We start from the raw sequence: 50,847 nt of genomic DNA, 5'->3' as shown, positions 1-50,847 counted from the left end.
AGTGGAAAGGATTTCCGTTGAATTCTTGGCCTGTAACTGACTATGAAATACGACGACCTATAAAGCAATTTTTATAGAAGGGTACACCTCCAAAGCGTGCCTGGTGACGCCACCGCATTTATCTCTGTGGGACTTGCCTGGGTGCGTAGATAAGAGACGCCAAAGAAGACATACTCTCTGCAGCACATGGAGGCTTGCCTGACTGCAATCGAGAGAAAAATGGCCCTGGTTGTTCCAATGGACGAGACTGAACGAGCTTCTTTTTTCCCTTACCTCACCTGGCCCAAGTGAGACTGTTTTTAGGCTCCTCTTACTGAAGTCAGACTTAATAGCGGTTAAGGGTGCCCAACGGGCAACCTAAACCGCAGTTTCGCTTAAGTATGCTTAGCGGCTACTGCCAACTATACCATATAGGGACAGGTACACCCTTAGCCACACCTAAGTCTAACCTCGGTCACACATAGCTGCGGTGAAGGGTGCCCGCGTGGGTATTAGGTATATTGACGCTACCTGACTGGCTGTGGTGATTTGGGATCCCCGAAAAATAAAGAAAAAGAAGCGAGTTCCGAAGCAATATTAAAAAAAAGGTGTCATTTTCGAGCGGACATACTGAATGAGCGGTAAAGCGCTGTTCGCACACTTGTAACCGGGTAAGACGAAGAGAGACAGGACCGGTTTTTAAGCCTCTGGCGACGGCGTGGGACAAGATGTGCTGCTGCGGAGCGCGTCCTACGGCGTCGCAAAAGGCTACAAAACCGGTCTTGTCTCCCTGGTCCTACTCGGTTGCAAGTGTTTGCACGGCGCTTTAAGTTCGAGCGCGCACCTAAAGTCCCCATAGGCGGTTCGTATTAAACTGAGTAACACACCGGACAAAAAGTCCATTTCGTTTTGGAACCATTGAGGGTGTATTAAGTATAGGGGGCATTTCAACGGTCTGCTTAAGAGGGGAGCGTCGTTTCGTACGTCACTTAGGTACAAATAGCAACGCGTGCTAGACACCAAAAGTGCCGAATAAACAAGGACAAGGAAGTAAACAAGGCGAAGTGCACTCTCAGATGAAGGTTTATTGAAACAAACAGACACCATTAGTACCATATTTTTGGCTATTTGTTTAGAAAATTTAACTCTGCATCTGTCAGGTGCATTGACGGGGCACTAACGCACTTACTTTCCCCTTGCTTTCCGGTGCAGAATGCACCGTACAATTCTAAGGCGGTTTCTGTCTGCGTATCTCCCGAGAATTGTTATTTGTGCTAATTCTGGGTCACATATGGGCACCTATCCTACTGTACCGCCAGATTGCCCGGCGAGGACCGTTTTACAGAAAATACATGTTATCTTTGCACCATGCATGACCATGCATGTTATCTTGCTTGCTTGTTATCTTGTTATCAGTGGCCCGTGGATTGTTTTGGCGGAGTGCCGTAAATGGCCCACGTCGATACGGAGTGTGGTCGACGGCGTGAAACCGTCAAGTGTCCAACTTACAGCAATCGCTGTAAAATAATGATTCTGGATAACCACGGGCATGTACACTACCTGCACTATCGTAGGCTGTTTTCTTAAAACGATAGTGTTGATGGCATCGAATGCTGCTTTTTTTATTTAGAGTTAAATTGAATCGCACAATTAACTGCACGCCTATCGATGAGGTCAGAATTGTGGAACCAATTTTTACATCTTGCAGCATCAATCGTACCTGGCATTGGGCCTTTATTACCTTCTTCTTTATATAAACGTTACCGTCTGGGCAAGGGACGGGCGATTTTTTTTATTTTCCTTGACTTTCCTTTTTGGAATATGTGCTCCCTAACACCACATAATTTCATTGCATTAAATGCGTTGCTCCAAATTCTTTTGAAATGTATTTTATCTAATGATTTCCACATAAATTAATAAATACCATGATATATCCGCAACTCAGGTACGCGTAAGTTAATCTGAGTATTGCACCTGCTAAGTGTAGAAATATTAGACTTACGGGAGTTTCCTAACAACCATAAGAATAATAATGTTTTTCTGTTTTCGAGAACGATATATCTGTGTGGTTTCCGTTCTCTCAATTCACGTTTAACATTTATGTTTTTTATTGGTTGCACGGTCAGCATATCCTTCATTGTCCTCGTGTGGACGCACAGTCCTCACAAGATTTCAGGGTTGAGCACCGTGGCCCACTGTCCCGTCAACATTCCAGACATCGTGAGTTTGGCAGTTTCGACTGTTTCCTCATAACGTTTTTGCTACGACGTGCATTTTCCTACGTACACAAAGGTTTTTTTACCCAAGGCCACTAAAACCGATGGGCATCATTTCATTACCTGTTAAAGCCGTACTATAATGAACCAGACTTGGAATCATATCTTATCCTTTTTCATTTTCTTACATATTTCAGCAGAAGTTTAGAAATAGCTCACGCACCTCAAGTAACCAAAATGTAGCGTGATACTGCCATGTGATGCTAATTTCTCTCGAGCGGAGGGTGAGAGGGAAGGACAGGAACTTGTTTTAAATTTTATCTCGACAGTGACATGTGTGTGATTCTCGACTGATAGACGGCTGTCGTGGCGCAAAGATCGAAAGAAGAATTAAACACACGACCTTGTCTGTGCTATGGCCAGGAAGTGCTGAAATAACGCGCCCTTTCCCTCATTTTTCACGACCTGAACACCCCTTTGATCAAATTTCAGGCTATTTGTTTATTTAAGTTCAATTAACTTTCTTCGACTCTGTCCTTTCTAGAATTATAAGGATTTTGCATGTTTTATTATAAATGTCCTGGTTAGAAACGTCGTTAAGATCACCTTTTGAATTGGTAGAAGTGTGACGCAAAGATTGTCGCGCAATCTCTGCAAAGCGTCAGATGAGATACGTTTCTTTTTTAATTAGTTATCGATACATATATATATATATATATATATTGTAAAGATTGATTGTTTGTAACGTCAACGTCGTCACCAAAGCATCATGCTTATAGACCATAAAATCATCATCATGCTTTGCATTTATTTGCATTATAATCATAACGAGAGGCCCGTCCCTTTTGGACGCTTGAGCTCGCCCAGCGGTGGTTTTCTGGGATAAACCTATAGGGAGCCTTCATGTGTGGCTGCCTAATAAAACCTATCGCCCTCGGTTCACGTACCTCGCTTTTCCTGAGGTCTTCCTTACAACATCAATAGTTTAACAAATCTCACCCTGATTTATTCAATCCCGTGTCTTCTTTAAACTTCTTAAACTAGGGATGATTACAATAATGGTATAGTTTTCCAAGTACGTAAGAAAATATTATTTAGCTTGGGCTAGGTGCAGATTACACTAGAACAATTTCAGTTACAAATTCACGAGCTTAACGTAAATGTAACGACGCATTAGACTCCTTCAAATGTAATCCGTTTGAAATGTGAAAAGGAATAATACGCTACCACTACATCGGGTACTGTTTTCGCAGACGAAGCTGCAAGACAAGTTGCGCACCCAAGAGCCGAACCTTCACAACCGGACCATAGTGACGCTTTCGCTGCATGCTCTCAAATTCGTGCTTCGTCGTCCCAACGCCCCGGACAGGCTCAACAGTGCCCTTCTTGACAAAACCACAGTCATCCCGTATACAGATGTAAGTGTGGATTAATACACCATGCGATTGTCAACTGCGATGGTACAATAGCGATGGTGCGCGCCCTTGTATACCATCGCTGCTGTACTATCGTTTCTGGTACAGTAGCTTCTAAGACACGGCTTGGCGCCGCCATCTTGCTCCTGGCGTGTGTGGATCGTCTGATAGTCAACTTATTGTGGCTAGAAGGAAAAAGTGGGACGGGCGCCGTATGCGCGTACGGATAGAAGAGGGCGCGAGGCGCGATAAAAATTTTCTGGACCGCTGACTCCACTTTTGGCTGCGATGCACTTAGCAGTTCCCAAAAGTTTCAACGCGGAATTCAGGCGTACGACCCATTGAACAGGTGAGACGTGCACAATTCATGTACCTAACAAAAAAAAAAAAGTTTTACAGGTTTTGATGTTAAAGGAACATGCTAGCAGTTGGACTTTCAATATTGCGAAACCCGAGTCAAATGATAAAGAACCTATGTGACATTTCAGCAAACGCGCTGCGGGTAGCGCGTATGTTTTAAATGTAAGTCGAAAGCACATTTTCCCCTTAGTTTTCGAGTTCGATAACATTAGTACATCGCAGTGTTGGACAACATACTCGACAAAAGTATTAGGGTTAAATTACTAAACGCCTGTTTCATAAAGGAGGATTCATGGAGAGGCCAGGCTCTATAAATCGACCGCAAAATTCGGTTCCTTAATCTATCGTGCCACGACTTTGTGCAGCGTTGCCCACAGATGGTGCATTTTGTTTGTAAACTTTTGCGAAGAGCAAACTTACCCGAGGAAAAGTAAAGAAAGAAAAAAGGCTTAGCTCCTATGGAAACGCAGCGAAGCCACCTGTCTTTAAACAACACGGCGCCGTTTCGCACGGGAGACAAGAGATGTCGCAAGCGGTCACGACGCCAACTGCCGCCAACAAACGAGCACGCGACGCCGAGAGCCGTCGTCTTTAGCAGACAAGGAACTGCAGTTCCTTGTTGTTACCGCGCCTGTTTTTTATTTCTGCGACTATCGCCACCTGCGGAACGCGCGCCGCTTTTGAGTCGAAAAGGTCGTCTGCTAAAGACGCCGGCTCTCGGCGCCGTATGCTCGTTCGTTGGCGGCGTTCGTCGCGCCATCTCTTGTCTCCCTTGCGAAACGGCGCCGCATTGTTTGAAAACCGGTGGCGTCGCTGCGTTTCCATAGAAGCTAAGCCTTTTCTTTCTTTACTTTTTCCTCAGGTAAGATCGCTCTTTGCAAATTTTACAAAAAAAAGAAAAAACACCTTATGTGGGCAACGCTGCACAAAATCGTAGCGCGATAGTTTAAGAAACCGAATTTTGCGGTCGATTTAAAGAGCCTGGCCTCTCCTTGAATCACCCTGTAGAGTATTTAGAGTACTACTCAAGTTACTTTCAATGCAAAATATCTTAAGTAGAGTACAAATACTTTGAAATGTAATTCATTTACTTCAAAAGATACTTCCGCATTGAGTAATTTGCATCGTCTTCAGTGATACTAGAATGCTTCATTTGCAAGCAACAGAACCAAACAAAATACAATTGCAGCGCTATTCTATACGGCCCCAGTACAAAGGGTATATATGACTGGTGCATGTCGCAATATATTTTTAGACAACTGAGCAAAAAAGGAAACTCGACAAATAAGCAAAAATAGGAAAATCGACAAATGAGCAAAAAGAGAAAACTCGACTTCGCTGTTAATCACATATTTTGGTGGTTTTATATGCACTCCCTGAACGTATCGTTTTACTGAGCGCCGGGAGTCACCATATCCCGGGTTGATTTTAAACAAATTTTATATTACACGCAAAAGAATGACTGAATAGCAAGGAAGGGCTGAATTATAGTAGGCATGGCACTTGCCATACCTTCTTCAAGTCGGGTACTGCAAACGCTGCATGCAAAGATGTCTAAACTCAAGAAGGAATGGCACAGATAGACACACACAAGCACCACTGCCTTTCTCATGGTTGTCAATTTTTTTAAATTCGTTCTTCATACTATGCTCCAGGGATCCCTTCAAAAAGGCGTAATACATTGGGAGGACTCAATGTTTGCATTTTAAGAGCTCATCCTGCTCGTACCTTGCTTCCAGCCTTGCTGCAATCATTACGCTCATAAAAAGATTGGGCTATCGCGGTTCTTGCGGTGCCAAAAATAAGCATGAAAAAGGTTTAGTATTTCTTTTTGTCTTTTTTTATGTCCCGTCTCTTTCTTATTGGCATTTTTAGTCTGTATTTTTGATTCTGAGCTTGTTTATTTTAATTGTTTGGTCGTTTCCGCTTCAAGTTTGTGATCGGTTCAACTTCGCGGTGGGGTTTGCGGATTACTATTCCCGTAAAATATTCCAGCGAAAATGTCTCGCAAAGATTTAAAAATGTATTTGAGATAATTAGTACAAGACACTGAAAAATGTAATTAAGATAGAGTAGCAAATACCCACGATCAAATGTATTTACCAAGATACCAAACAACTTCCAAAAGTAATTGAAATATAGCATCTTGAGCAGAGCATTTTAGATAGGCACAAATCTGAGTTGTACATGCCGTTTCTCCCTTCCCTCTCCATCCCAAAAGGAGAAAGAAATAGCTGTTTGTATTTATAATAAGAGAGAAAATATCACGCAGCGCTAGCCATTCCTACGCACGGCTGGCCGGCGATAACTCGCTTCTGCTCGTAGCGCCATCTATGGTTTATATCACAATGCTGTGCAGCCCTCTCGCTCCCGCCCGTCACACTTCCCCTTCTAGCCGCCATGGTCAGTTGCTAAGGCGTGCTTACGGTTGCCAGCCTGACGCCAAAGCACAGATGAGTTGATAGATGCTAATGACTGTATATATTATAACGGGCGGTAGCTTGCGCCACGTAGCCTACGAATCAAAGGTATGATTCATCCCCTCGCACTTCTGAGCCAATTATTTCCTCTCTGCCTTTTTCACACTGTCACCAGGCAGTGTGGGGTATCGCCATAATGATAATTAAGAAATCGTGCAAAAAAAAAAAACGAAAAACATTTCTTCATCTCTTTCCCTGGCCAGGGAGTCACCAATTTTCCTCTGGTCAAACCTAGTCGGCGTTACCCCAACACCAGGCCCACTGGAAGATAGGGCTAAGACTTTGGGTCGGAGTTACGCGGGAGGGAGTCCCGATTTTTCTACGTCCCGCCTGTCCCCAGCTGTGCTAGTTGGTTTTATTTATTAAATTTCCCTGGATAATGTCCACCAATCGTTTAACCTCTTTTTTTGTGACTGTAACCTGGTCCTCCTCCATTCTTCCATTTTCGCCAGCGAAACCCTGCAACCGCGCCAGATCTGTTACCCCTTCAGGAAGGGCGGAGTGAAGCCTCGTGCACTTCAAAACCAGATGTTCTAGTGTCTCACTTTCACTATGGCATACGGCACACAATGTGTCTATCTTTTTTTAAATTTAGTTCCATACGTCTTTGTTCTTAACACTCCCGTTTTTGCCTCAGACAAATTCCACGTGAAGGACCAAATACCTTTCCTTTCTTATGTCCTATTTTTGTTACCTGTACATTGTCATGGCTATCTTTCTTGCATTCTTCTTCTCACATCTTCCTTTCTGCCTCTTTCACACCCTTTTTCACTGAACTGGTCTGTTCAGCCCCATAACTAGTGTGTGAGTACCTAAATGTCAGCTTCCGGGTTCCGTTTGTGCATTTCATGTTCAAACTTTTTATGTGTATACCACTTGAACACTTTCCGTACCCACCGGGCATCATCCATGTCAGTAATCTTTTTCTTCGATTTTGAATTTACTGATTGGCTCTCTGCTTTCAATGGACGACGAGCCCATGTCCCTGTTCACTCCCTCGTTTAGTGTGTTCCCCCACTGCTAACCCGTCCACACTCCTTTGTCGAATTTCCGATCCTGATTGAACCTGTCATTTCATTCACAGTGCCCTATTGCCAAAAGACAGTCCTGGCACCATTACTCGTTTTCATATACCCCTGATAACTTCGTACCTAATATAGTTATATAATGCCTTGAGTTTCATAATACCTGAATTTCTTTCCCCTTTTTTGAATTATATTTTCTTCGTGTTCCCCCAGGTGTTTCCTCCCCTCATTTCTTTCCTTTCTTGGCAGAGTTCACCGTTCACCTCCTCCAACTCTGTCTCCACTACAACCCGCTTCTTTCGCTCTTCCTTAAGCACCTCCTTCACGTTCTCGAACCTAGTCGCCACCTCCTTTTATATCCTCTTAAAGCCTTCCTCGAGCCTCCTACAAGGACGGCAGGCATAGATACTCTTCTCCGCGTCAGCTATGCTCTCGAACTCCGTCTCCCCAAAAAAACCCTACCGCTTACATTCCCCACACTGTGCGATGTCCACGTCCCCCTTAGCCTTGCTGCTCTTACGAGCCATCACCTAGCTGACCTAGTTACTGAAAGTCTTGCGCCACTCACCAAAATAAAGGCCGCCATATCTAAACAAATCCCTTGCTAAACTAAATTCCAATGGCCCTGCCCAGCCGTCTACTCTATTCTAAATCCTTCTTCTAATCACTATTTACACCAACCGCCAATGAGCCATGTAGGTATAACGCTTTTGTCGCGCTACCGCACTGGAAGCACCACGAAGACAAAGGAACGGCCTATTCCGAAGAAAAGTCAAGTTGGCCTACCCAAATGTTTAAGCAAAGTCCTGTCACGTAATTCCCCTATTTCAACTTTCTGACGTTACGCTAAATACGCTAACTTAACCTAATCTAACCTAACCTAACCTAATATTCCTATCACTATTAAAGACTATCAACTACTGTCCCTTGCACGCTCTAAATCAAACGAAGACAAGAGAAATAATTAATTTCGTAGCAGCTCCACGAAACGCGTCCGCGTCGAGAGACGAGCGCATGAATCGCTGTTTGGTTGAGACCACGTGGTTGAGACTGGTGTTCAGTTTGTGAGGACAGGAACCCCAGCTGAACGCACTCGCACCACTTGTGTCAATTTTATATCCTTTCAGGAGATCTTCAAAGCAACTTAGATGTACAGTGCCCCTCAAACTTAACGCCGCCACTCGGTTACACTCGGTTACACAAATATTGATCTATTGCATGCTACCCAAAGATAAATTGGTTGCTGCAGCTGCTCAAATACCTTCCCCTGGTTGGGTTCTTATCAGGGACGCGAATGTTCACCTAGTGGTTCGACCACTAGGTTCAGGAATAGCTCAACAAATGAATAAACCGGACGATCTAGTGGCAGCGTTAAGTTTGAGGGGCACTGTACATTCGTCAAAACTGCTTGATAGGTGTAATATACAATTGGCTTTTGCAAATTTTTGTATATCCATATATTCTGTACAGATTGCAATAGGACTATTTGATCACAATGCCCATGCCATACTGTAGCGGTTACTGACGACTCGTTCATTATATTTTTCGCAAAATGTGCTGAGTGCACCGCGCCGTCGAAAGAATTGCTGGGGACATCCTGTATAAAACCGTCTGTTACTGTATAGTAAGTTACAGGTCAACAAGGTAGCGGCAAATGCCCCTCAAAGGGATTCATATGTCCCACCGCCACCTCCGCATTCAGTAGCGTCCCATCGTTTCCGTGACGTCGTGGCCAAAGCGGGAGAGGTTTTTGCCTTCCTGTGAATATTTGCTTTTTCTTTCGACTTTGACTTAGCGTTGTGGAAGCCACGAGAGGGAGATTAGAATTTCCCCCCTCTGATGCAAACAAATACGACTTTGGGTTCCCGCTCCGATGAATACAACGGTCACTTTCAAGGGCTCGGTTCCCTCTCCGATGAATACAAAGGTCGCTTTCTTAAAATATGGGGGTCGGAGACAAGTTGGGCATCACTCTGCATCCATTATCTATTCATTGAAGCGGAACAAGGGGCATTTCCAGGAAACTATATTCTTTCGACTGCGGATGGATTTGAAACGGGCGCATCACGCTTATGAAAGGAGCTTTTCCTACCTTCTTGACCTGTAACCGACTATAGCTGTAGCAGACAATGGAGGAAACGCGGGCAAGCGGGCCACGGTAGGGAAGACTGCGCTTCTCTTTTCTTTCGTTCCGTGCCACGGGTCTAGGCCAACTCGTCTAAAGCCAACTCGTCGACGGCCAACTCGTCGGTGGCCCATTCGTCGAATAGGCCCATTCGTCATAGGGCAACTCGTCGAAGGAAAACTCGTCGAAGTGGCCAACTTGTCGCCGCTTTTTAAAGCCAAATATAGATTTTTTTTAAATTTTAAAGCTAATATTGTTCTATAATAATCCGTGTTGTGTCTTTTATGTGTAACTCTTCCGTAAAAAAAATGTGTACAATTGATGCTCTCCTTAAAAACTGACCTCCAGTCTGTTCTTTCTTGTCGAAGATAACACCTGGACGCTTTCGCCACTTTCACGGTGCAGTGGGGCAGGGTCACTACGTCGCTCGTGTATCACTGGGACGCGTGTTAACATAACCGGCCCATCAGTTGACGCCGCTTCGCGGCGACAGTTTGCGGCGGTTCATTAACAAAATTGTCGACCCACCTGGACCACCCGTTCACGCAATTCCCGGCGACAGTCTGCGGCGGCTCATTACAAAATGAGTAATAAAAAAAGGTAACAAAAAGACGATCCTGAGATGACACATTTTTCCACTTGTTAAAGGTTCTCTCTTGTCTTTGCCTTCTTGTAATTTTTCTTTCCATCTTGTAACTAACAAAGGCGCTGACCGTAGTCCAAACACAAATAAAAATTTAGGTTAAAAGATAAATATGAACCACCAACTTTTACATTGGACCGTCATTCAACCCATTCGACGAATTGCCCTTCGACCAATTTTCCCTTTCGGCAAGTTGCCCTTCGACGAATTTCCCTAATACGAATTGCCCTATTCGACGAATGGGCCGTCGACGAGTTGGCCGTCGACGAGTTGGCCGGATTTCCCGTGCCACATGCTAGATACTCGGGGGCAAGGGGGTGCATACAGGGCGTTCCCGGGATTCGTTGCGTGCTTCAAGCTTGTCCTTTCGGGATTATTACAAGTGATCTATTTTGGTTTATATGCGTATATCTAGAGGCTTCAAGCTTTCCTCTCTCTATTCCTTTCACTCTATCATTCTATTTCGCTCTCTATATCTTGCCGTCGGCTGTAGGACCGTTCGTCGAAAGACAATTCGTAGCAGGGCAACTCGTAGCAGGGCACTTTGTCGCATAGGGCAATTCGTCATAGGGCACTTCGTCATCAGACAATTCGTCATGATGACAATTCGTCACCCTATTGAAAAAGTTTCTTATGTGTTTAATTTTCCCAGTTTATCAAGTATAGTGCTTCGAAATGAATATTCACGAACGGAGCTCCACGCTTGTTTGGGACTTTCCTTTGTAGTATATGCTTAAAAGTTGGCCTAAATACTCTACTTTCGAAATAGACGCTAACTACTTCTGTGGGTGCACCACAGTGAGTTATAACTATGTCCTACTAATTTTTAGAGGACAACCAAACATATGTCAGTTCACCGAAGAAGTTTTATTCGCATCTGTAACTCTGCAAATACCCCTCCGCTTACAATGTTATACTTCTAGCGCAAGCCTCGAGGATATCCATGTTGTCTGTTCCATCGTAGCGACCAAGAATTCTTTGAAGGCGCTTGTTGAATGCCTCCTGCTTCCGCGACACCCTTGTGGCAGTGGCCCCGCTTGCCGCTTGACTGATCTTCATTTCGCTTAGGGCCTGCTCCTTTTTCAAGGAGTCGAGGAACACCCAGATGTTTGGTGAAGTGCACCTCACGTTGCTCGGAAAAACGAGAATAGGAGCATAAGAAATAAAATATAAAAACTGTAATTTGCGTAAGCGAGATAAATTAAGTAGAAATAAAATTATGAGCAATTACCTGTAGCCCATAGTGCCACGCCTCCATACTGTTGTTTGTCCGCGGCATTCCATCAAGTGCCGCCTCGTACACTGACCACAGTTTCGGAGGAAATTGAGCCGAGCTGACACCGTTCCGACGTGGTCGACAGACGTACGCGTCCTCAAAGTAGTCAGCCAGTTCTATCGCCTCCTGTGGGAATGCTTCAACAAGTCTTGAAACGCCTCCGGGATAGCCCCAACAGGAAGAAACGCCAAGGCTGGGAGCATTTTCATCTAGAATTAAAACACTTATTACAAAGGGTACACCACCTAAGAGCGAGGCTGTATCATAAGAGAAACCGAACATTATTTATTTATGCATAATAACAAACCTTGACTTCAAATGTCTCGTCCGTGCCGTAACGTGCTTGAAATCCCAGCGCACACAGCTTACGATGAACCCGACTGGGCCAGGTGAAAAAAACACCCTTCAATCCGGATATCCGAAATGACGCCACGAGCAGCGTTAATAGCAGCAATCTCGAAGTCCGTGTACAGCACACAAACAGCGCAGGGCCCGACGTTGTCGATGACGACCGAGGAGAACCTGGTAAGTTAACACGCAATGAGCACGATGTGCAGAACCAATCACTTCACGTTACAATAGCTAATAAGGTTACAATTATTAGTGGTGTACCTCCTATATGTTTTCTCGGTTTTGTTGGGCAGTAGACGGTACACCATGGGCACGATGATTCCGTTCTTCAGGGCATGAAGCGTGTGCAACTGGTAGAATAGTGAGGGCACTACCTTAAACGTCCCATCACAAAACCAGGCAGCTGCACTCCCTAAATACTCCAAGTTCCGCTTCGTAGCAAACAAGATGATGCGGTTGACGTCACCCTCGCCACTGTCGTGTAGTAGGAACGCTTCCTGCTTGAAATTCCCCTGTATAATAAAACTACATGATTATGAACCATTTTCTCTAGTAGTTTTAGTAAACTTACCTTCAATTCAGGTGAGAGATGAATATCTTCTCTGCTGGGAGTAATATCATAAACAAACATTGCATGTTGCCTCTGTCTTCTAACTGTACGTCGAAGCGTTGACGTAGATGGCAGCTGCGATGCAGAGCAGTCCGTGATCTTTGCAGCCGCGTCCAGAAGAATCTTCTGCACTGGCGTCCGTCCTCCAACTAAAAGGGAAGTAGAAGATTACTATCGAATACAATTTACCCCCACGAAAAAACACATAAAAAAATACTCATGTATTCTCACCTGCGCTCTCCTTCATTTCTGAACGAATTTTCAGACAGTTAACCTCGGTTGGGTCTGGAGCATGATTGTGGTTATTTGCTTAGAGCTTTACGAAGCTTAGAGACATCACTCATGATCTTTGCTTTGCAGGTCTCTCTTCTTCGACATACTGCCGCGCGCGCAGCTGGCCAAGCAGCCAGCGCGCGCGTGGCCTAATGGTTATCGCGCCTGCCTCCCACGCGAAAAGCTAGGGTTCGAATCCTGAGAGCGACGTGTCTTTTGTTTATTCCTATAGTAAACGTAAAGAGAGGACACAGGAGCCATTTCGCGGCCCAGATAGTGCGTTTCATACCCTCCGCTACGTGGCGCTTTTCTACAATTTGGTTAAAATTAATTAAAACTCTTTCTGTGAAAAGTATTTATTTTTTAAATGGCAATGCTTTAAAATTGTTTGAAGTACTTAAAACGACTAAATAGTTTAAATCAAATACGTCACAAAAACCACGTGATGAATGGCGCCTGCCATGGCCTGCCTGTCTGCACGCCGTCGCCTCTGCATCATTCTGCATGGCCTCTGCTCGTCCTTGCGTCGTTCGTCTGTGCCGTGCGTGCCGTCCATCTGTGCTTTCTGCTGCATCATGTTCGGTCGACTTTGCATCAATCAAGGTGACGCATGACCGCCCGCGTGCTCGCATGCTCGGCGTGAATTCGTGGAGCCGATCGGTTCGAGCTTCTCGCGCTGTTGTTTCTGCCAGGCTGTCTGGCTGCACTTGAACGTCCGTGCATGTTGATTTTCGATGAGATTGTTTTAGAAAAAGAATTTAACTTACGACCCTGCACATGACATTGTCCATGGGTTTACAGATGACGGTGTTGAACGAACCTCTAACATTGCAGATAGAGCCTTGGTTGGTGTGCTGTCTGAAATTTCCAGGAGGTGCGTTTAGCCCCTTGCATACACTGTTGTGCACACTCAACAACAGTCTCCTCATTTCTCTCATTCGGGAGCTTAAAGGGGCGGTGCAACGATATTCAATTGGAATGTTTTTCACTTTACACGAGCTTACTGGCACTAGTGGGACTCAAGGATACTCGCACGCAACGCCACTGACCAAGAAACTCCTTTGTTGCGCTGTAATTTCGAGGACAAAACCGAGTGTTTTCATTCCATCTCTCCTTCGAAAAACCTGATGACGTAACTGGGCGGTAGCAGTACCGCCCAGTGACGATATTTGAATACGGCTCATAGATTGGAGCCAAGCATGGCGTGGACACTCGATTTGGGCTCATGATAATCGATAGCTCGAGAAACATTCGGGTAGTGTCCTGTGTCCAATCGCTGCAATGACGACTACAGCCGTACCATAACAATGACGACAACAGCCGAACCATAACAATGTCTGGAACTCAGCGCGTGTCCTGTGCCTTGCCAACCCCAGCGCATGGCTATGATTAACATTGGCGGCATATAATCGGCTCCAGATCACGGGGCCGCTTGTTCTAGCTGCAAGTTGAAGGGGTGAACTCTGCTCGTTTTTCTTTATTTTTTTTCTGCGACTTCGATTGCGTGTGATGAAAACGAACGGGCATTTTACTGATCATTAACGTTAGGGATTCGTTCTAAGCGGTATTTGTGCCAAATACAAATATCAGTGCATCGCCCCTTTAAGACTGTTGGCTTCACAGTAAAGGCTGTCTGTGGTTAGGGCGCTTCAAACGTAAGCTTGGTGTGTGTGGCGATAAGCCATTTTTTGAAGTTGACAACGAACACGTTTACTTTGTCTTTGATGTTCCGCACCTTCCCAAAACAACCAAGAGCAATCTCCAAGCCCACAAACTTTGCATTGGAAATGAGGTCATTGAGTGGTCTTCTATTGTTGAACTTTATTGTTCTATCCATTGACTCCGAAGCTTACTGAGAGACACATTTTTTCAAGAGCCTTTCCGTAACATGGAAGAAAATTGTGCCCCATAGGTACTGAGTGCCTCACTCTTTCTTGCAATCATATCCCTTGTTTATGCCAAGGAACTTCCTGAGGCAGCCATGGCTACAACCTATTTCTGTGATAGGATATGCATACTTTTTGATTGTCTAAATAGCTAAAAAATTCAAGAAGACAGGGCAGAAGTTGCGTCATGCCATTCTAAAGGGAGAATCTGAAATACTTGATTTTCTCCACCAGTAACTGCGATGGATTTCAGCATGGCAGTTCCAAAGTAGGAGGCAGCCATAAGCCATCATTGGGTGGCAAGTTACTATAAAAAGTGTCCTCATGCTCTGGGATGAGCTTTCAAGCAGCCACGACTTTAAGTTCTTACTTACACGACGCCTGCAGCAAGACACACTTGAGAACGTTTTTGGAGCTATATAAGACAAATGCTGGGCTGCAACACAAACCCAAATGTGCATCAGTTCACCTCAGGAATAAAGCACCTCTGGATAAAGAAACTGTTCAAACTGTCGGACAATGAAAACGTAGAGGATGGCAAGGCTGACCTCCTAAAGGAGTTGCTAATATCTTCGCACCATGAAAGTTTAATTTCAGACATTGTGGAATGTCTTCCAAATGATAACTTCCCGCCACTAGAGGATATTTCTGAGCTGGCATCAGACATCAGGTCTAACATAATTGATGACTCGTCCACTTTTTTATTACGTTTGGGGCTATTTGATCAAGCTTTTGCTTGAACAGACAACTTAGAGCTGTGGCTGTTCTCAGCTGCTACCGGATGAGTCTAATAACTTGACCAGGCCTCACCAGTACTGTCTTGTTCCTAAAGCATACCACGTGCCTGGAAAATTCTTCGGGAACTTAGTAGTACCATCACAGGCTGCCTTTCATTTCATTCAGCAACTAGAAAATCACTTTCTTCCCATAATAGAGAGTGTGACACATGTTCGAGGAGTGTGTGCCGCCTTGTATAGCACACTTTGAGGTCTGGGTGGTTTTAGCCTTTGCCCAGAGGAGTACCACAAAGGGTTTTTAAAACTGTTTTGCAGAATACGCTTGTGTTGACATGTTTGGTTTCTTAACCGTAATTTGGACAAAATTCGGTTGCACTCTTCAGTGGCTAGTAAGAACGAGACAGGTTTAACTGTTAACAGTGTATTAGCAGAGGCGGTTGCCAAACCAAAAGCAAAAAGTGCTTATTAAGTGGGCGGTGCAGCTTGCTCCCCAAACATTTGTTTCCCCTTCTTCCAGCGAATGTGTATCACGGCTCCCTAACAAAAATATTTGTCCACTTTCTACAAAATTTCGCTAGAAAATAGGCTAAAAATATTTGAAAGAAAATGTATCCACTTTTGTATCCACTGTTCATAGTTTTTTAGCCTTTTTTTCTGAAGCCATAATGTTTTTCTGAACAATTTCGGGGAATGTTTAAGGACGTTGAATCTTGTCAGATTTCGAATAGAGTTCTCATTGTTTGGTAATGGCTCGCCCGCAGTGAGTTTGAGGCTACGCAAATTGGTGTTTTTTTTTTAATATTTGCCGGAAATCGGGAATTTGTACTATCCGGCGTGTGCTTCGCACTGTTAATATACTCTTATGACTGGTAATGATAGCGATGTCCTATTTATTTTTGCACTTACTTCCCGTACCCGAGTCGGCGTGAAAGTGAACGTATCATACAGCATGTTCGCCGTGGAAAGGTTTTGTTAACTTTGTTCCTCTAAGAATCTATTACGAAGTGTACGATATGCCGAAGTCCTTCATATTCATTCATTTTTGTGAGTATCGATCTCTTTCGTATACAACATACAGAGCTTCTGAAGTAAATCATGTATACATGAATGTGGTCCGATAAAATGTGTTCGAACCACTTACTTTTGTTGACTCCAAAATGCTCTACCCGCCAGGAGTCAATGCGGCGATTGTGTAACTTCAATGCTTTACAATAGAAAAAGAACAAGAAATATATATACTGATTTGTGAAGTAAGTTGAAACATTGTTTGACACATTTTGCACAGACTCTATCGTAAAAAATAAAGCAAAAGTGCGTCAGTATAAAAAAAAAAGAAACTGAAAAAAAAACAAAAAACAGCGGCTTCGGGAGTCCCGTGAGCAGAGCAAGGGGGGGGGGGGGGGGAGGAAAGAGAGAGAAGGGTACCTGAAAACCGGAACAGAAACGCCCAAACCGAAACTGAAACTAACTTGACCGGAAACGGAATCAGCATATATTTAATACCGCCCGCTAGGAGCGCTACCTGTCACTGGTCTATCTGGGCCGCTGGGGCCTATGGCAGTGTCCGCTCTTTACCTTGTGTATATTACTCTATGGTTTCTACGCCGATTATTCCAGAAGACCACGCATGTACATAAGGGGCTCCGCGTGGCGAGCCACGGTCAGTCTCGCCTTAGCGTTCGATCCTGCTGTTTCGCCGCTATCGACGCCTGCGACGCTATCCTTTTCCTGTTTTGTTATTTGGGCACAAGTTCGCCTCATCATTTATCATTCGTGACAGCTTTGCAGGTCTCTCTTCTTCGCCTACAATACGGCCGTGCTTTGCAGGTCTCTCTTCTTCGACATACACAGTAGATGGTTTGCTCAGTCCTTCGGTTAGTAGTATATAAAAATCCTTCGCAAGCCAGCATCTCTCCGCCTCTTGCAGTCCCGATGACTTCCATAGCGACTGCGAAGATACACGCTGAGACCAAATATTTTATAGCATTCGGCATATGTACGAACATGCCCTCGGAAATAAAAGGATGTGGCTAAGAAAGAGGTCTTCAAAACTTTATCTTGTAAACCTTGAAAGGTTAGTTCCCAACTTTCCGAAAAAAAGACAAGGCCAGGATTTTTGGACATCCCATCTTAGTTGTAACGACCGTCGCCACGTGGCGCCTCGATCGTAGCAAGGCCGAGCGAAGAGAACCCTTTCTCGCACCCTTTCCCCTTTTCCCCCTTGCCACCTTAGGAGAGAGAGAAAAAAAAGGGGGAGGGGAAGTGTCCTTCTAAAAATAAAAAGAGGGAAGCTTTTTTTGCTTTTCTTTTTTTTTGGGGGGGGGGGGAGGGGGGTCCCAGCTAATACGAGCTAATCCTGCCCAGTGGCCAAATTCGTCTGCTCAAGCGACACGTCAGAGATCGAACGCAGGACCTTGGAAAGCTGAAGTCAACCACAAGCACCGTTGCATCTTTGGAAACCTAACTGAACGTTTCTGGATATTTAGACAGCGCAATGCTTGTCGAATATTCAAGTGGCGACTGCCGCTTGTTAGTTGCCTCTACGATGTTGATGAGAAATTGAACCATTGCTTTATGACTTATAATCCGTTTCACCTTAAAATAGACCGCAGCAAACGCTATGATCCATTGGAGCATATTGACCGCTGATGACGTGTCACTGACATCCCGGCTTGGCAGAACGACATGGAGAGAGCGAAACCGCGTGTCCCGCCGATTGTGCTCGATTGACCGAGACGGCTCATAGTGTCCGCTGCGGACCAGCCCAAGAGAGTACAGACTGTATTTTGTAACGAGCAGTAACCAGTAGTGATACACAACTGCACGGCGGTACGAGGCTCATCCAGATTCAAACGGGCAGGGTCGGGACAAAATGACTAAACTCATGATCTTTGGGTTCTGCAGCGCGAGCTCTCGATACGCGCTCGCTTCAAGCGCGAGCGTGGGGCCCGGGATGGTGCTTGCTCTGCACGTGCGCGTGCTTGGCAAGCACATTCAAAGCGCGAGTAATACTCGCTTTCACTTCAAGTGTGAGCGCAGAAGCTACGAGTGCGAGCTCCCCTCTTTAAATTTGCTAAGCACGTGCACTCGTGCAGCGCAAGCACTGTTCAGGGCAGTATGCTCGAGCGTCTAGCTTCGGTTTCGCTTGCACTAAAAGGGATGCTGGATTTCAGTGTCTATAATACTTGGCTCACGATCTTTCCACGAGCCAGCAGCCGCCGGTGTGCGCGAGCTTACGCAACAAAATTGACGTCATAGTCCCTCATTCACGCTTAAGATGACGGTGAAATGTCTGGGCTCCAGAGAAACGGAGAATGGTGAGAAGCTTTTCATCTCCACAGCGGGGTCTGGTGTAAAAGGTAAGCGACTAATTGGTCTAACAAGCACGTAGGTTTTACTTTTGGAGATGAAAAGCCTGTCTTTATTCTGACTAGGCCTAAAGCCCATACATTTCACTGTCATCTTAAGCGCGAATGGGGTACTATGACGTCAATTTCGTTGCGAGTGCATCCGCACAGGGGCGGCTGCTGGCTCATGGAAAGGTCGTTCGGCACTTATTATAGACACTAAATTTTTGGTTCAGTATGCCTCTAAAATTAAACAGTGTATAGCATCGCACCCGCATCTGGTCCTGTTTCACTGCTGCGCGAGGCACGTTAATGTCCCCAGGCTAGCAGTCGTACTAAGTCGGCTAAATTTCAATTCCTCAGGTTAGAGACCTGTTGCCCCTTGTATGCCTGAAAATAGTCGCGCTATCTAAATAGTCATACACACGAATTAAAGGCATTAGTTTTGTAACTTTTAGCTTCGATAACAGATGCTTTTTCCGCGGCACCAATTTCAACACAGCATTATCCTTCACTCTAAGAAATGCCTGCTCATCTGGTTACCAGCAAAACACTCAAGGAGCCTCTGCGAACTACGAAATCAGTTCAGCGAATGATGAGGCGGAAAATCCGTTTAGACTTAGAAATGGAGTCTGCGCTGTGGCAGTACGCAATGCGAATTGCGTCATGCTTGCAGCGCGTAATGCCACAGAGCAGACTTAACTTTGAGGCCTAATCAGATGTTCCGCCTCATCATTCGCTGCGCTGATTTTGTCGATTGCAGAGATTGGCTCTTCGAGTGTTTTGCGGACAAGTAGACGCGCAGGCATTTCTTAGAATGATGTATTGCCAAGTGACTCGCATGCACTCTAAAAAAAGTCCCGTGCGTCTACTTTCACGCACAAAACTCGGAGAGCCAATCACCGCAACTTACAGAGGCAGCTCAGCGAATGACGATGCCGAAACATATGTTTCGACCGAAAAACGCAGTCTGAGTTGTGACATTAAGCAATGCAAAACGTCACGCTTGCATTGCTTAATGTCACAGCTCCGTCTGCGTTTTTTGATCTAAAACTATGTTTCGGCATTGTCATTCGCTGAGCTGCCTCCGTAAGTTGCGGTGATTGGCTCTCCGAGTGTTGTGCGGGAAAGCAGACTCAATGGATTTTTTTAGAGTGTGCTTAAGAAGCCTTGCCTTATGGCGAACTCCACTAGTTGTTTTGGAGCGCGCCGGGACCGCCTATTTCACTGGGCGATCGGGATCGAAGCGGACGTGTTCCGCTCGTCCTTTCGGATCAGCTCCCACTACAGCTCTTGGTTTTAATCCGAGGAAAGCCGCTCCTCCGATTTCTGCGGATTCGACCAGGCCAGCCTTCGGCGCGAACACGTGGCTTCCTTTCTCGCCGGGCATCTCGCATCTCGCCTCGAAAGAATTGGGGTGGCCGCTCGCGAAGTGCTGCCCGCTTTACTGCTGCTGCTGCTTGATGACAGTTCGTCTTCAAGTTGCTCGAGCAGCTCCTCCAGCAGCAGTGGCTCGAGTAGCACGATAACAATGAGTGCTGTTATGTCTTGTATGAACTCGATTGCCTTCTCGGACCTCCGCAGAAGACGCTGAAAATCGTGACGTACTTGGGACACCGTTCACGAGTATTCCGATAATGATGCAAGTAGGCTGCGCTGATGCAGATGGCTTATCGACACGCATCTTTCACATCATGATTAACTTCGTTCGTGCGTTGAACACGTGTTGTTAGCGCCGCGATTGCGAAAGCATGTTCGTCGACATCAGGGACCGCCGGAAGGGGACTCCCGGGAGAGTGAATGACGGGGAGGCATCCGCCCATCCTGGAGGATTGGTCATGTTCCACTGGGAATCCGGAGGCGAAGCGACTCACTTTGGATCGCGTGCTCCATCTCGGATCTGGTCTACTGATCCCGGCGCGCTCCAAAGCGATGAGTGGAATTCGCTATAAGTGGGCGCGTTCCGGAGAGCGAGAGCCTTGGCGCTCCTTTCACTAAACAAACAGGGGTGCCACCGGAGCCTGACACTCGAGCACGCTCTTCCTGCGCCGAGAATTTCTCGGAGCGCGAGTGACTTCTTCGCGCTCCATGACGCAACGCAAACAAACAAGGTAGCTGCGCTGCTGTTGAGACCGTCGAGACAAAAAGCGTAGCCAGACCGCTGCCCCTTTTCACTTGATTAGTGCTTAATCCAGCAGGGGAAAACGATTTGATTTGAAAGCCACAGCAATTAGCGTTCCAAAAAAGGTTTGTTCGCGCATCTCGCCTGAAAAAGAAATTCATCTGTCAAACGGTAGCGTGCCGATAGCACTGCGACAGAGAAATAGTCATGATGAGGAGACATTCGCACCTCTCTGTCCCTTCTATAATGCTTAGCCCAGCGAATAAAGATGTTTCGATTTGAAAGCCGAAACACCAGTGAGCGTTGAGGAAAAGGATTGTTCGTGCGTCTTGTCTGAAAACGAATCGATCTATCGAACGAGCGCGCCTATTAGCTCGGCGACAAAAAAATTGTGATGAAAGGACGGTCAGACCACTGCCGTGCTTAGAATGCTTAGCCCAGCCGCAGCGAATAAATATACTTAGATAGGAAAGCCGAAACACCAGTTAGCGTTACGGGAAAGGTTTTTTCATGCACGCCGCCTAAAAAGGAATTGACGTGCCATCGAACGACGGTGTGCCGGTATCGGCGTGGCTTCCGTCTCGCTGCGAGACGGAACCGACGGAACCAGGGAATGAGAAGTTTGAGGGTTTCTTGCGTCGACGAGCGAGTTCAAGAATGTTGTCTTTAATTTAAACCGGAATAGCATGCATCGTCAATAAATAGATCGGTCAATATAACCTTCCACATACGTGCACGAAGCGAGTCTTCAAACCTTTCAGGAACATTAAAACGTTCGTAGAAACTTCAAAACGTCGCCGTCTCTTTTGCTTTAGACTTTGCCGCTCCACACGGGCCTATATATTTTTCTTCGAAATATTTTCGGCTTCTGCCATCCTTAACCACGGTCGGAAGGAGCTCGTGTGGCCCGTCGATAGTTTCTGGCCGTGTTACAAAACTTACTCGATCTAACTCTAGGGTAAAGGTGGTCATCGAAAACCTACCTGCGTACAGCGTTTCTTTATTTTTTTTTGTCACGTGACATAATCCGTCAGGATAACTCGGGTCCATTCGAGTAGATTTGGACCGCAGCCTCGGTGTGTCGCGCTCCTGTACGCTATTCGTTGTTTAGTTGCGGCGCTCGGAGTATGAAACTCGGAGCGTCGGAGTAGGAGTGAAGGAGCGCCGACCTTAACGCGCACAGTAAATCCACACCTCCGCCTGCCCTACGCTAGGCGGAAATGAGCACCCAATGATTTCTGAAGACTGCACGCTTGGCGTTTTAGAGTGACCGCGTAGTAAAATTTCCGAAAAGTAGCGCTGCTTCCGGTTGTCTGTCTTCCGTCTTGACTTGGAAGCTTTTGTGTTAGAAGTATGAACGGTTAATTTCTATCAATGACTGGCGTGCTTCTCGAGGCGAATGTGGCACACTGGAGTCATTTGTTGACGGGCGTAAAATACAAACACAACCAGCAACAAAAACAAAGTTTGTGCGTGAATTTTATACTCTGCGTGATGTGATTCTAACAAAAGTTGGATAGCAAGAAAAATATCTTTGATAAAATAATAAACAACTCAATATAAATGCACGCATAAGTATCCTCATTCACTAGTCAAAGGCAAGAAGCCAAGTCAGGTTTTATTGTGGCTTTACTTGTGCGCTCCCTATATATTTCCCAGCGCTGTCACAAATTATATTTTTTACTGTCATTGTAAGATTGAAGTTTACAATTGCAGAGGCTGCATCCGGCAAAAAGGTGTTCAGTTAGATTGCGCCTCAATTTTGTTTGACGTCAAGAAAGAGTAATTTTATTTATTTAAATGAGGAGTGAAAAATCGACGTAGTAGTTCATGACGCTCAAGGTGTACATGTCACTGGCGGCAGGAAAATTGGATTAGAAGAATAAAAATTAGAGACCAGACAGGGGGCGTGCTACCTTGGCAGGATAGGTCCACCGTTTGATGCGAATATCTGGGGGGTAGCGATGAAAGGGGAGAGACGCGCCCGATACGAGGAATCACGAGAACAATGCTCAAGCACGAAAAAAGTTATGTACTGCAGCAACGGCGTTCCTTAAAGCTCACAATCAGATGTCGATGTTTTAGTGAAGTTCTTAAAAAGATTCGGCGTAACCGGTCTTCGAAAAAAATATATTAAATAATAAAAAAAAAGTTCCTTTTTCTTTTTTGTAAAGAAATGTTTATATAAAAAAAAGGTCAGAACTGTCATTTTCACGACCATAAAGGGGGAAAGGGGGGATGCAACGATTTCCGGACTTCAGTCAAACATTTTGGGAAGTCGCCACAGACACTTCTAAATAAAGAACAAAAAACCGATTTCGCCGGCGTGTCCTGGTTGTTGTGTAAAAAAAAAAGGTAAATATTGGCATATTTCGCACCCGTCAACTCACTCCCAGTCTTCAGGGTCACACCTGGTCCCCCTTCTACTGACGCAACTCGAGGTGCCGTGTAGCTTCCCGTGTGCTCTCTCGGAGGACGCCCGCTTCCTCTCCTTCTCTCTGCTGACATTAGCGGGCGTTAAGCTGCAGCTTAGAGGCGAGAGCGAGGTCACGTAAGCTTTTTGCCGTAATGCCTTCGGCTGCCACTCTCGGCTCCAGGGGGAAAGGGGGGGGGGGGGGGGGGGGAGCTCGACATTTGCTTTGCGATTAGGCAGCGGAATCGCGACGTTTTTTATTGAAGGAGATTTTTTTCTCTATCCTCCGGCACCCGATAAACAACGTAAAAATGACAAGATGCAAGTCCTTTTAATCTTAAAATCGTTGCACCCCCCACCCTTTAACTAAACACTGCTTGCTCCGTGCTCAGGGTCAGTTTGCTAGGAACCGTAGGAGACGCAATCTTTTCCAAAACGCTGCAAGAGAAAACACAGTGGCGCCAGGTAGCTTCCTCCAGTGGCCTCTCGGAAAAGATTATCTCTCAGCTAAAAGATCTTAAAAAAAGCATTATATATAAAAAAAAAATAAAAACGAAGCTCTTTCTCTCCTCCCTCCCCTCCCCCGCACGCGGGAGAACACGAAACAAGCTGCAAGTTTGACTCAAGGCCAGTGCGAAAACAGCACCGCCGTTTTTGACGGTTGGCAATGCAAAACCAGAGATGTAACATAAAACCGCCAAACTTACAAACTTCAGTTTCGCGTTAAAATTGCCATTTTTCCTTCAAGAGAAAAGTAATAAAAGCACAATATTTTATCTCTGAGCGTGAGCCTGGGCTTCTCGAGTAGGTTGTCGAACCGGACCCACACAAAACCGAAAACAAGACAAAGACCGCTTCTTTTTTTATTGATTCAGAACGGATCGAAACCAAACTGCATTCTCATATCACGGGTGCGGGTGTTTTGGTGACAACCTCGCTACAGTTAAATCAGAGCGATACAGAAGCTTTAAGAAAATTATTGTTGCGTGAAACAACAATGTGTTAAAAAATATACTATTAAAAGATGGAAATAAACAATTCACGCGTCTTCGAAAACATGGATCAAATATCTTCCTGTTTGTAAGTCGTGTGCAAACAAAACTTGAATGCCCACACGTGACACGCGAGTAATTAGGCGATAGAGATGAATGCTCTCAGCGGTATGCCAATATAGAAGGATGGAACTATCCTAAAACTTGGGTTTGATCCAAGTCGGGGTTCTAGTCTTTGGGCAGGAGACATGCGCGTTTACCCGAAAATCGAGCTTGGAGAGGATAATTTCGCTATTGTAACCATTGGGCTCCTCTTTAATGACGTGACACGCGAGTAATTAGGCGATAGAGATGATTGCTCTCAGCGGTATGCCAATATAGAAGGATGGAACTATCCTAAAACTTGGGTTTGATCCAAGTCGGGGTTCTAGTCTTTGGGCAGGAGACATGCGCGTTTACCCGAAAATCGAGCTTGGAGAGGATAATTTCGCTATTGTAACCATTGGGCTCCTCTTTAATGACGTGACACGCGAGTAATTAGGCGATAGAGATGATTGCTCTCAGCGGTATGCCAATATAGAAGGATGGAACTATCCTAAAACTTGGGTTTGATCCAAGTCGGGGTTCTAGTCTTTGGGCAGGAGACATGCGCGTTTACCCGAAAATCGAGCTTGGAGAGGATAATTTCGCTATTGTAACCATTGGGCTCCTCTTTAATGACGTGACACGCGAGTAATTAGGCGATAGAGATGATTGCTCTCAGCGGTATGCCAATATAGAAGGATGGAACTATCCTAAAACTTGGGTTTGATCCAAGTCGGGGTTCTAGTCTTTGGGCAGGAGACATGCGCGTTTACCCGAAAATCGAGCTTGGAGAGGATAATTTCGCTATTGTAACCATTAGGCTCCTCTTTAATGACGTGACACGCGAGTAATTAGGCGATAGAGATGATTGCTCTCAGCGGTATGCCAATATAGAAGGATGGAACTATCCTAAAACTTGGGTTTGATCCAAGTCGGGGTTCTAGTCTTTGGGCAGGAGACATGCGCGTTTACCCGAAAATCGAGCTTGGAGAGGATAATTTCGCTATTGTAACCATTGGGCTCCTCTTTAATGACGTGACACGCGAGTAATTAGGCGATAGAGATGATTGCTCTCAGCGGTATGCCAATATAGAAGGATGGAACTATCCTAAAACTTGGGTTTGATCCAAGTCGGGGTTCTAGTCTTTGGGCAGGAGACATGCGCGTTTACCCGAAAATCGAGCTTGGAGAGGATAATTTCGCTATTGTAACCATTGGGCTCGTCTTTAATGACGTGACACGCGAGTAATTAAGCGATAGAGATAATAGCTCTCAGCGGTATGCCAATATAGAAGGATGGAACTATCCTAAAACTTGGGTTTGATCCAAGTCGGGGTTCTAGTCTTTGGGCAGGAGACATGCGCGTTTACCCGAAAATCGAGCTTGGAGAGGATAATTTCGCTATTGTAACCATTGGGCTCCTCTTTAATGACGTGACACGCGAGTAATTAGGCGATAGAGATGATTGCTCTCAGCGGTATGCCAATATAGAAGGATGGAACTATCCTAAAACTTGGGTTTGATCCAAGTCGGGGTTCTAGTCTTTGGGCAGGAGACATGCGCGTTTACCCGAAAATCGAGCTTGGAGAGGATAATTTCGCTATTGTAACCATTGGGCTCGTCTTTAATGACGTGACACGCGAGTAATTAAGCGATAGAGATGATAGCTCTCAGCGGTATGCCAATATAGAAGGATGGAACTATCCTAAAACTTGGGTTTGATCCAAGTCGGGGTTCTAGTCTTTGGGCAGGAGACATGCGCGTTTACCCGAAAATCGAGCTTGGAGAGGATAATTTCGCTATTGTAACCATTGGGCTCCTCTTTAATGACGTGACACGCGAGTAATTAGGCGATAGAGATGATTGCTCTCAGCGGTATGCCAATATAGAAGGATGGAACTATCCTAAAACTTGGGTTTGATCCAAGTCGGGGTTCTAGTCTTTGGGCAGGAGACATGCGCGTTTACCCGAAAATCGAGCTTGGAGAGGATAATTTCGCTATTGTAACCATTGGGCTCGTCTTTAATGACGTGACACGCGAGTAATTAAGCGATAGAGATGATAGCTCTCAGCGGTATGCCAATATAGAAGGATGGAACTATCCTAAAACTTGGGTTTGATCCAAGTCGGGGTTCTAGTCTTTGGGCAGGAGACATGCGCGTTTACCTGAAAATCGAGCTTGGAGAGGATAATTTCGCTATTGTAACCATTGGGCTCCTCTTTAATGACGTGACACGCGAGTAATTAGGCGATAGAGATGATTGCTCTCAGCGGTATGCCAATATAGAAGGATGGAACTATCCTAAAACTTGGGTTTGATCCAAGTCGGGGTTCTAGTCTTTGGGCAGGAGACATGCGCGTTTACCCGAAAATCGAGCTTGGAGAGGATAATTTCGCTATTGTAACCATTGGGCTCCTCTTTAATGACGTGACACGCGAGTAATTAGGCGATAGAGATGATTGCTCTCAGCGGTATGCCAATATAGAAGGATGGAACTATCCTAAAACTTGGGTTTGATCCAAGTCGGGGTTCTAGTCTTTGGGCAGGAGACATGCGCGTTTACCCGAAAATCGAGCTTGGAGAGGATAATTTCGCTATTGTAACCATTGGGCTCCTCTTTAATGACGTGACACGCGAGTAATTAGGCGATAGAGATGATTGCTCTCAGCGGTATGCCAATATAGAAGGATGGAACTATCCTAAAACTTGGGTTTGATCCAAGTCGGGGTTCTAGTCTTTGGGCAGGAGACATGCGCGTTTACCCGAAAATCGAGCTTGGAGAGGATAATTTCGCTATTGTAACCATTGGGCTCCTCTTTAATGACGTGACACGCGAGTAATTAGGCGATAGAGATGATTGCTCTCAGCGGTATGCCAATATAGAAGGATGGAACTATCCTAAAACTTGGGTTTGATCCAAGTCGGGGTTCTAGTCTTTGGGCAGGAGACATGCGCGTTTACCCGAAAATCGAGCTTGGAGAGGATAATTTCGCTATTGTAACCATTGGGCTCGTCTTTAATGACGTGACACGCGAGTAATTAAGCGATAGAGATGATAGCTCTCAGCGGTATGCCAATATAGAAGGATGGAACTATCCTAAAACTTGGGTTTGATCCAAGTCGGGGTTCTAGTCTTTGGGCAGGAGACATGCGCGTTTACCCGAAAATCGAGCTTGGAGAGGATAATTTCGCTATTGTAACCATTGGGCTCCTCTTTAATGACGTGACACGCGAGTAATTAGGCGATAGAGATGATTGCTCTCAGCGGTATGCCAATATAGAAGGATGGAACTATCCTAAAACTTGGGTTTGATCCAAGTCGGGGTTCTAGTCTTTGGGCAGGAGACATGCGCGTTTACCCGAAAATCGAGCTTGGAGAGGATAATTTCGCTATTGTAACCATTGGGCTCGTCTTTAATGACGTGACACGCGAGTAATTAAGCGATAGAGATGATAGCTCTCAGCGGTATGCCAATATAGAAGGATGGAACTATCCTAAAACTTGGGTTTGATCCAAGTCGGGGTTCTAGTCTTTGGGCAGGAGACATGCGCGTTTACCCGAAAATCGAGCTTGGAGAGGATAATTTCGCTATTGTAACCATTGGGCTCCTCTTTAATGACGTGACACGCGAGTAATTAGGCGATAGAGATGATTGCTCTCAGCGGTATGCCAATATAGAAGGATGGAACTATCCTAAAACTTGGGTTTGATCCAAGTCGGGGTTCTAGTCTTTGGGCAGGAGACATGCGCGTTTACCCGAAAATCGAGCTTGGAGAGGATAATTTCGCTATTGTAACCATTGGGCTCGTCTTTAATGACGTGACACGCGAGTAATTAAGCGATAGAGATGACAGCTCTCAGCGGTATGCCAATATAGAAGGATGGAACTATCCTAAAACTTGGGTTTGATCCAAGTCGGGGTTCTAGTCTTTGGGCAGGAGACATGCGCGTTTACCCGAAAATCGAGCTTGGAGAGGATAATTTCGCTATTGTAACCATTGGGCTCCTCTTTAATGACGTGACACGCGAGTAATTAGGCGATAGAGATGATTGCTCTCAGCGGTATGCCAATATAGAAGGATGGAACTATCCTAAAACTTGGGTTTGATCCAAGTCGGGGTTCTAGTCTTTGGGCAGGAGACATGCGCGTTTACCCGAAAATCGAGCTTGGAGAGGATAATTTCGCTATTGTAACCATTGGGCTCGTCTTTAATGACGTGACACGTGAGTAATTAAGCGATAGAGATGATAGCTCTCAGCGGTATGCCAATATAGAAGGATGGAACTATCCTAAAACTTGGGTTTGATCCAAGTCGGGGTTCTAGTCTTTGGGCAGGAGACATGCGCGTTTACCCGAAAATCGAGCTTGGAGAGGATAATTTCGCTATTGTAACCATTGGGCTCCTCTTTAATGACGTGACACGCGAGTAATTAGGCGATAGAGATGATTGCTCTCAGCGGTATGCCAATATAGAAGGATGGAACTATCCTAAAACTTGGGTTTGATCCAAGTCGGGGTTCTAGTCTTTGGGCAGGAGACATGCGCGTTTACCCGAAAATCGAGCTTGGAGAGGATAATTTCGCTATTGTAACCATTGGGCTCGTCTTTAATGACGTGACACGCGAGTAATTAAGCGATAGAGATGATAGCTCTCAGCGGTATGCCAATATAGAAGGATGGAACTATCCTAAAACTTGGGTTTGATCCAAGTCGGGGTTCTAGTCTTTGGGCAGGAGACATGCGTGTTTACCCGAAAATCGAGCTTGGAGAGGATAATTTCGCTATTGTAACCATTGGGCTCCTCTTTAATGACGTGACACGCGAGTAATTAGGCGATAGAGATGATTGCTCTCAGCGGTATGCCAATATAGAAGGATGGAACTATCCTAAAACTCGGGTTTGATCCAAGTCGGGGTTCTAGTCTTTGGGCACGAGACATGCGCGTTTACCCGAAAATCGAGCTTGGAGAGGATAATTTCGCTATTGTAACCATTGGGCTCCTCTTTAATGACGTGACACGCGGGTAATTAGGCGATAGATATGATTGCTCTCAGCGGTATGCCAATATAGAAGGATAGAAATATCCTAAAACTTGGGTTTGATCCAAGTCGGGGTTCTAGTCTTTGGGCAGGAGACATGCGCGTTTACCCGAAAATCGAGCTTGGAGAGGATAATTTCGCTATTGCAACCATTGGGCTCCTCTTTAATGACGTGACACGCGGGTAATTAGGCGATAGAGACGATTGCTCTCAGTGGTATGCCAATATAGAAGGATGGAACTATCCTAAAACTTGGGTTTGATCCAAGTCGGGGTTCTAGTCTTTGGGCAGGAGACATGCGCGTTTACCCGAAAATCGAGCTTGGAGAGGATAATTTCGCTATTGCAACCATTGGGCTCCTCTTTAATGACGTGACACGCGGGTAATTAGGCGATAGAGATGATTGCTCTCAGCGGTATGCCAATATAAAAGGATGGAACTATCCTAAAACTCGGGTTTGATCCAAGTCGGGGTTCTAGTCTTTGGGCAGGAGACATGCGCGTTTACCCGAAAATCGAGCTTGGAGAGGATAATTTCGCTATTGTAACCATTGGGCTCCTCTTTAATGACGTGACACGCGAGTAATTAGGCGATAGAGATGATTGCTCTCAGCGGTATGCCAATATAGAAGGATGGAACTATCCTAAAACTTGGGTTTGATCCAAGTCGGGGTTCTAGTCTTTGGGCAGGAGACATGCGCGTTTACCCGAAAATCGAGCTTGGAGAGGATAATTTCGCTATTGTAACCATTGGGCTCCTCTTTAATGACGTGACACGCGAGTAATTAGGCGATAGAGATGATTGCTCTCAGCGGTATGCCAATATAGAAGGATGGAACTATCCTAAAACTTGGGTTTGATCCAAGTCGGGGTTCTAGTCTTTGGGCAGGAGACATGCGCGTTTACCCGAAAATCGAGCTTGGAGAGGATAATTTCGCTATTGTAACCATTGGGCTCGTCTTTAATGACGTGACACGCGAGTAATTAAGCGATAGAGATGATAGCTCTCAGCGGTATGCCAATATAGAAGGATGGAACTATCCTAAAACTTGGGTTTGATCCAAGTCGGGGTTCTAGTCTTTGGGCAGGAGACATGCGCGTTTACCCGAAAATCGAGCTTGGAGAGGATAATTTCGCTATTGTAACCACTGGGCTCCTCTTTAATGACGTGACACGCGAGTAATTAGGCGATAGAGATGATTGCTCTCAGCGGTATGCCAATATAGAAGGATGGAACTATCCTAAAACTTGGGTTTGATCCAAGTCGGGGTTCTAGTCTTTGGGCAGGAGACATGCGCGTTTACCCGAAAATCGAGCTTGGAGAGGATAATTTCGCTATTGTAACCATTGGGCTCCTCTTTAATGACGTGACACGCGGGTAATTAGGCGATAGAGACGATTGCTCTCAGCGGTATGCCAATATAGAAGGATGGAACTATCCTAAAACTTGAGTTTGATCCAAGTCGGGGTTCTAGCAGGAGACATGCGCGTTTACCCGAAAATCGAGCTTGGAGAGGATAATTTCGCTATTGTAACCATTGGGCTCCTCTTTAATGACGTGACACGCGAGTAATTAGGCGATAGAGATGATTGCTCTCAGCGGTATGCCAATATAGAGGTATGGAACTATCCTAAAACTCGGGTTTGATCCAAGTCGGGGTTCTAGTCTTTGGGCAGGAGACATGCGCGTTTACCCGAAAATCGAGCTTGGAGAGGATAATTTCGCTATTGTAACCATTGGGCGCCTCTTTAATGACGTGACGCGCGGGTAATTAGGCCATAGAGATGATTGCTCTCAGCGGTATGCCAATATAGAGGTATGGAACTATCCTAAAACTCGGGTTTGATCCAAGTCGGGGTTCTAGTCTTTGGGCAGGAGACATGCGCGTTTACCCGAAAATCGAGCTTGGAGAGGATAATTTCGCTATTGTAACCATTGGGCTCCTCTTTAATGACGTGACACGCGAGTAATTAGGCGATAGAGATGATTGCTCTCAGCGGTATGCCAATATAGAAGGATGGAACTATCCTAAAACTCGGGTTTGATCCAAGTCGGGGTTCTAGTCTTTGGGCAGGAGACATGCGCGTTTACCCGAAAATCGAGCTTGGAGAGGATAATTTCGCTATTGTAACCATTGGGCTCCTCTTTAATGACGTGACACGCGGGTAATTAGGCGATAGAGACGATTGCTCTCAGTGGTATGCCAATATAGAAGGATGGATCTATCCTAAAACTTGGGTTTGATCCAAGTCGGGGTTCTAGTCTTTGGGCAGGAGACATGCGCGTTTACCCGAAAATCGAGCTTGGAGAGGATAATTTCGCTATTGCAACCATTGGGCTCCTCTTTAATGACGTGACACGTGGGTAATTAGGCGATAGAGACGATTGCTCTCAGTGGTATCCCAATATAGAAGGATGTAACTATCCTAAAACTTGGGTTTGATTCAAGTCGGGGTTCTAGTCTTTGGGCAGGAGACATGCGCGTTTACCCGAAAATCGAGCTTGGAGAGGATAATTTCGCTATTGTAACCATTGGGCTCCTCTTTAATGACGTGACACGCGAGTAATTAGGCGATAGAGATGATTGCTCTCAGCGGTATGCCAATATAGAGGTATGGAACTATCCTAAAACTCGGGTTTGATCCAAGTCGGGGTTCTAGTCTTTGGGCAGGAGACATGCGCGTTTACCCGAAAATCGAGCTTGGAGAGGATAATTTCGCTATTTTAACCATTGGGCTCCTCTTTAATGACGTGACACGCGAGTAATTAGGCGATAGAGATGATTGCTCTCAGCGGTATGCCAATACAGAAGGATGGAACTATCCTAAAACTTGGGTTTGATCCAAGTCGGGGTTCTAGTCTTTGGGCAGGAGACATGCGCGTTTACCCGAAAATCGAGCTTGGAGAGGATAATTTCGCTATTGTAACCATTGGGCTCCTCTTTAATGACGTGACACGTGGGTAATTAGGCGATAGAGACGATTGCTCTCAGTGGTATCCCAATATAGAAGGATGTAACTATCCTAAAACTTGGGTTTGATTCAAGTCGGGGTTCTAGTCTTTGGGCAGGAGACATGCGCGTTTACCCGAAAATCGAGCTTGGAGAGGATAATTTCGCTATTGTAACCATTGGGCTCCTCTTTAATGACGTGACACGCGAGTAATTAGGCGATAGAGATGATTGCTCTCAGCGGTATGCCAATATAGAGGTATGGAACTATCCTAAAACTCGGGTTTGATCCAAGTCGGGGTTCTAGTCTTTGGGCAGGAGACATGCGCGTTTACCCGAAAATCGAGCTTGGAGAGGATAATTTCGCTATTTTAACCATTGGGCTCCTCTTTAATGACGTGACACGCGAGTAATTAGGCGATAGAGATGATTGCTCTCAGTGGTATGCCAATATAGAAGGATGGATCTATCCTAAAACTTGGGTTTGATCCAAGTCGGGGTTCTAGTCTTTGGGCAGGAGACATGCGCGTTTACCCGAAAATCGAGCTTGGAGAGGATAATTTCGCTATTGCAACCATTGGGCTCCTCTTTAATGACGTGACACGTGGGTAATTAGGCGATAGAGACGATTGCTCTCAGTGGTATCCCAATATAGAAGGATGTAACTATCCTAAAACTTGGGTTTGATTCAAGTCGGGGTTCTAGTCTTTGGGCAGGAGACATGCGCGTTTACCCGAAAATCGAGCTTGGAGAGGATAATTTCGCTATTGTAACCATTGGGCTCCTCTTTAATGACGTGACACGCGAGTAATTAGGCGATAGAGATGATTGCTCTCAGCGGTATGCCAATATAGAGGTATGGAACTATCCTAAAACTCGGGTTTGATCCAAGTCGGGGTTCTAGTCTTTGGGCAGGAGACATGCGCGTTTACCCGAAAATCGAGCTTGGAGAGGATAATTTCGCTATTTTAACCATTGGGCTCCTCTTTAATGACGTGACACGCGAGTAATTAGGCGATAGAGATGATTGCTCTCAGCGGTATGCCAATACAGAAGGATGGAACTATCCTAAAACTTGGGTTTGATCCAAGTCGGGGTTCTAGTCTTTGGGCAGGAGACATGCGCGTTTACCCGAAAATCGAGCTTGGAGAGGATAATTTCACTATTTTAACCATTGGGCTCCTCTTTAATGACGTGACACGCAAGTAATTAGGCGATAAAGATGATTGCTCTCAGCGGTATTCCAATATAGGGGTATGGAACTATCCTAAAACTTGGGTTTGATCCAAGTCGGGGTTCTAGTCATTGGGCAGGAGGCATGCGCGTTTACCCGAAAATCGAGCTTGGAGAGGATAATTTCGCTATTGTAACCATTGGGCTCCTGTTTAATGACGTGACACGCGAGTAATTAGGCGATAAATATGATTGCTCTCAGCGGTATGTCAATATAGAGGTATGAAACTATCCTATAACTCGAGTTTGACCCAAGTCGGGGTTTTAGTTTTTTGGGCAGGAGACATGCGCGTTTACCCGAAAATCGAGCTTGGATTGCGTAATATCGCTACTATAACAATTTGGCTCCGCTTTAATGACGTGACACACAAGTAATTAGGCAACTTAAAGGATTGCTCTCAGCGGTATTTTAATTTAGAGGACGGAACTATCCTCTAGCTCGGGTTTGACACAAGTCGGGGCTCTAGCCTTTGGGCAAGAAACATGCGCGCTTGTCCGAAAATTGACCTTGGAGAGCGTATAATTTCAAAATTTTAAAGAATTGGCCCATTTTTAATTACGTGACACACGTGTAATTAAATGAAATCAACAATTGCTTTCATTGGCATGCTCATTACAGATCAACAGTACTGTCGTCCAACCGTGGTTTGAATGAATAAAATCCCTATTGATTTTAAACCCGGGTTCGAACCTCGGACCTTAAGACCTGTGTGCAGGTTTTGTGTTTTGCTGATACTGTTTATGTACTGTGTGAATATTTTGTGATTGCACCTATTACACATAGAATGCGCTCATTTATGCTTTTTCTAAACCTTTAAAGACAGATGCCGCGCTTCGTTTAAATATCTGAAATGCTCATGGACCGTCGTAATATGAATTGATCAAAGAAAAAAAAGCGTCATAGTTTAGTTGAGTTCATTGTGTACCCGTTGTCGATGAGAGCAATTATGTATGAGCGACAGTTCTTATCAGGACAGGGTTCTTGTACGAAAACACGGTCTTTTTTTCGGGTGCTCCCATAGGCGCAATGTGAAAGTTTTCGATTGGCCCTTGGCTAAACTTAATATGGTCAAACGAGTTTGGAATTTCGTCTGCAGATGTAAGTATTCTATCTCAATAGATCTCCAATGAGAGCAAGCTGATTATTTGCGTTGGTATTGAGCAAGTAAAAATAAACTGGTTTCGCCCATTGAGTTACGGTCAGTCCCGTTCCCGGATGCCGAGAGATGGCGCAAGTTGTGAGGACGCGCCCATGTCCAAAATTCCTGGGGTTGTAAGCGAAATCGAAATAACAAAGGCACTTAAGTCAGCAGTGGGTCTAGGCAGTCGCATCATCACCAGAATGAAACGCCAAGGAAAAGTGGTAAAGATGACAGGGACCGAACAGGAGGAAGAAAGGTGGTAAATATAATAGGCATCGAAGAAGTCTCCAAACGTCTGCTTGTGGGTCCTAGAAACCGGACAAGGCGAGAGAACCAGTCACGCAAAGCGCATATACAGTGAAGTCACTCATGACTTGCAAGCAACTTAGACCTCTAATATCCGTGCCACACGGCTATGGCAAAAGTCATTCAGGGCGAATCTCATTCGGGCACCGAATGACATTACATTTCAAGCCCGTGCTACACGTACATTTCGAATGTCATTTTGCGCCATGATGATAATAGGGCCTGCTCTCTGAAGAAAACTAATTGTAAAGTCTCTTGTAAGCTAAATACATTTGTTCAAGGTTATGATCCCTACACAGTGTCTATAGAAAGTTACTTTTTTTTGCGTTTCCGCAGTAATTCATTTGTTGCTGACGCTATTGTTGCTCTAGCCGCAATAAGCCAAAGCCAAAGACAGAAGCTGACCAAAGCGAAAGGAAATGGCGCCTGTACAGTCGCGAGTATCGGTCCTTGCACCGGAGGACGGTAAACGGGTGCGACGGTTCGCCCTGTTTTATTTACGCGCCAAGCACCGTGCCAAGCAGCAAAGGCTCGAAGCCGAAGCTGAGGACGCTCACTCTCGCGTTTCGCTTGGCACGCCGCAGGTCACCGAGCTTGTCCTCCCAAGCTCTTATAAGCGCTGTTGTTTCGCGGTCAAACCACTGGGTCTTCTCTTTCGCAGCTGCCTGCGGCGCTTGTGGCTCCTTCGGAAGAAACTTCGAAGTTCGAACAAAACGTAACAAAACCGAGAAGAAATGCGAAAAAGATGGGCGACGCAGGCGAAGTGGCTGTGTCTACAGGGCTAAAAAGTAGCCGCTTGCAATTATGTGACAAGCCGCGCTTCAAATCTAGCATAAAAGAATGCATACATAAAAACAAACACAAATAAATAACTTTTAGTTGGGGTATACTTTGAATAACGTAATCACATTTGTGTTTTTGTTTCCTTGGGGCCTGGGGTAGAGGCTACACATTTGGCCCGTGACCCAATGGGAATGAGTTCCGCCGAACCCCTTCGGTGGCAAATGACATTCGCAGCGAATGCCATTCGTGCAGGCTGAGTAGCACCAGTCGAATGACACTTGGGGCGAATGTCGTTTGTTGTAAATGGCATTCGAGTTGCCCGTGTGGCACGGGCATAAAACGATAGTAACCTATGAGTTAGTAGTCATAGCTAATTCGCAGATATGAACGGATCAAATTGAGTGACTCTGAATTTAAATGAATGGCGTTGGAATTGAATTGTTGACAAGTTGGATTAGATTCATTGACACGTGGATTAAATTGGTGTAGAGCAGGATTAAATCAAGGGACACTCGGATTAAAAAAGCTCGCATTAGGATTGTTATGAGCGGGAACACCTAGTATTTGCATGTTGCGGACTCAAGCTCACCGGAAGAAAATCGAAGTGGAAAATCTGGCCTAACATCATCCATTTTTGTGACTTTCGCTTGGTGTGAACCGATGCAGAAAACGTAGCTTCACATAGGAAGGTCATTTCAAATGACAGCAACAGCCTTACTTCTCGCACATGTCAGGGCGTTACGATAGCACTCACAAACTGGTGAAGGTGCGTTACGACAACACTTGTTGCAAAGATGTGTTGCAGAAACGCTCAAGCAGTGCTTCGTCTTTCGGCGGCCTTTTGTGTAATTAATTATTCAGCGTGTGTTGGTACGGAGATGGCGAGAGTCTTCTTTCATTCTTTCTTTTATAGGACTACAATTGTTCTTGAACCGATGTCCTCAACTTGCTTGGTAGCTTCACTTCGGAAGACTCTTCAAAAGTGTTCAGCTAGATAAATGAGAAATCGATACTGCCATGCACATTGAAGATTGCGACAGCTTCTACCATAAAAAGACAGGTTCAGTTGGCCATTTAGATGTCCTCGAACATCCGCAGACCCCACTGAAGGCTCTCGAGACCATTGGGGGTCCGCGGATTGCAGTTTGAGAACCGCTGTTCTAGAGGCACATGAAGCCGTGTGGAACGCGGTACAACATGTTTTGGCACGTGGTGTTCCAGATTTCATCCTACTGTTGGCCCTGCCACACGATCTCTTGTTCCTCCCCAACTTTCTCGGCCATCACGGCCTCGGCGCGTGCACTAAAAAGGTAATTTCAACTGAACAACAAACATCGCAATGCTCCCCGGGAATATTTTAGATGGCATTCATAAACTACCAATCAGCATGGCTGAGCCTCGATTAAAAAAAATTTAACACGATTAATCGACACCCTTTAGTCACCCCTCAGTCGATTAATTATTCGATTCATCGGTTTCGTTCATTCCCGTGAAAAATAGCCTTTAAAAAAGTCAAAATTAAAGTGTTCACTTTGGCTGAATCTGCGATAAACGGCGCAATGTAAAATTTTGGATTTAAATCAATCTTGATGTGTAGTTGAGAACAGTCAAAAGACACCCACACGCAAATTATTAGTTCAGCCGCAGAAGCAACGAAGTTCGTTGATATTCGCTGGCATAAGCAGACTCCTTTCATTGTTCACAGTAGTCTCTGCCGCGCTAAGCTGACATTCGCATGGCATCGAAGTGGCCGGGACAAGTGTAATCTGCTCCGCTTGTTTAAAGTTACAAACCTCGTCCCTACAGTTTACTTTAGGTCAAAATTTCACCTAAAGTTTGCCTCCATGGAGCTGTACTTATACACGTCTGCGTAGTGAAAGCGTTTACGTTTTACTTTTCTTTGTTTATCAAAACTGGTTAAAAATTAATCGAGATAAATGCATTCATCGAGTAATCGGTAGGTTAATCGATTAAACACCCAGCCCTGTCAATAAGCAGTAATCAAACTTTTGGACGCGTATAGTTTTTATTCAACAGCTCTACTTTTTTTGCATTGAATTTTGGCCACGTTCACGAAATTATCAATTTCCGCTTTTCTTCACAAAAGATCAATGTTCCTGAGGACTGTAATGACCTGGGTATCACAGAACACACATAAATTAGAATTTTTATGTGTGTTTGAAAGCTCTTTATTCCACAAAATTTCTCAGAAAGTTGCCCACGTGTAAACTCTAAGCCCTGACGTCATCGCAACCATGCTGGTGTCCATTCCTACTGTTCTTGTCAAGAAAAACAAATGCAATGATGCAAAATGTATGTTGCATATGGTCCCGCGCTCAGCAGCAAGGCCATCATAATGGCCACTGATGTGACGTTAATGTAAGTCTTGTGTTGCATTTAGTGCACAACTAGTACAATACTGTCAAAGCTGTTGGTTCGAGCGTGTGGCTTCATCTTGAGCTTCAATACCTTGTGCTCTCGAGCAAATGGAACATAAAGTTAAGTCACGCGCTCGTGCCGGCACATTGACAGCGTCGTGCATTAAAGGGCTAGGGCTACGGAAACGAAATATTTGCTCTTATTTCATTGTTTATATGCGATCTATGTTGTGCCGGCAACCCAGAAACACTAGTCTAGACTAGTGTTTCTGGGCTACCAACAGAAGAGTCAAGAACACCAATTTTAAAAAGAATTAGCAAATTTTCAAATGGCGCCTGTTGGCGGTTTATTAAGCTCCGTTGCAATGCCGCCAGGTCACGAGTTCCCAAGAAGCAGCGCCAGTTCGCGGCAGTATTGCTCGCTCGTGGTGTTCTTTGCTTCTTAATGCGAATTGACGGGGAAGGCCAACGCGTTTACTACGTTGAATATGTTAAAGCTTCCACAAGATCGCCGTTCTCTGCAGACGTTAGATAGGAGCCTGATCTGAGGAATAGGAAAGGGGGGGGGGGTCTCTGTTAGGGCTTGTATCGTATTGCGGTATACAAGATAGCCACGCGGTGAAGCGAAGAAGTGCTCATTTCTTCACGTCTCGAAGGAACTGCTCGACGGTCTTTCCTTCTGCCTGGATCCTTTTCCGGAACATGTACCGCTCGTAAATTTCGTCCGTCTGAGCGTCCCAGTAACTGTCGAACTTGTTTACGACAGTCTCGTAGTTGTTAGCGCTTTCCCCTTCGGCGAACGTAAAATTATTGAAGACCTCAACGGCTTGCCGTGTGGCTCCGTTACGGTGAAGTATATATCTCCAGCTTTTGCTTGAAAAAGTTCCAGTTCTGGTCCACGTCACCTGTCGTACGAAGTGGGTCTGGCGGTTTGAGTAGGTCATTTCTTTAGGCTGTTGCTTCCTAAGCGCTTACTTGTGGCGACGTGTCGTGGGATGGTCCGACCACTTTTGACACCATGTATAGTTGTTTATTCTTACGAGATAATTATCAGGTCGATGTTATGTGCCGGTGTGTCCAGCGTGTCTCCTTTCAGTCCAAAGGCTGCGAACGATGTCCCGGGTGCTCGTGTTGGTCGCGCGAGCACCTCGCCTCACCGCTTGGCTATCTTGTATACCGCAATACGATACAAGGCTAACCATACCCCCAGCCCCCCTTCTCTCCAGATGCGCTATGAATAACGCGCTCAAATATGGCACCCAGTGATTACCTTATATACATATGCATAGTTTGCAGGTGTCGCCATTGCTTGGTACTGACTTATATCTGCTTACTGGTTCCCTAAGCTACTACTACTGCGGTGTGAAACTAACTCGGTGAGCCGAATGCTCGTGGCACATGAAATACCGGCATGGCCGCGAATGACCTTTACGGGCAAGCTATGTATTGGCACCCTGCGTTCGCTAGCAGCCGCTACCGATCGCCCAGCGAACAGTGCCGCGCGCGGCCACTTTTGAGTCGGCGTATGGAGAGCGGTAGATCTCCGCCGCCACTCACGCTGCTTCCGTGCTTCCGCCAATGTGGTAGCCCAAGCAGGCATGTCGACCTTGCCACACCCACTGGTGTATCACTTGGAGTTGAGCTGCGACTCCTGTGATTGCCGAAGTCGCTTCCCGGTGAGAACGCGCGACGCCGCCGCGAGAGGCGCGTGTATCGGCACTGAGTTAGATCTCCAGCGTACCCATAGGCCGGCGTACAGTCCTCAGATATTAATAGGCGAAACTGTTACGCGTTGGCACCACCAAGCAGCAACGCTCGCCACTAAGTACCCTTGGCCATGCAGGAACTCTTGACGTCACGAGCGCGATACGCATTGCGCTTCTGGCTGGCCTTCTTTGGAGTCAAAGCTAGGCTTCAGAGACGGCCACAAGGCAGAAGCTCACGGACACGTCATTTCGTTTCCGTACCGGTACAAAAACGTAATTCAAAATATACGAAATTCGTTCCGAAATGGGTGAAAGATGACTTATGATATCCGTAAATTACAAACGCACGTTCGTATTTTGAACGGACGGATATATTTTTCGTTTCAAGCATCCGATTCCAGAGAGCGCTTCGAAATCGGCCATCGAGGCGTGCGATGCGTCATGGGAACTCCGTCGCAATCGTGACGTCAGGCTCCTTAGTACAGCCAAAGGCTGGTATGATTTTGAGCGCCGCCACGCGGTGACTTTTGCGTGTAACAATCTCGCGTTTCAGAGTGGCGGAGAACTGCACCGCTGCACAGCTGCACGACAAGATCGTCGTTCTTTGTAGACGTTAGGAGGAGCTTGATCTGAGGATGCGGGGACCAATGCCAGGCCAACCAAATCCTTCCCCCCGGAGACGCTGTGAATAGCGTTATCAAATATGGTTCGCTACTTACAGTTATTTCTACATACTTCTTTCCTCCAGCTACTACTACTGCGGTGTGAAACTAACACGGTGAACCGAACGCTCGTGGCACATAAAATACCGGCATGGCCGAATGACCTTACGGGCATCTATGGGTATTCACTGGCCGCCATGGCCTCTGTTTGCTTCACCCTATCGTTCTTTTCTTTTTATCTCAACCTTCATCACCGTATGAGAGCAATCCCGCCCCGACCACGCGCACCGTGGGCTCAGGGCACGGTGGCTTAGGGCCGGCTTTCTAGAAGCAGCGTTTAGCTCAGCTAAGACAGGGTGAAAGAAAACACTGCCAAAGCTAGCGCATGCACGGAGTGGCGTCTCAAGTTCAGTCTCAATCGCTCGAGTACGAGGCTTGGCAGGCTTTCTTTCACCCAGTCTCAGCTAAGACGCTGTTTAAGCAAGATGGCCCCAGACTTTTGGCAAAGGCTGTAGATGCAAGGGGCGTACCAGATTGATCTACACTTTATTTTTTTGCTGCCGATACCGGCTACTTAGAAGTCGGCAGATGTAAATGCACTTGCACCACCTGTGGGGCGATCTTTCCATGCACTGCTAAAACCACTATTTGGAAGAGCATCGCACCTCCACCTGGACAGCAGCTTGCAGCTCATAAATGACCACGAGATGGCATCTTCGCAAGGATTGTTTCGTGGCTCCAAAAGGGTGATATAAAACTGGGGACCAGATCGGGCCGTACCCATGCATGACCGAGCGCCCGACGACGATGAGGAGGGCGCGTTCTTCATGGCTCTCAGGTCGGCGGGAATCGTGGGCCCCGTGCGCCCGCGGCCAGTCGACCTGCTGGATGTTCGGATAATTGTGTTTGGCATAGCGTTAACGAACCCAGTGCGGCAGGCGCTCTCGACGGTAACCGTTGGCCGCGGGATGGGACGCCGGGCGGACGGGTTTTCTCTGGGCATCAGGTTGCCTTTAACCACCGGTGCCGTACGCGAAGGCAGGTGAACCCTCTACGACCCCTTTTATGTATGTATATATCCCCAGAGTGTTTATTTTAGTGACCAGGAATGAAGCATTGGTTTTTGTGCTGGCATACTTCCGCGATAATGATAATGATGGTGCTAATAATACTAACAACAATAATAATAATAATAATAATAATGTGTATTGTATGTGCTTTAAGTATATCTATGTAAAGTAATGGGGCCATCAAAGCCGTAAAGGCTTGTAGGACTAGCCCCCAAGAATATTAAGGTCAATACAGACCTTAATACAGGATGAAAGCCCGAACGCGTGACGAAAGGAAATATGCACACGCAGGGGAATACGGCACAACGTGCAGAGCTCGCGGTAAGTGAAAAAATCAAAAGAAAATTGTATCGGCATGTTAAAGGGATACTTCAACGAAATTTGAAATATACCCGTCGTGTTCAGAAATAGGCTGAATATGGTCCACAATAGCCGTAAATGACAATCGCGCGTTCGCATTTTGCGCCTGATTGCTGCATTTTTCGTTTAAACGGCCCACTCTGGTAGCGTGACACCCAGCGCAATCGTAACGTAGATTGTCTCAGGACGAGCAAACCTGCGGCGAGGCTGACGTCGACGGGATGTCCTAACCGTTCCAGCCACCGAAGCAGCCGAAGGCAACACCACTTAGAATAATCAAAGCCTCCGCATCGCCTCCTCCCCCTTCATGAAATGTCATCACAGTCGGATCGCGCTAAAGGCTATTGGGCCCGAGTCCGACCTTCGACGCACTGATTGAACACGAGCCCCGGCCGAACACTGACGCAGCACTCGTGCCCAATCTCAGGCCCCGATCGATCCGACTGTGATGATGGCCGAAGCAAACCCGATGGGGCCATTGCAACTAACCCCAACGCTGCTTTTGTACGAATTTTCAGCGGCGGGTTAATCTTCTATAGACCTTTTTATCCTCCCTCGCATGGGCGCTGCCAAGTTGGAATCACGTGACGCGGCAGCCATTAGGTTGCTTCAACTTGCTGCTCCGCTCTCCCCTCCGCGCCTTGGCGGATGCGTTGTATTCGTGTTTTTCGTCACGTTTCACCGCGCTTTCTTGTCTTACTTCGGAAACTGTACTCCGACACGTCTACACAACGACTGAGACATCGCGAGGGTTTAAAGGTCCTAATGAAACCGAGGTTTGTTTACTAATAGTGACGGAACATTCTCAGTAAGAAGCGCGTATATTTTTATCGCGCATTTAGGATTGGAAGGCTTCAAAAATGCTCAGCGCAAGGAGTCAATCTGTGTTTTCTGAAAGTATAGTTCTTTGTAATCATAATATATCTAAAACAGTTTCTTTTGATTATGTGAGGAAACTCGCGGAGGGGATAGACAACGAACGTTTAACTTGTATTTTATCTGAGCGTAAAAGTAATTGTACGTCGACATCTGGCGATTGTTTTGTTCATAATATCACACATACTTGTGTTTGAGGTTCTCAATCTTTTTTGTAACGTAAACATTCGGCTGGTCGGTTTACCTATGAAGCTTAAAAAAATGTATGCCGTACTGGCTCCCATTTCGACAGTCATTTGAGTGATTTATTGATTATGTTTAGATAACCAGTGCCATTTACTTAATTAATCTTAGCACAAAGGTTGAGTCTTCCCGCGTAAGAGACTACCACAGACACTTAACAGTAGCGAGTTTCAGGATAGTGTGCACAAAGAAATAACATCGTTTCTATTTGCGAATCCAAAACGCGGTTTGGGTTCGGCGCATGCGCAATAACGACAATGCCTTTTTTCCTTTTTTTTTTTTTTTTTTTGCGTACGCTGTTTTATTTTTTGCCTGTATCTGGAGTCCGCAATAATTGACGCCGAAGGAAAAAGAAAAAAAAAAAGAGCCTTCTGCCTAACAATCACTTGTGTCTAGGATTGTCGATGGCGAATAGAGGTTTACTTTTTGTGGATGGCGACGCGGAAATTTACAAAGCGAATCTCTTCAAACAAATAAATATTTGTTCACACAAGCCCGTGAAGTGGTGCCTAGCGCTAGAATTCAGTCAAACTTTCCGAAATATTTCTCTTCCTGCGCCCTTTAATTATTTGGCCAATTTTACGGAAGGCAAATGCCAGATTTAATTTGACGGAACTGTCACTTATTCTTGAGTAAGCAAATGTTCATATAAAAATAATTTATTTCCCAGGGCCAATATCGTGAAATGCTGCTCATGAGTACTTAGGGGGGTTGATAATTAAGAAATTTCCTACTCGGCCTGTCAAAACATAGTCGAGTACTGACTTAAAAAAAAGGCCGAGACGATACTACTCGGCTATATCAATTATCTGCGTCACCACACGATATGCTTTTAGCCTGCGAAGTTCACTAAAGGTTGGGTGCCCACGAAAAGCGAACAGTGAGTAGTAAACTCGTGAGTTCATCTGTTCTGGCCGATTCAGCACATTGATAAGCAAACTGTCGATATGCTTCTTTATATTCCCGTGTTAGTCTCTTCATTAGTTTGTTTTTCTAGAAACTGGTATCATCGGGCGCGGCCGAAGACGATGGTAATCTTCCCTGTACATCAGTCAGGCGTTTCGCAACCGACCATAATCAGATACACCAAAGGAGTTGGTCAAAAAGCCCGCAGTTTAGGCTAAAATAAAATACACCTCGTAGCCCTCAAAGTGGTTCAATACCACGGTTTCATTGGTTGTGCGCTACAAAGAAAATATTCGTATCACAAAATTAGACAAAAACTACGTAAAACAGCATCATAGCCGAGTTCACGTTGAAACCGAAACCAACCAAATTGAAGCAACCTAATGGCGCCGAGTGCGTCAACGCCCTCTATCCGCCGGTGAGGCGAGGGACAATAGGCTTCTTGCATTGACGTCACATCGCACACTTTTGAACACCAAGTAAGAGGAGGAGAGGGAAGCTGCTTTTGTAAGAATTTTGAGTGACGGGTTAATCTTCTATAATCTTCTGGGGGGAGAATAGCGACTTCTGTCGCTATTCTCCCCCCAGCACTGCGCAAAGGTGACGTAAACTGTCGCTACTCTGAAGAATACTTACTCAGTGGCTCAAAGTCCTAACGATGGGAGTTGGGTAGGTAGTTGACTAGGCAGAAGGACAACAACTGTTGCAAATCTGGTTTCTTACTATGCACAGTGCTGGGGAACGAGATTTACTCCACAACCAAAAGTGAGCGCGTCAGCGCCTTTCTGACTGCCCAGGTTGTCAAGTTCAAGAAGTCCATGTTCCACTTCCTCGTGAGCTACGACAAGGGCATCTTTGGCTTCGGGCGCAGACGCTTCTGGAGGCTGACGCTCAACGAGGAATCGCTGCACCTTAGGGTGGCGGTCAACGCGAGCAATCGCATCCGTGGTTATGCGGGGCTCCAGGAGGACACCAAGGGCGTTCCGGTGTTACGCTGGCTCATTGCAAACGATGGTGAAACAGCGAAGCAACTGCTGTTCAACATTCTTGCAGACTCTCATGCATTCAGAGAACACGGAGTGTGGCTCGCACTCTATGTGCGCAGTCACATTGCAAGCGAACTGCTGAAGCATTTGGATACGAGCAGACTGCAGCCATGGATGCTGGTCTTCAATCGGAAAGAGCCTTTCCTGCATTACAGGAACATTGTCGTGTTCACCTACATTTGATAATGGAGCAGTTGTTCCAGTTTTGTTCTTTCCCGGATAACTTAGGTTTTTTGTCTTTAAATTTGCAAGTATACATGTTTTCAAGTACGGACTCAGGGCACCGGCCATCTTGCTCCCTTGGGGTGCGCTTGAGCTAGTCCATAATCTGATTGTGACGCCGCAATTGGATTATGACACGCCCAAGCGCACCCCAACTGAACAAGATGGCGACGACCTAAGCCTATACTCGCAAACGTGTGTACCACTGCAGTATACACGACATACAGCGCTCAAGGAAACTAAATGGACCAGAGGAGCAGATGGCCTAGCAAATACAATAATAATGTCTTTATAGAGACTCAAGCGGTGCATAGAGTAACCAAATGACAGAGCCATTGGCTACTCTAGGCTAACTGCACATGCTAGTTGTATACCCCAGTGTAACTGGATGTGCTCTGTAAGCAGAGCACACGGAGTTACCCTAGCAAGGCCCCGAGCACGGTCGGTGTATTTGGTACCACTGAGCATCATACATACACAGATAAAATATAATGTATGTAGTTGAGCAGGAAACATATCGATGATAATGAGCAGTACCATGAAGCTGGCAGGTTCGATCAAAGAACAAATTAAGCAAGTTTCAAAGATTAATTTATCGTCGTCTAAGAACATCCATGGCTGCAAGTTTGCTTACGCTGGAGAATAATGCAATTCTCCCGTGTGTGATCTCCTCACTGGTCGTCACATTGCGACAGATTTTATGAATGCAGCTGCCATTAGTGAGATGAATAATTTATTTACTCCTGCTAAAAAAGAAAACACACGCTGATGGCAATGAATGATTAGATAATAACAAAAGTTGTCAACATTTTTCCACTTCCTGTGGCGAGATGCTTCCAGTGTTTCTGGTGGCCTTCTTGGAAAAGTCTAGATGACGATGGTCTTGGATTTCTTGGTACCACTGCAGGAAATTGTGGAAGTTGTCGATGTAATGCATGATTGGAGATGCACCATTACTAAAGATTTTTTCTTAGCAAAACCTACCTCTGTGTCTGGGGTGTTCCCAAACCTCTGCTTCCTTTTCAGGAGACGCTCCTTTTCCTCCAACTGTAAAAGATGTATTTATTGAGCATGTTGATACCAACTTTAGACATATTTAAACATATATAGACAGTGTAAAACGAGGCCAAAATCGGCAGTGGGGGCAAAAATGAAATCTTTAAGAAAGACACATAACACTGTGTACTAGACTATGCGTCAGCACCCCCCCCCCCCCCCCCCGCCCTTTACCCCCAATATTCACCATAAATGTATACATAAATAATGTTCAAGGGCAACTGTAAACAAACTTACTACAATTGCTTGCTGAAAAATGCATGTTGCATCTGGTTTTGTAATCTTTTATACACATAGTGTTTTGCAGGGCAATAAAATAATGTTTGATGAAGAACCCGAACCTAAAGTCATTCTCACAATGTCGTTTAGAGACCAAATACTGGTCAAGTCATCTTAGCAGGTGGAGTGACTATTGTAAGTAGCAAGTCAAGAATTCAGGAGAAGATTCGTCCAGAAGGGTTGTGCATCCATGTCAAGTCCTCCTGCCGTCGCTGCCCAGGAAATACATCTGCCAATGTGAGTCGTCCGCTTCATGACACCGCAGCAAAACTCACCACTAATCAAGGGAGACGACAATAGGTAATTTTAGCCAACTGTTATCGTGTTCTGCATATAGCACTGCTGGAGCCTTTGAAGAATGCTTCAAAGGCTCCAGCAGTGTGGTATGCAGAATGCGGTAACGGACTGCTAAAAGTCCTTATTGTCATGTGGCAGCACAGGAAACTGCACGACATGCACAACAAAAAAAATGATCAGACGATTTTCTATAGGTGGTCCAAGTCACCAGGTTCGATCTAAAATGGAGCGTAAAAATCGACGCCTGCACGTAGCAATCTAAACTTTTCGACAAAGGTGTATTTTACAGGTCGGTTTTTTCTTGTAAAATTACAAAGCGTAGTTCTCTTTTTGTAAAAAATAAGGCCAAGAAACTTGTCAGGGTCTACGGCGGGCAGCGACGCAGATGACAGGGGCCCAGTAGCGGGGTGTGTTTGGCGTTCGTATTGCTTGATGGCGTCGGGAGCAGCGTCGAAAGGTGCAGCCGACCAGCGAAAGAAAGCAGACGACACGCATAACGAAATTCATTGGCAGCAAAAGCGCCGTCGTTATGCAGATGCATTTTTTTACTATAAGTCTTGATTTTATTGTCCGCATTTATTTTTTTTAATCAAAGGTACATTTCAAAAACATTATGTTCATTTTAATAAACCACGGTGGTCGCGAGCCGTAGCGATAAGGAGGTAGCGCCATCTATCAATATGAATGCAAAACACACCCCGCTACTGGACCCCTGTCGTCTGCGTCGCTGCCCGCCACATACCCTGGCAAGTTTCATGGCCTTATTTTTTACAGAGCTACGTTTTGTAATTTTACAAGAAACAACCGACCTGTGAAATACATCTTCGACGAAAAGTTTAGATTGCTACATGTAGGCGTCGATCTTTATGGTCCATTTTAGATCGAGCCTGGTGACTTGGACCACCCTATATGTCAATGACATATGCGAATGGCAGGACACAATGTCCCAAAGCAGCAGGTGGCCACGACTGTGACTTCATTTATCGACACATTCGCATGGAGTGGAACAAGCTCGCTTGACCATAGTCTCCCCTTCTATCACTGCTTACCAAGTGGGTGACTGCAAACGAGAAGATTGGGCTAGGATGCTACGTTTTACACATAAATAAACACTGCTTCAAAGACGTCATCTCAGTAGGCAGCCCTCATTTATTAACTCAAAAGTCAGAGACAGTAAGCGCACATATCTTATGAATGCTTCAATGGCAAGGACTGCAGCAATTTTGCATAACAGAAACCATTGTGGACAAATGCTGATACTATCCTGTTCCACCATACATGCGATCAAAGCCGATGCAACAAGCACGAGCATGTTGTTTCGAACTATGCTTTCACTTCCAAGCGATCCCACTCAAAGCATTGCACTTGCTTTTGTAGCGTCTCCTTCACTCACACTGATGGGGAAATGCAGCACACCGTCACACTGTTACGACATAACTCGAGGCAAGAGCTAACGGAAAACAAACGAAGAGAACTAAAGTGTTTGGCGAAGCGTCTCGGCAGCTGCCAAACCCAGTCACTCAAGCGGACACGCACATTGAGTACTGCTATGGCGATACGACTTTTGGACACACCGTAACGCAAACAAAAGCGAGTTACAGCACAATTTTGCGACGTAACGGGTATGTAAAAAGCCGAAAATTGCGGCAAGAGGTCTACGTCCGCCTGTGTCGACAACGGCCATGATGCTAGGCAGACTGCCATGTTAAAAAAGTACAGTATAGACCACTTACAATGTAACCGCTTAAGGTGCAGGACCGGGTATAATGCAACTTTTTTAAACCACCGGTTCGCCTCCCATAGAACTCCATGTAATTGCATACCGCTTAAAATGCAGGCGCGCGAAGGGAAATACCGGTTATAGTGCAGTTTCTGGAACAGCCCGCCGACCGCGCCGACCAATCGGCGCAGCAAGCACGCCTTTTCTTGTGAACGCCTGAAGCTTGAGTGGGAATTTTTTTTAATCCTCGCCACAGATTACCACTTGGAAAGACACAAAAGACTTTTTTTTCTCTCTCAGTTCCAGCTTATCATAAATGATACAATATACCCTTTCCGAAATTCAGTCTGGCCACTTCAATAGCTATCATCACCGTCATCTTGACGGTGCTCAAAAGTGCGGCTGGACACACTGTACGAGGGAGACGCCGCCAACGCTGCCATGAACATGTACGGCATCGCAAGCATGAGCTCTACTGCTGCTGGCAGTCTAACAGTCTCGTGGACCAGACGTTTGTCGCCCATTTCAGACTTTCAGCCCGGTCGAGGACTGCGCCTGTGGCAGCATTAACGCAGTCGTCGATGTTACAATCGTTCACTACGCTGTCTTCAGTTGCGACTGCGTGGCACATGAAGTTAGCGGTGAAGTCTTCCATAGCGTTGACAGTGACGATTCTTCGCCGCTTGCATTCTTCTGGCTCGACGTCCCAGGTGCCGCATGTCCACCGGTCAGATCGGCGAATGCGTAGCTTGCCTCTTCACTAGCGGGTTCGCTCATCGCGTCTTGACTGCTCGGATCGGTGATTGCGTCATTCGTCACTCCGGCATCAGCGGCGGAAAACTTCGGTGCTGACGGCGGCGCCTGTCGTACTTGTGGTTTCTTTCTGGGAGGCTTTTTCGCGACATTGAAAGCAAAGATGCTCGGCACTGCTTCCTGTCTGAGGTAACGACGTTTACTAGCGATGTTCGGAATGTAGTCACCCTCTCGAAAGTGTCCTGAGCAAATCTTAGTGTACTTCGTAATGGAGAAGTGCTTGCCTTCGTCACGTTTTATCGCAACAACCCATTTTTTTCGGAGAGCGGGGTCGGATGGGATGGCGAACAAAGATACTTGTAAAGAAAAAAGTATACAAAATTGGCGAGAGGTTACATAAAATGCCCGAATGTTAACATTCTCTCGATACCCCAAGCCCAGCAACATCGCTTCTGTTTACAAAAAGAAAAGGGTGCAGGTGCATGCTCCCTTCCGTCACGCTAGCTCTTGAGAAGCAGCACGAGACGGCTTATATCATTCCATGCTACTAATCTGGCGAAATCTCTTCCGTTTCGATTGTCGCAGCGGTCGCGTGCGTGCACCGCCCAACCGCGAGCCAGAGGCATCCTTGAGTCCTTTTTGCTTACACAGCGGCACACAGCAATGAAAAGCCATCGCAGAAGCAGCGTGTGGCGAAGTATCAGCCGCGCAGCGCCTTCTGTGGCCGCAGTGGTGTCGGTGGTGTAGCGCACGTTGAGCAAGCGCCGATGCGACCATACATGCTATAGTCGGTTACAAGTCAAGAAGGTAGGAGAAGCTCCTCCCACAAGTGTGATGCGCCCGTTACAAATCTCTCCGCAGTCGAAAGAAGAGTTCGCTGGAGACGCTCCTTGTTCCACTTCAATGGATTCCCACTTGTCTCCGATCCCACTTTTTAAGAAAGCGACCTTTGTATTCATCGGAGAGGGAACCGAGCCCCTGAAAGCAGCCTTTGTATCCATCGGAGGGGAAGCTAATCCCCGAAAGTCGTATTTGTTTCCGTCGGTGGGGGAGAACTCTAATCTCCCTCTCCTGGCTTCCACAATGCTAAGTCAAAGTCGAAAGATAAAGCAAATATGTACAGAAAGGCAAGACCCTCTTCGCGCGTTGGCCGCGACGTCACGGAAACGGTGGGACGCTATTGGATGCGGAGGTGGCGGAGGGATATCTGATTCCCTTTGAGGGGCATTTGCCGCTACCTTCTTAACCTGTAACTGACTATAATGGCGGACGCACGCCGCGCCAGGCCCACCTGCGAAGCTTTGCAACCGTTCCGGTAGATGGCGCTGAATTTGTAAAAGGGTCTATTGATGGACTGAAGGTGAGAAATACAATACTCACATCCTTGGCCACGGTCGAAACACTCTGTCCAAACCGCTCTGCCCTTTTCTTCAGTTGTACCAGGTTGACGGGCTAAGCGAAACGAAATGATGAAGCAATCAAC

At 45.9% G+C, this 50,847-nt stretch overlaps 1 protein-coding gene across 1 annotated transcript; it reads left to right on the top strand.

Moving 5' to 3' along the window:
• Positions 1-44,668: 44,668 nt before the first annotated feature.
• Positions 44,669-45,253, top strand: LOC121045905 (the record flags this gene model as incomplete). Its single annotated transcript, XM_040499359.2, has 1 exon — positions 44,669-45,253. A coding segment is annotated over one exon (552 nt), but the record flags the coding sequence as incomplete, so codon positions are not given.
• Between the last annotated feature and the right edge of the window lie 5,594 nt (positions 45,254-50,847).

This window comes from Ixodes scapularis, unplaced genomic scaffold (assembly GCF_016920785.2).
Source record: "Ixodes scapularis isolate PalLabHiFi unplaced genomic scaffold, ASM1692078v2 ptg005758l_1__unscaffolded, whole genome shotgun sequence".
Taxonomy (NCBI): domain Eukaryota; kingdom Metazoa; phylum Arthropoda; class Arachnida; order Ixodida; family Ixodidae; genus Ixodes; species Ixodes scapularis.
Note: the sequence above shows the minus strand (reverse complement) of the source record. Positions and strands in the feature narration are given on the sequence as shown.